General features: G+C 33.9%; 5 protein-coding genes and 1 long non-coding RNA gene across 10 annotated transcripts in view; 3 read left to right on the forward strand and 3 right to left on the reverse strand.

The window, feature by feature from the left end:
- Positions 1-26298: 26298 nt before the first annotated feature.
- Positions 26299-30564, reverse strand: LOC119631253 (dual specificity protein phosphatase 18). Its single transcript, XM_038023303.1, has 2 exons — positions 29603-30564; positions 26299-27003 (listed from the first exon to the last, which is right to left on the reverse strand). Exons 1-2 carry the CDS (start codon positions 29677-29679, stop codon positions 26403-26405), a joined length of 678 nt encoding a protein of 225 aa, XP_037879231.1. The 5' UTR covers positions 29680-30564; the 3' UTR covers positions 26299-26402.
- Positions 30412-30770, forward strand: LOC119631254. The gene is made up of 3 exons (XR_005246641.1): positions 30412-30497; positions 30557-30634; positions 30682-30770. It is a non-coding gene; the product is annotated as an uncharacterized LOC119631254 (long non-coding RNA).
- A 5721-nt stretch (positions 30771-36491) lies between these two features.
- LOC119631252 (sialin) lies at positions 36492-46508 on the reverse strand. Its single transcript, XM_038023302.1, has 7 exons — positions 46357-46508; positions 42452-42630; positions 38448-38751; positions 38262-38375; positions 37320-37746; positions 36976-37252; positions 36492-36896 (listed from the first exon to the last, which is right to left on the reverse strand). Exons 2-7 carry the CDS (start codon positions 42475-42477, stop codon positions 36572-36574), a joined length of 1473 nt encoding a protein of 490 aa, XP_037879230.1. The 5' UTR covers positions 42478-42630; positions 46357-46508; the 3' UTR covers positions 36492-36571.
- Positions 46509-47072: 564 nt separating this feature from the next.
- LOC119632524 (dynein regulatory complex subunit 2-like) lies at positions 47073-49087 on the forward strand. The gene is made up of 6 exons (XM_038025458.1): positions 47073-47349; positions 47413-47526; positions 47607-47745; positions 47838-48460; positions 48537-48728; positions 48830-49087. Exons 1-6 carry the CDS (start codon positions 47146-47148, stop codon positions 49085-49087), a joined length of 1530 nt encoding a protein of 509 aa, XP_037881386.1. The 5' UTR covers positions 47073-47145.
- Positions 49088-49226: 139 nt separating this feature from the next.
- Positions 49227-50355, reverse strand: LOC119632639. Its single transcript, XM_038025643.1, has 3 exons — positions 50179-50355; positions 49600-49798; positions 49227-49531 (listed from the first exon to the last, which is right to left on the reverse strand). The coding sequence occupies exons 1-3, from the start codon at positions 50332-50334 to the stop codon at positions 49227-49229; spliced, it is 660 nt and encodes a 219-aa protein (XP_037881571.1). The 5' UTR covers positions 50335-50355.
- A 15238-nt stretch (positions 50356-65593) lies between these two features.
- LOC119645293 overlaps positions 65594-72089 on the forward strand; it is a 51576-nt gene continuing 45080 nt past the window's right edge. For 2 of the 5 annotated variants that reach the window (XM_038045422.1, XM_038045427.1), the window contains exons 1-2: positions 65594-65834; positions 66810-67044. The gene's annotated coding sequence lies outside the window, so the exon portion shown is untranslated. Of the gene's footprint in view, positions 65839-66809; positions 67045-68651; positions 68791-71143; positions 71236-72089 lie in introns of those variants that run through there. The other 3 variants (XM_038045425.1, XM_038045423.1, XM_038045424.1) reach the window with 3 other exon arrangements.

Genomic DNA, 72089 nt, shown 5'->3' on the forward strand with positions numbered 1-72089 from the left:
TAGGCAGGCAGCACTGAGTTTGTTAACACAATTCTTTTTTGTATTAATATAACGGTTTAATTCATTCATATGTTTAACGCTTACATTTTGATATACCATGCAAATGTGTAGACTTCGATACCGCTTTCATGAAATCACTAAAAGATTTCTTCATTTTTAATGCAAATTCCGACTAAACGTAGTAAATCTATTTAAAATAAATTACTTAGGTATTTGCAAGTCTTTCAATTCCGTTTACTTAATGTAGTTAAATTCACGAGAGCTCTTAATCGACTTACTGTATTTCTCATAGGTTTCTCACCGTCATCTAACAAATATCCGAACATCGTAAATTATTCATTATAGTTGGTCTGCACAAAATTGGATTAACTGAAACATTACGAACCGTAACGACCTTGAGCATTGAAGACTTTTGCAAGGCAAACTAAACAAAGGGTTAACACCTCCGAGCTATGATAGCCATATTTAACAAAAAGACCAAATATCTTTCTAATCGTAAAATGAACCTTTTTCGAATGATTCGGTTTAGGCTGACGGAGTCGCAATGCACTAATTTAATTATTTCCCGAATACACGTGAGTAAAACATGAAACAAACAATGTAAAAAGACTTGTGAGTTTTTCTCATAAACTGCCAAACTTTTCACAACTTAACTAAATTGACGCGATGTTTTTGCTCATCAAATAAAGCAATCAATCAACTTAGTCACTTCTTTTTGTATTTTCGTTTGCCTGGTTGTTTGTCCATTTGCCGATCTCCTAAAATCGTATATTTGGTCTGAAAACTTGCCCACTATGCTAAATGTAATCTTAATTTCTTCGTTTTAGTTCTCAGTAGGTTGAAGATGTGCGATAAAAAAAAAAAAGGGAAGGATAGATTAGCTGTAACTTTCAATGAATATTAACTTTGTGATCGTCGTCATCATTATTTTTAGAAGATGTCTTTAATTTCATTCATATTTTCTTTTATTAAAGCTTGATGTTAACTCACCTTTTCATTTATTTATACACTTGGGAGGCAACTTTAGAGAAGTATTAAGCCAACTCGCCATAGAAAATGAACTTTGAATTATTTCTAGTGATAGATAATATTTGATCACATTTATATTATATGTTTATATTAGACGAGTCACAACCAAGCGTTAATAAATTTGCGCATTTTTTAAAATCCCTAAACTCGGGATTATTGATACAAAAGCATTTATGGTCAAGGGAGTATTTAACTGTCAGTTCTGATAATGTTCTGAGTGAGGTGATACAAGCATAAAGGAAGGTGAACCAATTTTCAGGACAATGTTCAATTTGAAAGTGATTACTTTCAAAACCCATCACCTTACAGATGAGTGTTGTCGAGTTAACGAATATGAACTCGATGCACGGCAATATTTTTATCATACTCCCCTGAATTATTCCTATTTATCATAAAATTTAATTTTAAATATCTTACGAGGGATTTACATCTTCTTGTTTTTTATTTTTTTTTATTTTTTTTTTTTTTGCTTATAGCTGACCAAACAAAAAGAAAGAGAAATGTACGCATCGTCAGTAATGATATGAGTAGAAATTGCAGAATTTATCGATATGACGACTTAATACATTGCTTCATACATGCATAGGCAAATGTGACCGTTAGGAGTGCTTGAGGTTTCCCCTCTACTGAGTTAAATGTCCTTTCTTACTAAAATGAATGAACACGAAATATTCAATTATTCCCGCACCTCCTTTAACTTCTACAAGAAAGAAAAAATCTGCCTATGGATTTTCACTTTGTCTATTTTACGGGCAAAATGAATTTATGAATTTATTAAGTACATCATCAGATTTTAGCGTTGCCGATGATCGAAATAAAACTGTTTGCTGTTATCATATGTGTTTTATTGTTTTGCTAATCAAAACGAAGGCCGATTGGGGAATTGTGTAATTTTCACACATGTCATCCGACACTTTTCTCCTTTAACCTGCCCATATACTTACTGTTCTTTAAGAGGGGAAAGAGAAGGGAAAATAAAATTATTCACACGCACAGTCATTCGATTATTTTCGATATATAATATACAAATATATATATAATTAGATATTAGTCATAAAAGTTCATTTCCGTCATACCGCTATACATCCCTTTTACCCGTATCGGTAATCGAAAGTAGTAACAACAGCTTGCAATCCTTTCATAACGTAAAGATTAAAAGGATAATGTGCGTGTATATCAGAGCAGTTTCCATTGCCCCGTTAACTAACGAACACAATTCAAATAAAGTAAATAAACAAAGGTAACGGGAATAGCAACACACTGGCAAACACTTCGTAAGAACAAAGGGTTGGCCTTTTTCTTCCCTTTTCCCTCAATTAAACTCTATTCTTAACAATCGCATGTTGTTTTCGACACATGTTCTCACTGCTGTTATTACAATAGAAGAAAACCTAAACCAAATATTTTACTTCTTAGAGATGTTTGTTTGTTTGAAAAAATTTACGCTTTAGATGTGTTTTGTTTTTGTTCTTTTTAAATCGATTTGAAGGTATATACGATAGAAAAGCCATTCTTTATACCCTATTCCGTATTTATTTTTTTTTAATCTGCATATGACACTCCTTTACACACACACACATACACACTGCTTGGCGTATGCTTCTGTATGCTATCTATACAATGAATTCACATACGTAACACAATCATGAACAGTTAACAATTGTTGCATAAATAAAACAAATTTTAAGTGAAAATAGATCCATTTTCTTAAACATTTCTCAAACATATATATAAAAGTGTGAAATATCTATATATGTATATATGTGTGTGTGTAAGGCAACCCGGAAAAAATGCATTACTTTCACATGTTTGAAAATTCTAAATAAGTACTATGTGCCTGTATATAGTGCTGTTGCGAGAATCGATACAAAACCTTTGCCGGTCATTGACTTACTTATACTTTCGCTTTGAATTTGCGTATAGGCAACGTAATCTTTCGCATACACTTACAAATTCGATTTCCGTTCAGCTAAGTAATACATATATGACAAGAAATATGAAAGTTTAATTTGCTTTTAAGCGAATCTTCACTATTTTCCCTAGCGATGATTTAATTATTAATCTTTGCTTGTTTTCGTTGTTGTTACAACTTAACAAAAGAAGAGAATCATCCATGGGTATATTTTCTCAGCTAAGACAATAAAGACTCAAAAGACAAGAAACTTCCCCGAATTAGGTAAAACACTGTTTATAGGAATATTAAATTAGTTAAAGACAACTTCTAAAGAGTTCTTTTGATTAAATTTAATTGAAATTCGCAACCGTATTACACGCATTTATCTAAAATGTAAGATTCAGAGAAGAACACCTGTCCTCCCTTTCTGCGACTACTTAAATTTAGTCTGTTAATCTATCTGTACAAAATTGTTTAGTCGCATATGCCGAATCTCAGGTGGCGTTGACTTTCCGATTCTTTGCTGGTTCTTGCAATCTTTTTAAGAGAAAACTGGCCTCATTCTTGAGCAGTCGAATTTCTCCGACACGGGCTGTTGACGATTACAACGACTAGCGGTAGAGCAAGGGGATTATTTGCTTAGTCTTTAGACCTTTCTTTTCACATGATCTATACTAACACAACTATATATATCGGTCTATTTTATTCTTTTTATTACTTAGTTTCTTCCGCCTTCCATCGTAGAATAAGACTAATTAAGAAAAAAAAAATGTAGTCCGAAAAAATTAACTAATTTTCATTTTCGATCCTTATGATCAAAAATTCTCACAAATACAAAAATTTTTTTTTATTTTTTTTTTATATAAGCAATCATGCAGGTAGATAGAAAGGGAGAAATAGACAGGAAATAGCCGAAAGGGACAGCTATCACCATACGCTCACAATCGCTCGGCATTGAGATATGGTCTACCGGCTATGCCCACTTAATAGTGGCGCATCTAAATGGTTAGCTATGTGATAGCCCAAAAATAATTGCCATATATGTCGGTTTTTGCTCGGGTTTTTTTTAACTGGTTTGCGACAAGCGGAACTCAATCCAAAGAACAGTGAATCCGGAATCAACTGTTTCTTCTCTTCTCTTCTCTCTCTCTCTCTCTCTCTCTCTCTCTCTCTCTCTCTCTCTCTCTCTCTCTCTCTCTCTCTCTCTCTCTCCGCTACTCTCTCGGAGGGTATCAACAAAAATAGCAAATGCCCACGGTCTACTCGGCCTATGATAATGAAAAATTTAAATAAAAAAATAAAAAAAAAAAAGTAAAAGTAAAAGAGCACTGCTAGCATAGTGCGATGAAAAATATTTCGTCGATCAACAGGATGAGTTCCAAGTTAAGATAAGAAAGTCTTTTCAATCAGCAGAAAGGTTTCACGCACACTCAATTTCAGTTCCCCTATATTATGTAAAGTGGCGATTACGATTATCGGCAATAAATATCGAATAATACAAATAAGATAAAGCGTAGATTTAGATGATAAATAATTGCGTATATATAGAGATAATGACGTGCGATGAGTCAAGGTCTGTATGATGATGCAATATTTAATTTCAAATTTTGTATGACAAAAAAAAGTAACTAACCGTCTTGGAATTCTAGTCGATCTCTGGTATAAGATTCAGTGACTTTTCAAACCACAGCACATTATAGGCAAATCCAAGTCTCGTTTGCCCGACAAATCGAAATTTACTTACAGAGTATTAAAATGAAAGTTTTTCTTATATAGAACAGCTAGTGGGGTTGTGATTCCACTCCTTCCAGTCACAGTTATTCACTTTACGGAGGTTAATAGTGTATGATGAATAGTGAGTGTGCGATGTGCTTGAATACATTCCATTTCATATTCCATTCCATTTTTCTTTATAAATTATATAAACAACAAGTTTGTTGCTTAAGTCTTTTGCTTTCATATGCGTGTATTATCAATTATCATATATCGTTGTGCGTATGTGTCCACCAATATATGTACACCTAAATGCATTCGTATTGAGCGGATGTACGTTTGTATTCGTATTACTTCATTGAGTTGTTGTCGGTTTTGGGTTCAGCGAACCCCAAAAATTTGTTCTATACGTTGCTCATGTATGCCGTCCAATGGTTAAGTTTATTGACCCTTTTTACATAAATGAAAACAACAATAAAAACAACGCAAATTGCTTAATATTTCGTATACTACGTCGTTGAAATGGAAAAGAAAAAGAGTTTTTTTTTTGTGTTTTTACTTTTTAATTTTATGTTTATATGGTTTTCGTTTTGGTTGAAATTCGGGGCTTTAACAAAAACAAATAACAAGAAAAATTACAGTTAACACATTCATTGAAACGTGAGTGCGTGAGTAGAAATTTAAAGTGACGCAGCAAGAGAGCACGAAAATATCTTTAGTATCATTGTCTTCCTTTTTTGTTTTTTTTTTTTGAAAAAAACACGAAAGAAAGAGAAAACAAATAAAGAATTAATAATTAACTAAATAAATAAGAAAAAAGCCAAAATATTTGAATATAATGTCTAAACAATAAATATTCTCAACGGTTTGTACTGTACAGCCATCAGATGATGTGTTTTTACCAAAAAAAAAAAAAAAAAAAAATATGGTAGAAGCGGCAGTAATAGCGATAAAATATTTTCAATTTCTTTCTATTTCTAGGAAATTGTATATTAAATTTCAATTATTCGCGTTTTGCTTAAAATTTTCAAGTTTATTGAACTTTCAGAACGCACTTGCTTACGCTTAGCAATCTGACATTCTAGCATAGAATGATCTGTCGATAGCTTGCTTATGTACATTTTTTAGAGCTTTGAATGTATAATAAAGAGAGAAAAACAAAAACTAACAGTTTAATGAACTTTGAATATGTTTAACAGGAACACGATTAAAAGTAAGAATCATGAAAAACGATTAAAAAGCTCATAAAACCATTAGCAACGACAAAATAGAAAACAACAATAATAGCATTAACAATAAAATTAACACATAAATATATAAACGATAATCATATTATATATATATATATATATATGTATACATGTATATATATATATATATATATTTAAAGTACCAATGCCAGATCATCCTCATATTTATGGTCTCTTATTATATTCATCAGCAATAATACCAACATTTGAAACATTTTAAGCTTTAAACGCTTACATAAATACGAATATTTATTATGTAAATATTCAAAGAAAAAGTAGTAGTTTTTAAAAACAAAAAATGCAGTCTTTATTTATTTATTTATTTTTATTTTTTTTTTTATTTTTTAAAATTTTTTTTTTTGTCAAATTGGTGAGAGGAAAATTTTCTTTGTAACTAACTGCGTTCTGCATCTTTGCCAAAAGAAAGGCTTGAACTTTTGTGTGGCTTTAGAACATAACAACAAATAAATTCAGATTCTTTGTTAGTTTGTTGCTTAAGTTTTTTATTTTTTGTTGTTGTTGTTGTTGTTGTTGTTTTTTTCCTATATTTTGTGCATAAAGCAATTTTATAAGTCAGACAAAAACTCATGCAGGCAACCAGCTAGTCAGCCAAGCAGCTAGCTAGCTAGTCAGTCAGTCAGTCAGTCAGTCAGCCATTTAGCTAACAATCAATGCAAGCGAGAGAAAGCCTTTCTCTTGCAGTTCGTTATAAAACTGGTCTTAAAAAAACAAAAAAGAAAAAAAGAAAAAACAAAAACAAAAAAAAAAAGCTATGCAACGAAAGTATGAGACTGTTGTTTCTATAGTTGTTACTATTGTTACTACTATTGTTGTTGTTATTATTATTATTATTATTATTATTGTTTTTGTTGTTTTTGTTGTTTTTTTTTTATTGTTGTTGCTATGGCTGTTATTGTCGAAGACTTTGTTTCATTGCATATACAGAATTTAACAGTAAATGCAATAGAATGTCTAATATCGCGGAAGTGGTTCACTGGAGTTCAATTCAGTGCATTGAACTTTCTCACAAAACCAAAAATAGTGCAAAAGCTAGAATAAAAGCAAATGGCAACAGTAGAATAATAACTATTAATTATAGAGAATCAAATGTTTTGCAAATTCATTGCTTTATTCTTCTTAACTCTTCTCGCTCGTCGATAAAAAGGAAAAAGGACTGCAATGAAAAGAAACTGGAATTGCAACTGAAACTAGAGCACAATATTTTACATTAACAAAAACTAATTACTTAATATGAGGCATTGGTCAACTAACTAAGACATTTCTTGCATATATTTGTTCAAAAAATATTTGTTGTTATTGTATTAGTGTTTGCTTTAAAATTTTCGGGGCAATTTTCATATATCGATGCGACGGGCTACTCACATTATTCTTTCTACAAATCCGTAAAGTACACGTGTTTTCAGTTATAGCGTAAGACTTTTAACGAATCTATATATCGTATATACACTTGGTTGTCCATCTTTTCCCTTTAAATCGATGTCAAGTATAGTCTTTAAATTGTTGTTTTTAGGCTGCTTTGCCAAAATTGTTAACAATTGAAAGCGGGTCGGCCAAGTCGTCGTCTATATATATATATATATATATGAGAAAATTTTAACAACAGACAAACAACGGATGAGGAGGGAGGTGAGTGAGAGAGAGAGAGAGAGAGAGAGAGAGATATGTGGCTATGCAAAACATACAGCCTTATACCTTCCTTTATTACGTTATTAGCGTACTCATCGCCAAGAATATATATTAGGTTTACGAAACGTTTACAAATAGCCATCGGAATCCCTCTAAAGTACATATATATTAGATGTTTTAGGAAGTATTGAATCCAATAAAATGCGGAGAATGTTGGTTAGACACAAAATGTATCGATACATCTGCGCGTCGACTTAATTCATGGATATCGTATATAAGTATCAGCCTCCTGAACACTTAATATAAGATATTTAAGAAAGTTGTGCGAGCGTCCGGCTATTTGCCGGGATAACGATAAAGGTTTTAAAAATTTGCTTAGAATAATAAATTTTCTTAACTTCTTGTTCTTCCCAAGTTAAGTTGGAGAAGAAAGCAAAAAAACATTTGTTAATTGTTAAGTTTCTTAGCTTATTTATGGGATCGTTACTATAAGAAACGTCAGAAAATTTGTAAAAAATTCATAGTCGATGAACTTAACTAAAAAAGTTACATCGTCGGTGAAAGCATAATTCCATCCATATACTGTAGGCTAAGATGATTCCGATAATTTTACTTTGCCAATGAATCAAGTAAGCGTAAGATGCTTCGACAGATAGATAGATAGAATAAGTGAGTCTTGGAGGACTTTGGCAGACGGACGAATACGTTGGATTCATTTAAGGTTTATTCAAATTTTAATCGGCTGGTAATGGTCAGTCTCTCCCCCCCCAAATGATTGCTATGTGATGTGCAATAGGAAAAGTGTCTTTGATTGTGATTTAAGGATAAGGGACGAGATATTTTCAAATATTATTAGTTTTGCATGCTTATCATTTTTCGATTCTTCCATTATGAGAAGTGAATATATTTTTATATATATTTATAATCATGTGTGTTCACCTTGTGGATCATAATTGTTTGCGTTTATGATCGCTTAAGTGGACTATGCGAGTTCAATGCTCTCTTGACATGGAAGAAATTTCGATTGCGTTACGTTTGTTGTTTAATTTATTTTACGCGTTAGATCCTATACTTATTTTTCGATGAAATTTTATTCGCATATGCCTTAGTGGATTAGTGTTCGCAAACCTTTGTTTGCCATTTAAGAATTTTTCATTGGTTGACTTTCATTGGTATGACTTAAGCTTAAATAAAAGAATGTAAACAAAAATTGCGCAGAGAACTTTCACCGATTGGTTTTGCTTTCAGAGCTGATGATGATTTCTTCTTTGCTTTGAATTTTAGTAAAAAAGCAAAAAACAAAAACTTAACAAATTCATCAACTATTTCTTATAATGTAGCACTTCTTTCCGTAAAGTCGATCCTTTTATCTGTGCTACGAGTACTTAATTGCTTACAGGCGAGCGCAATATTGTACAAAATTCTTTCCAATTTGAAATTGTTTGCCTTACTGCTTGCTAGTTGACCGAATATCTATCCTAATTTTAATCAAAAGCGAACTTCTTGTAGTTTTTTTATTGCGAATAAATTGAAAAAAACAAAAAAAAAAAAAAAAAAAAAAACAGAAAAAGAACAATAATTTTTTTTTGTAAATTGTGTGCGAACATTCTTGGCACAAAGCCACCAAGCAGCACGTATCCAGAAAGAAAGAAACAGCAACAGCAACAACAACAACAACAAAAAGAAGAGAAAAAAAAAAAAGCGCACATTTACTTACATTATATTTACTCAGAATTGCGCACGATCCCAAGTAAAAGAAACACATCTGATTTGTGTTGAAATAGCGGTAAAATTGCGGTACTTTTCGTTTTCATTGCAACTCAGAGCGAGTGTTTAGCCTAGATTTGCGCACAAGTTCAACGAACTTGAATGGCAAAGTCATCATTTGCAAACATTTACCAGAAACGTAAGCACAAATGGTAAGAGATGGATTGTGACGGGAAGAGAAGGAAAGATAAAGATGGAATTGGAGAGTAAGAACATAAGTGTATGTGTGTTGAGTGGTCTTCAAGAGAAGCAAAAAAGGTGAACAAAAAAAAAAAAAAAAAAAAAAAATTAAAAATAAAAATAAAAACAAAAATTCAAAATTGTAAAATTATTGAGAAATTCATTTGCGAATATCGAGGGATAGGAAGAAAGAGCCAGCGAGAACGAGAACGAGAGCGAGAGCGAGAGCGAGTGAGCGAGGGGCGAGAGAGAGAGACAGAATGAAAGAGAGATACATTGTTACAACGTGATGGTGAGGCAGAGGAAGGGGATGAGAGGCATAATTAATGATATATTGGCAAGAATTATTGTGGCATTGGTTTACGTTGGCCGAAGTATATATTAGATATATATAAATATGTACGCGCACACAAATACAATTTACGTAAATGTACTAAGAATTCAAGTTTCCCGCTTAAGTCTTTCACTTGTTTGCGTTGTTATTACTTTTATAATCGAAACGCAAGAATATACCGCATACTAAGCTCAGTAGTCCGTTTGTAATGACCTAAAGAAATGTTCGGGTAGCATCGAGCATCGAGCATCGAGCAACTCAATACCCTTGTTTTTCGCGCAAAATCTATGCATTTTAAGGAGATCAGTTTATTAAAAAACAAATACATAAATATATAGAGATATATATATATATATTTTTTTTAATTTTTGCATTTATTTTTTAACTTGAACTATGTATTATTTGTGCAACTCATTATTCGCAAGCTTACGTTTATTTGTTTTTTTTTTTTTTTTTTTAAATCTATTTGATATCAGGCATTAGCTGGAATTAATTTAGACAGAACTAGTTAATGTCCAAAAAATGTAATTTAATGATAATGAAACGTAGTGCTCTTACTTCTATAAACTGACTTGCTTGCTATTCCTATACTGTTTATCCTCAAGAATATGTTGAAGAAAATGCGATGAGAGATAATATTATACAGTTACGGTGTGTTGGCAATTCAATAAAATTCTCTTGTGCCGCCTGCTTTAATTGAGCTTCCTCATACCGCAGTCAGTTGCAGTTGCATTGGAAATCGGACCAATGGCCTGAAATCACCTTAGAAAATGTAACTGAGTAACAGTCGTCTGAATGCAACAATGGAACAGAGTCAGTAAGCAAACAAGCAAACAAACGATATAAACCTGCTTTTTTTTTGCCCCAACCATAGCAAACTGCGCAAATATGAGAGTATAAGTATACGAGTGTGTTGCGAATGCGCAACATCGCCAAAGATGCTTCTGGTTGGTTCTGCAGAAAGGCAATGACCGCAAGTAACTTACATTTGAAAATAGTGTGAAAATACTCGAAAGCATAAACATGGCGGGCGACCGATTGATTGAGCGAGTGAGTGAATCGGTGACTAAGTGACTGGTAAACACAATATACAATAAACAGACACTCGTTAACATGGAAAAATCAGAAGAGAATCTTTTTTTATTTTTATTATTATTATTTTGATGATAAGACAGATAGATAAACATAAACAGATATGTGTATATAAAATAACTACATAAACAAATACATACATACATTATTAATACAGTATTAATAGCTTAGCATTTTCAATACTTAAGAACATTTACCGAGAGTGTTGCGATGTAAATTGCAAATGGTTGGCTTTTTCTAGCCCGACCAGTCACTCAGTCCCCTGTTCTTTCGCTGAAAATCGAAATAGGAAAGACCAAATCAACTAACATCATCCATCAACTTATCAATGAGAAAAAGTTTAAGTCGAAAAATATTATCAAGTCTTCATTTTATTTATACATATCTATATGATATACGTATTCGTCATTATTCGTCAATATTATGGTCCTTAATATAATGCAGTCATAAGTCATAATTTTTGCATGTAATTTATTCATAACTATACATATATATATATATATATATATATATATAAGTGGGTGTGTTATATACAATTGCATGAACATACACATGCATATTGTAGAACAATACCTATTTCTAACGGCATTCAGCATTTTTTCTCTTTTCATTTTGCATGTGTCCAATGAACTCACACTCAGATGGATACGCAAACATAGAGATTACAAACATATACACACACATACTCACATATACACTATATACATATAGTTGGACACATATCGAATCTATTATCAATTCTAACTATTTTCATTATGTTTTTTTCTTTAGCTCGCTGCCCTTTCTCCGCCGGCGAACGACTGTTGTCCCAATACTGTAACATTGTCGTGACAATGACGACAACGTCAGCTTGTTGTTATTTTCGTTATATTATTGTACCACATACCACACCTTCATACGTACATAAATACATAAATATATACATTCATACACTTCTTATCATGGTATATGCTTCCGTTCAGTATAGAAATATTTGCCAGTTGTTGCTTTCTCGGCATGTTATGTAGTCGTCTTTGTTGAGTGTATGTTTGTATATGCGCATAAGCTTATGTTATAAGCTAAGAGGAGGTTTTTGCGCATGCTTAAAAGTATGTCAATGAACTTTGGCGGCCAAGTGAACGTTTTGCGTACATTTAAAAATTCTTTGTAAACTTTTCTCAAAGTTCAATTCCGAAAAATTCATTCTGCTTAGAATGAAGAATAAATGAAAAAAAACCAAAACAATTTATTTTATTGCAATATTTATTAAAGCCAATTTTGTTACCGTTATGTTTAAAAATTTTAAAAATTATAAACTTCATTTCAAAAATATATAAATATTACCTTTTTTTACAGCAAGTGGTTCCCTCGTAGTAGAGCACTTTTGAGAAATTGAGAATTCTTCTTGACCATGTTCTTCACTGATTAAAAAATTGTGCAAAGCAAACTCTTTTTTTTTTTTTTTTGGCCGTTAGGAGGAAAAAATTGAACAATTATGGCATGTCGAGGCGAAGTTACAAGTAGTTTAGTCCCTTCATATATATTTTCGATAAAAATCAATTTATTAAGAACACTAGATGCGCCGGTAAATGCCGGCGAGCGAGGGCTTAGTCGATAGAGGCATCACACTTACCGATTGGGCACACATCTAGAAGACTGTGGTAGCTTCCCCATCTCTTTCTCTTTCCGATAGTATTCCCATTGAACGATTAGGTGACGTCCCCTGACTGACTGATCATATTATGTTAAAAAAAAAAAAAAAAAAAAAAAAAAAAAAATGAAAAACAAAAGAAAGCCATTAGGAGCAGTTAACTATTGCAGCAGTTAATGTCTTAAGCTTGATGCAAATGAAGTTGACCTATGCGAGATTTTATATTTGATATTTAAAAATCTTGATTTATTATGCGTTGCATACTAAGGAAAATTAGTTGTCCTCCTTGTATATCGTAATAATTTAATATCTGGCTCTTGAATAATCCGACTTGAAACGGTCCATAACTGGTTACTCATTAACACCGTACCTTCATGTATGGCGAGTAATTGAAAAACCACGACCTATTATGTGCTATAAAGTTTTTGTGTTAGGAGCCCTTACTTTCAAGTTCGTTTTTTATACTCTACACCACTTGTGATGCTGGATATATTAAGCTGTTGCGTATGTACGTAATAGCCAGAAAGAGTTGAGATAGACGCATCTTTTTTTCTAAAAATTAATTACAAATTATTCTTCGAATCGATTCAAGCTTTCATACCTGCGCGTCTGTTCATGTATTTTTGTGTTCTACTTACAGAGACGAAATTGTCGAGATTCTTCTTCTGATTTTATATTTGGATGAAGAATTCATATGAAAAACAATTATAATTTTCAACATTTCAACAGCAAAGCAAAAATCGCTCAGTAATGCTATTTAAAAATATCATATCAAATTGATTCGGAAGATTTGGATGAAACGGACCAATCTTTTCAATTCGTTCCCATAGAAATTTTCGGTTTTTTTGACAAGAAAGTCTGATTTTTTTAAATATTTTATGAGGAAAATTGGTATTGTACAACTGCAGCTAATTTGGACCGCGTACATCTACTTTTTGGGCCCCATGTATACATTTATATAAGTGTTCTCACGAAAACACCTTTACACCTTTATATGGCAACGAAGAGGGTGTTTGTAGTATTTCATAACGAAAACAACTGCAGGGTGTTAAAATCCTTAGGGAGGAAATTAATTTTGCTACATAAGGCTCCTGTCCGCCCATGTCCGCCTTCACGTAAAAATAAGAAACTATAAAAAACTATTGCGTCACGAAAATAAATGTGGAAATGTATTAGGCGAAGTGGAGTACTTGATGATTGAATTCGCCTAACTATAATTTCTTTATTTGCTTTTTTTTTTGGTTTTTTTGTTCTATTACCTTTTGCTTTTGTGAAATGCATTGTTTCATGTAAGAAATAATTGCAATGAAATTATTTAAATAAGCGAATGCAGAAGTTCCTTAAAAACTCAGTTGCGATCTTCATAAGGAGTGTGCGAAAAACTACGATTTTATTTATATATTAAGATAATAAAATTTTAAAGCAACTTTTAACTCTTGCAATGACCTTACGTCAGCCCTTGGGCCAGTCTTTCATATAGTTTTTGAACTGCATTCAATGTGGATGACTTTCAACTTATTTAACTTCATCGGGAAATCTTCTTCAATATTTTCGATTGACTCAAAAGTGTTACCTCAAGAGGAGGATTCTGTAATCAAATGAAAGCATGTCATGTGAGTGTAGGGTTTCATCTTTTGTGATTACATAGATTACATATTTAGTTAAAAATTCTTGAACAACTCTGTCGATGCGTTTTCGTGATGCTGGAAATATCAGTCAGAATGTTATTAAAAAAGTGTCCTATAAGGACACGACCGCTTAATAAGATAAATTTTCATGACTTTCTAGAGGATTTTCTGTGCATCTGATAATTGATTTTTTTGTTGATCGCCCTTGCTTTGTAGCTTTTATTGTCTGTCATTCAAAAAGTTTTGATTGCAAATTCAAAATCGCACAAATCGCAGATCGTTAATAAATGAAATTAGCAGGGGAAGGAGCTTCAAATTGCATAAATTGCAGTGACAGATAACTGTGCTATCAAGTCACAGAACAATATTGTAGGAAAATTTGTCTACACGCCTCTTCAGAATAAGTGTACTATGTACTTTCAAAATATCGCGTAGATATCGTAATACATTAATTGATCATATGGAGCCAAGAATTTCCGATAATTTTTGTATACTTTATTTTGGACCGCCTTCTAGATTTGAGAATGTCATTATTGAAAAATTCAACTACGCCTCCACTTCGAAGCCTCCCTGAGAGAGATCATATGGCCGTAGGCCAACACTTTACCTTATTTTTAAGTTTTAATGTCGACATAATCACTCATCATACGTTTATAGGTATATACTTTTAATTAAAAACGCGTCTATTTCATTCATAGAGATGTAGATGGGATATGTGTACTAAAAATGCTTCTATCATTTCCTCTACAATTTTAGTAATGTTCCTTCAGCTTGTCATTTTCGTTGTGACTTTTGCGTTGCCGCGATACAAAGCGACTTTTGGCTTTTTGATAAGAAAATCAAAAAAGATAGGAAAGATAAAAAATAATCCACATTTAGCAAACCACTTCATCATGCAATTGTGTATTTTATATGGAAACGCTGTATACTAAGCTTAACTACAGCTGAGTTAAATATATTTGCTGGTAAGTAGAATAAAGAATTCATTCTGAGTTGATCTCCTCCAAATTCACTAATCTGACATGGATTGTGGCAGAGAGGAGATACAAAGGAGATACAAAGCCCAGTTACATTTGAAAGTTAGACAAATATTGGGCGAATATTAGGATAGACGAGCAAGCAAGCTCACAACCCAGTGATAGTGTTTCTCATATCAATTCAGAGAAAAGTTTATTCCTCACATTTTTGACTTTTCACTTTTCTCCACTTTTTGTTTTTGTTTTCATACGTGAATATCTTTTCCCGCTTGCAGGTATCAAGCTTACGATAGCTGAAAATGTGATTCGATCTCAGTTGAATTATTTCATTAACCTTGGTGTCTATTATACGTACACCTACGTTTTCCAGCAGCTCACATAAAGCTGCATCTCTCATTCCAGACAGCTTTCAGCCTAAAAGAACATCTAGCACTTCGGTCAGAACCTGACTATTACATAAGATTATCGGCAAGAAGTTGTGCGCTTCATCGGGAGACAACCGAGCAGGCATTTTAGGCAAATAATGCGTGAAATTTAAAAAAGTCGTTTTTCCAATCTTCCTCTCCCCGTGTTAAGAAATCAGCGATCACCTAGACTTTCATGTCAGGACGCCCAAGAGTACCAATTTGCCCGGTATTAATTCACATTGGCATTTTTCATTTAGTTTTAGCAAATTACTGGCCAGTGCAATACAGGTAAACGAAGCACGCTTGTTCAGTCCAAAAGTTGGTACAGTTTTCAAAGACCAATGATATGACATTAAATTTTTTATATTAAAGTTCTTAAAGCGCAATCATTTATGAATAACGTAGTGGCGCTAAGTCAAGGAAGTTCGACAATTTCGAATTTTTAGAGAATCTCAACCTAACCGAATCTTGTTCTAATTAACCTCGTTGCGGTGCTAGGCCGTTTCTTTGAAATCACTTGGCGGTTAATATAACAATCCTGAAATGGATGCGAAGGTTAGTCTAAAAATTGGGCGTATATACCGCGAGTTACTTGCAGCTCGGCGTAATCTATAAATAATTATTCAAAGTTTTCTTTGAAACGCTAAATAGCTCGTGCATCGGAACCCGATTCGAAAGGGAAGCAAACTTAATGTACTCTTGCAATAATCTTTTAAGATTGCAGCCTAGATACGCTGACTAATTGAGATACGAAATGTGTCAACATCAGGAAGAACCACCGACCAGGAATTATAATGAAGGGATCTTATGAAAATTTTCTTCAATTTTATATGAATGACGCAAGCATCTCAATAGAGTTAATATATTCCATATTCCTACGATGAAGCACATAAAATTCTAAAGACAAGCAGGAGTTAAAAAAAAAAAAAAAACTAAAAAAAAAACCAACAGTCAACACTTTTCTATTGACCCATTTTTAGTTTATTTACCCCGGAAGTTTTACGAGCTGCGCATGTGCAACCATGCAACTAATCATTGCACAAATTCAAATAATCACATACACAGACATTGGCATACGCACACACACACACACATATATATATACACGCACACACATACACACACACACACACAGAAATCACACGATTCACGAAGGCTTAGAATTGCTTCATATATACCTCAGATAACTAACTACCATTTGCCGAATCTGCCAAAAATAGGTAAATGCTTTAAAGAAAACAAACATTAAATTAGTTTTCAACGGCCATAATATTGAACACACGATAATGAATTTCTGAATTCGGCTAATCATGCGGTTGCGTTGACCGCCGAATACATATGCATATGGAATAAGTATATAAAAGAAAAAAAAGAAGAAAAGAAAAAAAATATTCCCTGTTCTATTTTCTTTTCATATGCATATCTGAATAGGTTGTTTATAGTATGCCATCGTAGCAGGCGTACGTTGACGGCATAATGTAATATTCTTACTTAAACATGCAATCTAACGGTACAATCCAGAAGCTAGTTTTTCTAAAGTATTTTCTAAATTTCCCCAGTTTTTCAGCACTTTTTTTCTCTTTCTCTTTCTCTTTCTCTCTCTCTCTATCTCTCTCTCTTTTCTTTTTTCTTTCTTTCTTTCTTTTTTTCTTTTTCGCTTTTTCTCTTTATCTCTCTCTCTCTCTCTCTCTCTCTCTCTCTCTCTCTCTCTCTCTTTCACCCTCTCTCTCTCTCTCTCTCTATCTATCTATCTGTTTTTGTCTTCTATAAAAATTGTATATAACAACAATAACTGCAGACTAACACTTAGCAATAGCAATAAAAACGACAACGACATTAGCAGCAACAGAAACAGAAACAGCAACAGCAACAGCAGTAGCAACAGAGCTATAGAGAAAGCAAGATTTTCATTAGACTTACGTTTACAGAGATGTCTATGGGAATATGTTTGGCTTACAATGCGATAAACTAATCGCAGTTGTGGGACGAAAAGAGTTTTTTAAAATTTTCCTTAATATACCTGCGATGTCTGACACTGGTAGGATATTACCAACTCTGCTAATGCTAATACTGATAAATGGGTTATTTTCTGTTATTTTCTTTATTGCTTGTTACAAGTCTGTTGACTCAGAAAGACACATACAATTATTTCTCTTCTGCCTGAGCAACGTTTACTGCATTCTTATTACACCTAACGGTAGATGATCAAGACCCAGTAGACATTTTCGTCCACTGTTTTTTAGAACGTTAGAGACGTTATAGAAAATTAAAACTTGGCTCATACGTTCTCACGCTCAGTAGTCAAGGTATTTAAAACAATTCTAGTTGAGATATTTGGCAAAAGGAATAGGTATCGGAAGTTATCCGAACATATTTCGTCAAATTATTATCTTGGTCTTTTATCGAACTTTCTTTTTTTCTTAATAATCGATTCTATTCTATTATCAGTTCACAGTTCATTTACCCTTATCCTCCATTCTTTGTATATATTCTCTAAGGTTCATGGACTTGGGCCAAATTTAACAATCGATGAAATAGACAAAAAAAACTATAGCTTACAATGCATAGTACGTAGTCGTTTGAAGCACTGTGCACACCGCCCTCTGGAAAGCATAGAAAACTGCAGTGAATAGTGGTAAAAATATATAATTGTAGCCTATGAGAAATATTTATATCTGAAACCCGGTGTAAATATTCCCGAGGGCTAATTGAATAACAAATGCACAAATCGCCCGGATCAACCAGCTGACACGCCTACAAATATTTTGCAATTTGAATATGAAGAAATCGCTGTAAAACGAAGATAACATTTTTTGTTTTCCTGTGTTTATATTAAGTTTGTGCGAATGTTTGCAACACGCAGGAAGACTTGAGATAGATTTATCTTTTACTGTACTGATGGACGCAAAATCACTTTCTAAATTGATCTAAGCTTATTTGTCCATCTGTCTGTCTTGTACACTTTTATTCCTCCGACGGAGCGCAGTTTTCCTTAGAGATTTTGATGACATCATACATCGACGTGTTTTAGCTCAACGACGAACGCTATTGAAACGCTTTCTTTCGAAAACTTGTGATATGAATAACTGTACGAGTGATGTAGGGTATTTAACGATAGTCGTGACCCACTATAGACTTTTTGCTTGTTTTCGTTTTTACTCGTATATGTCCTTCATTTAGTTCAAATGCTTACATGATACGAGACTTGGGTGATTTATATTCGCCTCGCTATTAGAAAGGAGTGTAGGTGAGGAAAAAACGAGTGCAAACGAGACTCACTCTATTTCAAACAAGAAATGCAGACATTGAGTGAAGAAAAATTGAAATTCAATTCAATTTCAACGCAAAAGGATGCCAGAGTTTGCCTCACAATTTCGCTAACCTTGTTAAGACAAGGAATAAACGAGCACACGGTCATTTCGTCTCTTCGCTTTTCTCGAGTCTTTTGCATATGCGGTCTTAATTAAAACTCTCTTCCGTTGACATTAAAAATGCTAGAATTTGGCCAAGTGTCATCAAGTTCTCCGTTCGGATGTACTTGTAGTTGTCACCGCAATTTAACTGAATCGTAATCTTTTACTTATTGATGATAAAAAATTCAACAATCAATCAGAAGAATCAATATTTTTATTTAATTTTTTTTTTATTATGAACAATCACTCAGAATATGTTTTCTATTCGTGTAACACGGGAACAGTCAGAGTAGAAGTGTGTAAAGAGAAAGAGATAGATCTAGTGGATGTATGTCTTCACCGAGAGACTCAGCACTCAAACTAGACTAAAGTAAACCCTATTGCACTGAGATTTGAATTCGAACGAATACCGACTTGTGATGCTCCACGATGAGGTCAGAAATTATTACATCGCATATATGCCTTAATGATTTTACATAATGGTTCCAGGGGCGTATTTTAACAGGCTTTGTGGGTCGCATACTAATGGCGATTAATTTGCAATACTTCACGACAACTTTAGTGACGACGGTTTCAAATGGAACGAGGGGAACACGTTTAAGTTAATAAGTGCAGTAATTTAGTTAAAATATAGAAACGATCAAATATTCATACTGACTGACTCTATCGGGGTAAATAGTTAAGCAAGCTAATAAACGAGTTTTTTTATTTTGCTATCACGTAATTCAAATCATAATTATTTTATTTTATTTTTATTTTTTTTTTTTTCAGTTGATCTCTTTTCATTCGATTTATGTTGCTTGAATCTGTTGACGTGTTATGTGCGCCATATAATCATAGGTCAATTTAAACATACACGTCATACACGTTGTCTGATTGCAAGCACAACACAATATTCGAAAAGTGGGTGAATGTACAGTAATAGTACAGTAAAGTAGTTTCGTGTTATTTTCTTTCTGAAGACTTACTTACATGCTCATGAACACTCACTCTTACACGCACGCATGCGTGCATTGGCGATTGTATAGGTACATACAAACAGGCATATATGCACCTAAGGTATCCATTAGCCAGTTTGCATTAACCCGTATATTATTGCATACAATTCGATGACAGCATAATGAAAATTGCATATGTAAGTTGTTGCTAATGTGTTATTTAAGATCGGCTTAATCACATTTATTTTCACTTCCGTTATCCAAACTCGTCCAGAACTTGATATTAGAAGATCGACTGGGTGTTTTTATAATATTTGCGATCTGTCATCGATAGTTGCTAGCCAGGATTGGATTGTCCTGAGGAGAATGTAGAATGTACATTTTTTTAAATGGTTTAAAGCATTCGAAGACACTTAGGATTCATATTTCGAATGTAGACGTAGATACAAAATTTTAAGGCAAGTCGGATTGCCGCTTAGAAATAAACATCACGTTGTACATGTCAAGTGGACGTTATTGCCGAACATTACCTACCATACCTTACCTGCAACTGTTTCGGCCACCGAAACGAAGAATACCAAAACTTAAAATCTTGTTCTCACTCCACGAGTTCAAACTCTCCTCTTAACAAGTGTAGACGGGCCCAAAGCGTGAATTGATCCGGTCGAAACTTACTAAACGTCATTTTTCTTACGAAAAACGTGTTAGGCTCCGCTAATTTTTATGATAAAATGCCTAAAATTAGACCGCATTACCGAGCAAAGGTTTATTTCTTGTACGCAAGAAGCCCGAAATATATACGAACGTAGTCTAGTCTTAAGGCAATAAATTTTTGCATCTACGCAATCTTTCGGGTCAATTTCTGGATAAAAGGCCGGCCTTTTGTGGGTCAGCTTATAAGGGGCGGGACTAAAAAGAAATGGTTCCATTCATCGAAATATTATATCTCGCCAATCTCGGTCAATATAAAGATTTTTATCTAAAGATTTTTTTTTTGTTGAATTAATTAAATCATTATACGGTTTATGGCTGGCTGTAAAAAGCAGTCCGGTCTAACTCAATTTAAATTAGACGAAAACATGTCAAGTGCAACACATTTTATCAAAACATATTTTAAAAATCATGGTTTGCCGGAACACGAAATTATATGGATAGAGCTGCGTGAGGAGTAATGATCCCTCAAGTCGTTCCGCATGTTGCATACAATCAGATGAATTTGATATAAAAAGAACCCTAAAATGTTATTGTGATAATAATTCGTAAACGGTAGCGTACGTCGAGCAAAGAAAAACACGAATGCTTAAACGGACAATTGAAGGGCCCTGTCCCAAAACTCGCTAGACCATCTAACGAGAACAGTAACATATAAGAAACAAGTTGCCGACAAATTCCGTCTACTTATTTAATCGCAAGGTTGCTTCTAAGGCGAATATCATCTTTGTATCTGTTTTCCAATTTCAATTGAAGGTGAAGTGTACCGGGCAAGTGCATTTAGTCCCAATATTCTATACAACTTTCACTTCAGACTCTTCTCAGATTGTTCAACAATATTTTAACTGCAGCGCACGCAGACGACTTTATTCTTACCTTGTGATCCTATTAATGTTTCCTACGAACTACAAAATTATCGCAAGAAAATTTTCCTTTGGCTGAATAAAGGGAAATGTCCGAGTAGACGATAAAAAAATCTACGTATACAACGTTTATACTGAATAAGATTTGGTGTCCTTTGCTTGTTTTGAAAAACAATAACATCACTAACAGCAATTGTGTAAAATATCTCGTGATTCTATGTTCTATGTTGATCGAAGAGCTAGCAACATAAAAGTTGTTGAACGCCGGCAGCCAAACCTAAAAAGCAAAAGATTCGATTTGCTAATTCGTCCAAGGTCGCAGCTTAATTCAAGACAATTAATGCGTTTTAAATAAAAGTATGCTCTTTAACTCTCGTTTGCGACTATGCCATGCAAGGAATTCTTATTGTTTATCCTAAATGAATAAATTCTTTGACTACGATAGCTAGACTACTCTAAACAATTTTAATGATAATACGTTCTGCGATTCTTCGATGATGTCCATCGAATTAGTTGCTCCGAATACGTATCTATGAATTCAGAAGGACATTCATTCAGCATTCACAAGCTATGCATTTAAGTGTTCGTGTAAGTGTAAGCATTTCACTTTTTCAGAGTGAAGGAGTCGATTTCTGAAAGAAGGATTGACATGTTTTAGATTAGTTGTGAAATAAGATCGCGATTAACGAGGGAAGAGTTATGTGAATGTGTATTGTCGGCTTCGTTTTTATAGCGTATATCGCTTGTAGTGCAAGAGGATTTTAACTTTGTGCGGATGTATGCAGCAGCATCAGGACTTGAAATAGACCCACCATTTATTATACCGATCTGATAAGATTGTCTGTCCATCTGCCCGTCTTGTCTTGTTGTGTTCAACGTATAGAATGCGACGTATATGTGCGATATTTCGAGTGCTATTGAAAATGAACTAGACCGGACCAATTTTTCGATCGCTAACCACATGAAACGCCCTATGAATAAGTTGTACGCTATAACTGTAAGGTGGTGTCGGATATTTAACGGTGGATTGTGGCTGGCTATAATGGTTTTACTTGCTGCTTCCATATATCCTTCGTGGCCCATTTTTTCCATTGTATAATCCGTAAATAACCGACCTGACCGCTAAGTCAGCTCGCTCATTTCCTAGGCGACCAATATGATGCACAGAAAATTTTAGTGTTTTTCCCGTATGTGGCGACGATATACTGCACTTTCTTAATGGTGTTCCCGCTGCAATTCAAGGAGATTCGGACAGTACGCAAGATTCATGCCTTCGAATATAGCCAATAGCTCTAACTTGAGCGGCAAATGGCTTAAGTTTTTTATATTGGAATGTGATTGACCTGGAAAAGTTGTTTATTTAAACTCTTTTCCGAAACCTACGAACAATTAAACTTTTTCGACTTTTTGCTTAGAGCTATAAACGGTACCATTGTCGAGACAAGATGGTATAAATTTTCCATCAGAATTTTTCGAAGACATTATTTGAATAGGTCGATTCGATTGTGGACGACGCCAGGCTAATAGTTGATACGATGAAGTAAATAAGAAAAGCCCACCTAAACGTCTTTCATACTCCTGCAAACCGCTCGCAAATCTTTCGAGCAAAAAAATCTCGTCATGTAAGCGTCAAAGTTGTTTACTTCGGTTGAACAGTTTCGAAGTTGGAAACTACATTGCATGCAAAATCTCGAAAAGTTTTAAATGATAGTTAAAAGTTGGGATAGTTGTGCCGCCACCTGCACATTTTCTCCTGCATGAAAACATCAATGTGAGGCAAATGTTACTCGTTTTCATTTCTACTACACATGATCGCTTATTTACTTGTGTCGAGAGATGTCTATATGAAGGAGTGGCATTCTCTGAATTGTTGTATGTCTTTGTATGTTTGTATTTCACATATTGCAGACGTATCGGAGAATGCGCGAACGCATTGCGTCTTTGTACAATGTTTGCATAGAATACGCGAACATTATGGGCATAATTTTAAAAACAAAGTCTAGAGTAAATAGATTTGTATTCGTAACTATATTCAAATATTCAAATTGCTAAAATAAGCTATGGTTTCATGTTGCTCTGCTTTGAATGAAATGAAATGTAATATAAAAGAAAGTTTTTGAGCACAGTTCGTCAATCTAATAATCACGCAGATAACGATAAGAGAGTGCTTTTTATATTTTGAATTTTTTTTTTTTTTATGTTTTTATAGATTTCCACGAAGAAGTTTATTGACCGTGTTAAAAGTGAAACATCAACGGCCGAGATCAATCGCGACTTCGACGGTGAAAGAAAACAATAATTTAAGTGTTGCAAACAATGATTTGCTTCATTTAGACAAGAAAAGAGTGCACGATGAGTTTAATAACTCTTAAAGAAATCGCAAAGAGCAAACAATTAAGAAGATCGCACATCGCTCCCTCGTAAACCGAATTAATCTTGGATATCTCACTTCTTACTTTGCAAAATCTATTACGACTTATTTCAATTTATTATCAATTTGTGTGAAAAGAAAGATTACAAATAAAGTTTGTCTTGCTGTCAACCTTTATTGCTTGTACATTCGTTATCCGGAAGAATATGATGAAGAATTGGCGGCGGGCGGGTTTGTCGTTCCGGTTCCAAATCTCAAAATCTTTACAAAGTATATAAATGACCGATTAATGCAAGCTTCTGATCGATTTAGTCTCACATTAATCTATTATCCTTTCCGTCTCTTCTTCCGGCCCATAATATGCAAACAACGAAATCCTCAAAATGAAGCAGGCCATAGCTAAGACACAATAATTCGTATTAATTGAAACTGACAACAGCAAATGCTTATCATAGGAAGAGAGAAAGAGAGGGGCGCAGTACGTTAAAAGCTATGAAAAGGACACTAGGTCATTATGGGTGATCGCTGCCGAGCAGCATTAAAAGCGAAAGGGCGCGAGATATGATAAAATGATTATGCAGAACGACGATGCTGCGACGATTGCATGCTACAATGCCGATCAAAACGCCGAATAGAATAATGCTTCACTCCATCTGCTGCATTATTCTCCAGACGTTGCTTCTTCTTTCCTGCCACTTCTCTCAATCAATGTCTTGGGGAAAAATACGAAAATGTAGTCAAGTCTTATTTTTCGTCGAAAAACAACCTGCTGGTGATGGACAATACTTTAAATAAACAAATTTTTGCACAATCGATCTCTAAAGCTTCTTTCTACTCTTAAAGAGTATACTAACTGTACTTCAAATTCGATTTTATAGAAATGGCGGGAACATCTACTCTAATCGATCGAGTTGGCGATTCCCTAATGTTAGACATATTAATTAACCACTGCTATTAAGACCTATAAAATTTTAGCCGCTTTTATTACTGCTTTTGTAGTTTCAGGGATTGTAAGACTCACATCCACACAAATTTTAAATCAAACTGTAAAAGAAACACTGTCGAATGAACGGTTTTCCTCAAAGATTCTAAGAGAGTTTCAGAAATTTTATTTATATGCATTTTGATATTTTCTTTATCTATAAAGACATTATTTTATCTATATTTTCTCTTATCTGTTGTCTATGATCGCGTCGAAGTTAATTGCCTACACAGATATTTCGCAATCCCTAATGCTATGCTATCGTTTTATATATTTACCAATCATATATGTATCTCAATTATTTATGCTATAATAAGCTTTTTAATTATTTCAATATTTCGTCCGCTTTCTTTCAATAAAAATTCATTGACCTCCGACTGATTTCCAAAATTTTGAATATAACGAAGGTTTGTAGTATTTGCGCAATCATTTCTGTTAAATCTCAAATTCATTGTACCGTGTTTGCTATCAATATTAATTAGTAATTAGGCTGAAACTATGCTATATATTTTGAAAAAAGCTTTGTTTTCTGATTTCTTTATTACTATATAATCATAGTTTTTAAAAATTTTTAGGCGAATTTAAAAATTGACACTATTTGCCGTTACGTTATTGCGCTTATTTGAAAATATGCTGAAAGGAAAGAAACGCCTGTCTCGATTACCTATCAAATATTTTGCTAAATTGAAAAGAATATTATACGCTGGCATTGCGAAATCTAAAGTTATTACAAATACCATACATAATTTTAGATTAAATTCATGTAGCTAATATTCCCAGTTTTACAAACATACATGCACGTGTACGTATACCTTAGGATGAGCAGAAATTATCATAAATGGTTGCATTTCGGAAATTCATGATTTATGCAAGCAAATAGTGCATTTTTTCCAGCCATTATGGGTAGGTGTGAATGCCACAAAATCCACCTGAAAAACTGTCCTGCTTGCACGGGCTTGCTAACTTTCTCGATTATTTTACAAAAAAAAAAAAAAGGAACAACTAGCATTTATCGTTATTTTGTAAATGCATTCGCTTCACCTCTGCGACATTATTAATATACCACATTTTGTCCACATAAATTTTTTAAACATTATAATTTGGGCAATTATATCGTACGGTATATTGCTAATAAATAAATAAAGCGCGCTTTCGACTTTCCGTACGTTCGAATACTGAGAGCGTTTTGAATGTTTGAATGCTAACCGATATCGGCATAACGTTTATACTTATGCCGATCACATTCTTATCTAACCTTAAGACGTACAATATAAAGGGGAAAATTTTAATTATTCTCTCAGAACTCGGATGCTTATTTGCGATCGGAATAAGTGGTCAGTACGTTGTACTCGGAAGTTGCTGAGTTATATTAAATGAGAAAAAAATTGTAGCAGTAACAATAGTATTAATATAAAAAATGTATATATATATATTTGTAATAAGTAATATTTTTCCAAAAGATAGGAATGTTTGTCTGCATACATAATATACATGTGTTCAGGTAAAAAGATATATATAAAATATTCAATCGTGGTGAGGCCGTTCTTCTATATAAACACGTACGTCATTATTATAATTAATATCTATGTAAACGTTTGAATTTTTTTTGCTTCTGATAAAAATCTTCCATGGCTCTGTATTCAGTTTCATAAACATCCGGAATTTTGCACCGTATACACTCGTAGTAGACCATATTTATCGATACAACACCATGTAAATGTTGTTCGTATGCGCGCAATTGTTGAAAAAATCCCAAATTCGGTCGTATTTGAGGGCGTATGGCTTTAGTATGAAAAAATGCCTCACGTAGATTCATGCCGGCATACTTGATCAGATAAGCTAAACAAAATGTAGTTGAACGGCTAACACCAGCCACGCAGTGAACTAAAGTTCTTCCTCCAGTTTGACGGACTGTTTCAATCATATCCGTTACCTCGTCAAAATGAACGGAAAGATTGGCGTTCGGTAGATCAAAAGCATTAATGCGTAAATATAAAACACGACAATTAAAATTAGAATGAGGAAGAGGTGTGTCCGGTAGCTCTGGTGCGATGTTTATAACAAAACTGATAGCTAGGTGTTCGAGAGCTTTTCCCGAGATAACACTGGCGCCGCAAAGATACAAAGATGGTAATAATTGCGAAATCCCTGGTATTTGTACAGTAGAGACTCGAAAACTAAAAAAAAACAAACAAAAAAAAAAAAAGGAAAAGTAATTTAAAAATTCAAGTTTAAGCGAATGCGGAGAATTTTCCTCCGCTCATCTGTGCCTGAAGAACTTCTTTCAACCGTAAAAACACAAGTTATTGCATTTTTCTTTTTTATGTGCCATAAATACCTCAGACGATTTATGACAAGGTATGAAGCATAAACAAAAGATAAATTTAGAAACTCGTTGTTTCTCTTGGCGTTCTTCGAATCGCGAGGGGATTTCTCGCGTCAGGAAAGAATTCGAAGCCAATTTTTTTAATGTTCCCCTTGTCCATGTAACACAATGACAGGCAGAAGAAATTGAAGAAAGAGCAAGAGATAGGGGTTGGCTGTGCCGGTTGATCGCTCTCGATAGCTCTGACCAAAGCAAATTTTTACCACACTTGAATTTGAATCCAATAACAATAGCTTCGTACTTCCACGCCTACTCAGGCGGATAACAACTAAGATTAAGAAAGATGGAAAGGAGGTTGATGGATGGGGGGGGGGGGGGGAGGGAAGAGGTTCTTATTTTGCTTATTTTCCATTTACGTAATTGTGAACCTTACAAATACTCTCCACGACGATAGATAACTTAAGCAACGACGATGATCGAGAGTATCGCATGGACCTTCAAATGTTTCTCGAGTGTGCAAACGCTACGGACATTAACTTTTTTTGAAAATGATGAGAAAGTTATGGATTTCCGTTGACTATTAAACTCATCGTCGCTAATTGTTAATTACTTTGTAATGAAGGCGTCGCGTTGCACATCGCCTCTCAAAGAAACATAAATGAACGAATACTTCCAACAAATTTCATCTGCGTGCTTAATTTGGTCTTACGTGCTTTAAGCTTGGCCAATTTGAATTTTGAATTTTTCATTTTTCCCTTTCGCAAGTAAAGTCAAAAGCGTTTTCTAAATGCATTTTTAGGTCCGTCCCAAAAAAAAATTAAAAAAGACTCAAATATTGCCCATATAGGACAAGAACAGTTATTCTGATGTATTAACTGAAAAAATTTCCGATTTAATCGAAGGCTTTCATCCGCACAGAGAGTACTTTTGAAACTAATTTCAAACGCTTTGCTAAGCGGAGAAGCTGCAAGACAAACAAATAGTTTGCTTCACTTTCACGAAAAATAGTTGCACACATCATATGTATATATATATATTTCTAATATTGATTGCGTCATTTCCCTTGCGTTCACTGCCACCTTAACTTACGGTTACTATGATATAATACAATAATATCAACATAAATACGACGTCTACAACACACAAGTGTCTTTATTTCATTTTTCGTCTTTTTTTTTTTTTTTTGTTTTTGTTTTTCTCAAATTGTTATTACTACGTCATAAAAGTATTTGTGTGCCTCTGATTGCATATATTTTGTTGTTTTTTGTGTGTATTTTATTCTTGCCATTTTCCTTTTCTCAAACAATTTCAAATCAACAAAGAAGAAAGTTATTGTTGTGTTAAGGCGAATATTGGATATTCACTACTAATCAAGTCCAAAATATCGATCAATTAAACCAAGTTTTCTTTTGGCACTAAATACGGAACAAACGCATAGAAACAAACAAACGAACGAACAAGACAACTGGACACAACGTTTATATAATCATAATCATAATATACCGCCCATCCTTTTTCGGGCCCGTCTTTGCCCCGTTAAATTATTAGCTGTTACGAAACGATTAACTAAATCAGTTGATTCTCAAAGTTATAGAGTGCCGGTTATGTCGGGCATAGAATCATATCGAAAAGAAGAAAAAAAAACTTATCAAAGAAGAACTGATAAAAATAGACAATTTTTTTTTCTCTTTTTTTTTTTTTTCTTTTCAAATACGAAAATACGTACGTACGCGCGTACATAATACTCACATAGTCGTATATGAATAAATATATGTATGTGTGTAGGGCAGCTTCTGCTTAAGATAGTTTCGGCAATATTCAGGTGGAAGGTGGTGGATATGGACGACGGATAGTTAAATTGTTATGCGAATAACTTTCCTATATGTATATTCATATTTGTTGTTGTTGAGGTCGGAATTTATTTCAAGTGAGTGCGTGTGTGAGACGCTGCAATAATGGGTGACTAAGAAATTCATCTTCTGCTTTTTGTTATTATTGTTATTGTTGTTATTATTGTTGTCGTTGTTATACGTTCGTTCGTTCGTTCGTTCGTTCGTTTGTTTGTTTGTTTTTGTTCTTTTAATAAATTTTTGTAAATTCTCTTGGTATTGAGCCAAATTTTTGTGCAAATATTTTCCAAAACACTTTCACTATATAAAAATATGTTAAAAATATGTTATAATAAAAGCATAAATGAATAGTTTCTTAGATATGCAAACATGTATTAAGTACATCTCTGCCGGTACGAGTCTTATTACCCGTATTTCAACTACTTAACTGCTCTCATCTAACGGATGGATGATATTTCATTTTATATGTAAGGATTTTAAAGGTCACGGTTTGTGGACTTTACCTGCCGAAGTAGATGCATTCGTTTGTCAGTTTGTGTGCATGCGCCTTTTATTAATAACTCATATTGAGCGTGTTAGTGATTTAATATGTATTGTTACCTTTGCTGATTGCCATCAGGAACTAATTGATTGGTTTGGGTTGACATCTGATAGTTGCTTGTTTCCGAAACTTTCATTTCACTATAAGAATTTGTCGCGCTGCCGAGCAGATTGCTGCCCTTTCCCAGATTTGCTGTTTCTCGTGTCCAATTCTCGTTCGTCGGTATAGTGGTCCTTTTTCAAATTAATTTTATTTATTCAATTTTTTGTGATTTGCGTCTTTTCGACTCTGAGTATTGATACTGACTGACATTATTAGAAAAACTACAAAACTTTACGTCTACGTACCTATATAAAATTCTATGTGTACTATGAATATGTTGTGGTGAACTGAGTTACAGTCAGTGGGTGAAATATGGTGGTATTGGTGGTGAATTATAGCAACTGACATAGAATGCGCTGCCCACAGTTAGAACACTTATGCACGTAATTGATGCTTTGCCGCTGCTCACGCTGTGGTTATGGGGTGGCAGGTGGCAGGTGGCAAGTGATAGGTGGTAGGTGGCAGATGGGATATCACCTCTCATCAACCTGTTAATCAAAATTTATTTATTTATATTAATTTCAACATTTAATGCACACCATTCCACAGATTCCTAATTAATCAATGGGTTGGCAGATAAGACGATCGACTATCAAATCAGCAGAACCGAATTGCGTTCCGATTGCGGTAGGACATACTTAAATTATATGTTTGGCCTATGGTTGCAGTTGTAACGAATGCTCAAGCAAATAGAAGCATGGCACTTACCGATCGGTCAAATATCTCCCAGACTGCGGCCTCACTCGCTCCCATTCGCCACTTCCTTCTACCTGACCATCATTCTATTTATACTCTTTACAGAGAAGACTTCCCCGAGTGGCTGGCCGATTACACTTTGTAGTAACTTGTCGGGTACTCACAAATTTAAGTCAAAATGGAAAACATTTTCTTACTTGTTTACTGTATCGTAGCTCTCCTCCGCATACAATCTCTTCATGGCCGTGACTATCTTCTATGTTAAATTCTGCATTGAAAATGTTTACAATCACGTAAGTTACTGATAAAAAAAAAAAAAATTTGCAAAATGTTTTTTTAGCTTTTCAGTTATTCTACGAATGTTCAGTGAATTAAGAACGCCTTCTGTCCCGATTTCTGTCACTGTACATATGCTAGCAAAAAAAAAAAAGAAGAAGAAACGAAAAAAACAGACCAGAGCGAAGAGAATCTCATGCCGAGCAAACGTACATATGATCTTCGTAACGTCTATAATGCGTATTACAGTTTGGCCGTCTTAACCGTGATACGTCAATTTGAAGAGCATTTAATTTATCATACATTTTTATATACACCTTTACACTAACATCCAAACATCTTATATAAAGCAAACAATGTACGTACATTGGATATACTTAGCTGTAGTTTTATTGAGAACAGAGCGAAGCCTCTAATAGTGAGCATAATCTTACGAAAACGCTTTTGAATAAACTTACCCTGAAATGTGTACAAAGGGATGCCTTTAAGCGTGAATTGCTTTCTTGAAATCAAGTTGTACGACATTGATTGTCATTGAGATTAAAGATTTCTTTTTAACAGGTCGCAGAAATAAGCCTCCCCAAGCATCCGCAAGCTTCAACGTATTTGCTAGAAAGCATCGTTGCTCTAGCACACTATTTGCATTTAAAAATTTTGCATTAATTAACCATTAATTTCGATTACAAAACTGAAGTTCGAAGCACTAAACCGTTCCGACGAACACTTTCATCATAATTGGTTCAATCTAAATAGCTACATATATAAGTCTGTTCTATAGAAATTGAGTTTTACATGTTTTACTTTCGCGGTGACCTCGCGTCTTGCATCATTATACAGGTCGGCAATAACGTGTAGTCTCTGTCTAAAAGCACTATTCAGGTAAGAGTAAAGGTGGATGGAAGAGTATACACTTGTACTTTACATTTGTCAAAAACCAAAAAAACCAAAAAAAAAAAAAAATATAAATAAAACGAATAAACAAATAAATAAGACAATTAAGAAACTTATATTCAGCTTTGGTCGAATCTTTTGCACTCATCACTTTTAAATTTAAAAAAAAAAAAAAAAAAAAAAAAAAAAAAAACTAAAGAAATGAAAGAAAAAATTAAATTTGAATACTCTAAAATACAATGGATGGGCGTAGCTGATTTCTTGCATTTATGTAAAAAACATGAGTCTATATGTTCCCAGTTTACGACAGGGCGTAGACGCGTCCATCGAGCAATTTGACTCATCTTCAATATCAATTTGCGGGAAAGTGATTTCCCCAAGAATTATATAGATGGGAAGACGGACACATAGACTGACGGACGGACAAAGGGATATATACAAATCGATTCAGAAACTCATACCTGACATCATGGAGTGTCTCTGCAGCGCTTTCAATACAATAACAACGTTACAATACCTAAAGTGTATATTTTTGTACAAAAGAAGAAAAGCACATAATAACTTTGTGCTCGCGTTAGAGCAGTCCTTTGATACCCATCATCACTACAAGGCAAAGAAATTGTCAAATATTTTGTTAATTGTCTCTGTCTCCGTGTGTTCTGTACGCTCACTTTTTAAAATACCTTAAGAGACATATTTGTATTATGCAGGAGTACTCCTATAATAGTCGTACGTTGTATGTGTTATACTTTCTTTCCTTTTTTTTTTTTTTTTTAGCTATTCGAGATGTTTTTGGAAACAAATCCAAAATGATTTTCAGATCCAATATCTATATTGTGTAGGTAGACATAGGGACAGACATGGCTAAATCGATTTAAAATCTTGCACTTATCAAGCGTATATATGGACTTGAGAGAAAGGTGCATGCTCGATGAAGTCTTTGCTTCGTCACGTGTGGCAAACAAAAGATGGAATCTAGCATATCATTAATCTCAGGTAGTGCATAAAAAATAAAAAATAAAAATAAAAAATTGTCTTTTTTTTTTTTTTTAATTGCTTCTCAGCCACAAATGAAACAATTTTTACTGAAATTTAACAAAGTCAAGCATGAGTAAACGTTCGTGATAGGTGTAACACACCTATGTGGTCAATTTAGCGATATTCGACCGTTTATAAATGAAACGTTTCGAAAGTAACGAAAATCAAAAATCTAACGTTGCTGCGGAACTATTAAAAAGGGTTTACGGAGAATTCTTCGCGCTTTTAACAGCTCTACCTGTTGTAAACAATAAGCGGCCGGAAACCGTTGAGGTACTGTTCAACAGAACGATTATATTGATATCAGAAAGAAAAACATCTTTTAGCAAAAGTCGTGCATGTTATGTAATCGCAATCGTATGTACGAATCTAACTTCTACAGGTTCCTTCAATAAGACATGGCATTTTAAATCAATCTTGCAGCGAACGCGTTAGCTCAGCAGCTGTGTGGCGGCAGTACTGTCTTCACGAAAATAAACATCGGCCACACTCACACAATCGATTTTCGATTAAAAAATTTAGTCACTGTTGTTTGCATACATATCACTGTAACGGTTAAACCGGCAACATTTTTGTTAAGAGTATTTCCCGACAGCATCGCAACTCCAAAAACTGGACATAACTGCTGTTCGTTGCAGTCACAGATGCTCTAATTAATTATTCCTCTTAAGTTTTCGTAGACTTTCGTAGACGCGACAATTGTACCTCTTTACGTATGAATGTCATCTCGATTGTTAAAAAAAAAAAGCACTTGCTTGTTTCTAGCTTCGCAGCAATCGTGCGCAGGATAAACGCTTGAAATTCATTTCTTAAACTTTAGTTTTCACTGGTAGTCGCATTGACGCAATGACAGTTTCAACTTGATAGTTCAAAAACGGCTCGCAATCCTGCAAGGTTCGATAAACTGCCATTCGGTAGCATTCGGTTTGCATCCGTGAGAGTTTGTAGAGTGGTGAGTCAACTGTGCTCATCTCATTCGGCGCCGTTCTCGTCCAAAATCGGTGGGGCATATTATTCCTTTGCTCAACAGACAGCAGCTTAGGTAATCAAATTATCGATTGTTTGGTTTTGGTCGTTTCTTCATCTACCTGTAAGCTCCTGCGCGATCCAAATCTTTTTCGCTGAAAACGCGCGCCCCAATAACCAACGCCACGAATGCCTACTTGTTTAAAATAGGACATATAAATGCAGTAACACTCACATACACTTACATAGTTTGGAGCATACGATCGAACACGATTATAATCCTGACAGCCTGAAGATCATCATGGGTAATATTGTGAAAAGAATGCTTTAGAAAGTGCTGCGACGCGTAGGAGACATAGAGTGGCGGATGTCAATGGAAATTAATAAAGAAATGCCCTAAAGTTGTACCAAGAAGAGGCGCAAATGAATGCGCGCGGAATTAATATGATATGATGGTCCCACGCAAAACAGCGATCCTTAGGAGTCTTAGAGAATACATATACATGAACTCTATCAAATAAATGAAGACTTCTCGAATGACTGACTCTTTCACAAAAAAAATGCATACATTCTCGACCCCGAATGTTGTTTTTTTTCCGTTTTTTCTTTTAAAAAGTTTTTAAACACAACACTGGTTCGTAATAGGCGCAAGTAATGCGAACAATTGAATGGTTTTCAACCCATTCTGCCATGTTGAACATACAAGTCGCATATATTTGTTCTCCGAAGGGAAGTAAGTAGTTCTTATTAATTTTAAAAGTTTTCGAAGAATTCGAAATGATGGAATATTCACTCTTTTGTAATACACCTGTCTATATCTATATCTATTAATATAATGTATATATATCTGCCTATTTGCATATGATTACAATTATAGTACACGTACCTATGCGTGATTGAGTACGCGTTTGTTTTCTCCTCTTAGATTACGCTGCCTTGGAATTAGGCCAATTATGGAGATTCAGTTTTCTAAATAGAGTAAAAACTAAGAGAGAGATTGACGTAGATTAGCGCCCACTTTTGGCATTTCCCCATTAATGCCAATGTATTTTTCGTGTCTTTGTATGATTTATGGATTTTAGTTCATTCAATTTTCGACTAAGACTATCGCAACTTCAAATGTACATACATATATAAGATTCTTTCTCATGTCTTTTTTTATATGCTACTATACTGATGAGAACTTTGGAGATTTTTACACGATACCAAGCTTCTATATGAATATATTTTTACATACACCTCAAATATTCAAAGAATTTCGTCATTAAAATTTGTTTTTTTTTTTTCGTTTTTCGTTTTTTTTTTCTTTTGGCTTTGATCCAAAATTATAAACTATGCAAACGTACGTATACGTACTTATATATGTATGTAATTTGGAAATAAAAGAACGATTGAAAGAACAAACGTATGTACAACTATGGCCGGCATGTTCTCCTTACGCATTTCCTCACCTGAACAAGGAAAATGAATGCACTGCAATGGGGAAATTATTTTCCAGGAAGCGATTGTTCGTCACGTCTTCACTGATTTATATAAAATAGTATTTAACGCGTCTCTGCTTAGTTCCATTCGGCTTCATCTGAGTTCATATGAGTTTGCACATATTAAAGCGGAGAAGTGAACAGACAGACTGAGTTAGATTGCATCTGCAATCTATAGATAGTAGACTCTTGCATACACTTCTTATTCTGCCCATAATTTGAAAATTCTTTAATTGAAAACAATTTATCATATTATCATGTTTGTCAGTCGAGCGTTACGGATTTAATGAACAAATTTCGACAGATAAACAATTTTTGCTATTTATGCTAATCAAGAATATGTGTCGTACAAGTTCTCCGCTTTTTCTTTTTCAATTTTACGCGCTCAAGCAAACATAAACATGACAAGTTACAACGTCGATCATTAAATATCATTTCACTCAATACGAGTTTTAAGCTAACTCAGGCAGGGCATGAATAATGCTCAAAATCATATCTTGCTGCCAGTTCACCTTTGTACGAGAATTCTTATACGGGCAGGGATATGAACAATAGATCACTGTGTAGTTCAGTCCAATAGACTGTAAACTGTAGGTCAAATCACTCCTTTTATTGCCATGCAGCGATTTATTTTTGCTAAGAACATACATAGGAGAATGGATTGAAAAAATGCTCCCATTCTATCCAAAATTCTCTCTTCTTTTACCGGTTTTTATTGAAAAGTTTTGCAAGCCGAAACAGGACTCATTTGATGGGTCAAAGCGTGCTTGTGTAGTGAATTCCGTCAAAATATCTCAAAAGTTTGCGAGCTACACAAGTGGAATACAAAAACACATGAACACAGATCTAGACAGATGGATAGACATATAAGCTAAAAATGTAATTTAGATTTATCTCAAGTTTTTCTCGTCAGTACTACATACACAAACGAGCCCACGAACCTAATATGCCTTGTACTACAGATATGGTATAGGGTCTAACAACTCTGAAGCGAATGGTATCATAAAAGGTACATTCGTCTCACATCGTTTCGGCTGTTGCGGCCGCAAGTGGTTTATGGTAAGATAAGGTATCACACAAAGTCTCTAGTTGGTCGATCAAGATTGTATTCGTTTCAGTTTTCACTTAAATTCACTTAAACGATTAAGTATTTAAGTGTTTATGCATTAGTCTGCAATACGACGAAATATATTTCGTTCGATTCTGTGAATTTTTTCCATCGGACAATGAGCTCGAATACCCGTAATTAGTTGTAAACCGGACTAAGAATTTCAAGCGTAATGGAAAAATGCCTTCCATGAGCTTCCATTGCTGAGCATACTACGCGAAATGATGCAATAAATAAATGCTTATCCGTCCGTAGGGCATGTGATAAACAAGGCATGATTATTGGGTCAAAATGCAAATGTGATTTTTTTTTTTTCGTTTTTTTTTTTATTTTTGTTTGTAGATAGATTACTGATAAACATGGTATACATATACGTTCTAATAAACTTACGGCTAAATGTTTTTTCATATTCACAGAAAGCAGGGTTCGTTAAGTGAAGCAAAAGAAAGAAGAGGAAGAAAATTGGTTCATTAATTTGTTGTTGTTTCATCTTTAATTGTGATAGCTTTGTTTGCGTAAGTGTGGGCTTTTTTGTGATTTAACTCGAGTGCCTTTTGCTCAGGCGTTTTGGCCCATTCTTGCAATTCACCTGACGCCCAAAACCAATAAACGACACAACCGAATAAATAAATCCCGGCGGATATAAAGAAGACCGTTTTCCATTCCTCGCTGCTTTGATTCACCACTAGATGTCCGGTCAGCATTGGACTAACAATACCAGGTATGGTGGCAAATGTATTCCCAATGCCCATCAATACGCTGGCATGTTGCGGTGCTATGTCCAGATGATTAACCCTAATTATAAATATACGCAGATAGATATCAGAAGAAAGTCTTACGATGATTGATTGGATATTTGGCTGAAACAACTTACGCAAATCCGGACCAGGCAAAGGCTCCTAAGCCGACGGCAATTGTTATGCATACCACAGACCACGTAGGATCTAAGAGATACGCAGTAAGAATCATGAATACTGTTTGGGCGAGAAAAGCTCCGCAATTAAAATAGCGGCGAACTTGTGTTGTAGTCAGATAGCCTTTGACCTGAAGCCAGTCAGCTAAATAACCGGAGACACCTAACAGTATGCCCATAGCCAAATACGGGACGGCCGATAGAAAGCCTGTCTTATCTAAATTAAAGTCCAGCGTATCTGAAAGTGTACGATCCTTGTCGTTAAAATTTCTTCTGCGCATTTTCGTCTATTTCTAGTTTCTTACCTCTCAGAAACGATGGTAATTGTGTGAGCAAGGTATAAAAACCCCAGTTCTCAGAAAAATGTGAAGCGATAATTGCATAGAAGGGTAACGAAGTGAAAATCGCTTTCCACGGATGTCTAATGTTGTTGTGTCCTTTACTGCCAATTTTATTCTCTATATAATGGCGTTCATCGGCTGAACAATATCGATCTTTGCCGGGTTCGGCACGTACAATGGCCATCCATAATATGAACCATATGCAACCGATTGTACCGAAAACGTAAAAGACACTCTCCCAACCATAGGTTGTTGCTAATAAGCCCGAAGATGGCATAGCTATCACGGTGCCTGCATAGTTGCCGGCAAATGCAATTGAAGCCATGCGCGAACGTTCGAGTGGCGGCGCCCAACGTGCCCAAACCGCATGTATACAAGGAAATGTTACTCCCTACGTTGTGTATACAAATAAAAAAAAAAAAAAAAAAAACAATAAATTTTTAATTCTCGCATCACTTTCACTTAAGCTGACAGAGTGCTCAGCGCAATTGTGACAAGCCATCGATAAAGTACACTTGCAGCACACGTGTTAAGCATATCTCCGATGATGACTTAACAATCGTATAATGTAATAAAATTGTTATTGAAGGGTTATATTGTCGGGTGACCAGGGGGCTATTGCTACGGATTATCAAATCCGGGACAACAACTATGGCAAGAAAGCACATTGTCTTCGCTTATGACTAATGATCGATCACGCGGTCAGAATAAGGTTTTTAAGGATCTCATTACCAAAGCTATTAGGTTTTCCGCTTCAGTAAGTCTCAGACAAGTCGAAGCAGACAAACAATTGGAACGCTTGATAATATTTCATAAAATGATTTCTAATTGATTATGTTCGTGTGTGTTCGTTTTTTTTTTTTTTGTGCGAACATTAATGATTACATTCTTTAGATTGCTGGTTACCTCAAATATACCTTCAATAATTCGTACGGCTAGCAGTAGTTCCAGACTATGTTTGGCAGCCAGGGGCGTGAAGAGTGTTAGTATTGCTGTCGTACCAATACCGATGCCAAAAACCTATTAACAATGAACAATGAAATATGTGAAAAAGATAAAAATGCGTATTGAAAATCTTGTAGAGTTACTTACGAGATTGCCACCAATTTTTGCGCCAATAAAGCCTCCAATAAACTGAGTTAGAATGTAGCCGTAAAAGAATGAACTCAATATTAATCCCTTTTGCTTTGAATCCCATGGAAAATCTTGCTCCCATGTTTCTTCGCCCTGCTCATTAGTGACGGTACGATTTTCTGTCATGGCTACGATTGCGACGCTCAGATTGACACGTAACGAGTAGACGTTAAAGAAACCGAAAAATGCCAATAAAACTACAATGTAGCGACGTTTCTTCCAAAATTTCCATGAAAGAGGTTCTGCCTCAACAATGTCTTCACTATCGTAGAGCCAGCATATATAATATGACGAAAGAAAAGAGAGAGAAATTCTAATAAAAACCTAACGTTTGCTAATGAAAGATAATTTAAAATAATTATGTGAAACTACACAGTTATTGTAATCATACACACAAAACCAGACGCACACATCCGAGAAATATTGCAGTGACGCTTATTTGATCTTAGTATGGACACATGTTTATATAGTAACAGAGCAACAATAATCGCTAGAGTGCATTCATTTTGATTTATAAAAGTCGCGTGCGAACCTCAACCCACACATGAATTACATATAACTATGTAAACACTTCAAATTGCTTATAACGTGTTTAAATATTTGCATTTGAAAATATTTTTATATATTTAAACATTCATAAGTGTACACGCAAGCTAATGCTTGTACAGCTCTGCCACGAATCTTGAATACCCATCAATGCCAGCATCTGTTAACTATTGCTTCCCGTCCAGTGCGTGTCCTTTAAGCTAACTTTAATATCGCTTATATGTGTGATGACACTCGTAAGGTTAGGACCGTAGATGATGGGGATTGCGCTAACGGATCAATCTTGACACTTGTTTGCTTTGTTTTCCTCCCTTTTTTTTTTTTTTTTTTTTTTCATTTTCACTTTTTACAAAAAAAGCAAAATAATTAATATAACTTAATATATATCTTGAATTAGTGGCCATAACTAGTTTGTATTTAGAGTAGTATTTCTACAGCGTGCGTATATAAAAATCAAGTTTCTAGCTAATGGAGAACGCAATCCTTTACTCGAGGTATAGGCTAGAAAAAAAAAAAAAAAAAAAAAAAACGACAAAAAAAGTACTTAAAAAGTACTTAAGAATCAATAACATTTCTGACGTAACGTATTTAACGTGAAAGCGCCTAAAGCTGTCTTTCAACTCTTTCCAATGAGCTATAAAATATGTCCAGTCAGCTTTTTCATCATTCCATTTATGTTATGAATGAATCTTTTCATTTCCCTAACAGTTAACAATCTTGAACAATTCCTTTCATGCAATTAAGAGAAACGTTAACTATCAACTGTGTGTGTGTGTGGGCTGTGTAAATTCTATGCCTGACTTTGGCCACCTATGCGTTTTAAATGGGAACTGAACACTGATTCTTATTCTTGAAAAAAAAGAAAAGAAAAACACTGCCTGCCGCGTAGGACGTAGCGTACAGAGTAAATGTCCTAATTGAAATCTTCGCAACACATTTTTCCAAAAAGATTTGATATGAAATTTTGACTGAATATTATTAAAGTTAAGGGAAAATCGAACAAGGATCATTTATTTAAGAGAAAACAATAGAGAGTTATGCAAAGGCATACTTTTCATGAAAGTCCGCACATTGGGGGCATACGGAATGCGTTGGTATCCACAAAATAGGCCTACGTGGTCCAGACGCGGTAAAATTAATTTCTATATCAATTTAATGTTACAAATTAATTTCCACCATGAAGTCTTAAAAATTATCCTTTTTTACCATATAAAGAATTAGGTTTCGCTGGATTAGGTATAAGGAAGGGGGGCTTGAAAAAATTACCTCAGCTGACCCAAATTTTTCATACAAATTTGGAATGTGCAAATACAAGTGCAGAGCGAGTTTTGTCGAGAAATTTTGAAAATTGCAATTTTTTATGGGGAATGGTCAGACGAAGTGGACCGATCGAAACCACCCTTAATAGCGTTTGTCGTTGGATCAAAGTACACGCCAGTGTACTAAATTTTACGAAAATATTTCCAAAATTGTGTCCTGTGGCTTGAACATAGACAGGCGGACAGACGGACAGACGGACAGACAAAGATGAGTGTATCTTAAGTCCTTCTGCGTATTACATACGTACGCACGAACATAGTATAGCCTATACCACAAGTGGTGCAGACTAAAAAGAATATTTGAAATATAGATCAACGATTCCACCGAAATATATCAGACCTACATTGGGATAAAGAAATGCCATGGGTGGTCTGAAAAGCGAGTTTCAACTGAAACGGGTTGCAGTCAATCACATTTGTTGTGATAAGTTGTTTGCATAAATCTAGATGTTGCCTAGCAATTTTCCTCTAATAAAACATAATAAACAATTTTCTATTTTAGAGAAATGCCATAAATCATTCTCAGTCAAGATTGTCATGATTCTTGAAAGCATCGAAGATAACAAACATATCGAGAAATCCCATATAAGTGTAAGAAAGTAAATTTATTATCGCATTGGGCAAATGAGAAACTTTATGGAATAAATTTTTCTCAATAAAGTTACGAGTAACGCTTTCTAAGCTAAGCTAAGCTAAGCTTTATATTAGACCTCACTCGCTTGAACGTGACTATCGAAAGGTTCGTGAGAAACCAATATCGCAATCACTTTCCTCATACCAATCTTCTCTCGCATTGTTTCCATTCGTTTTCAAGGTGAAGTAATTTTATTTTGTATAGCTTCCACGCGCGCCACAATAAGACGCGCGTATTTTATTAAATCCCAGCGATTCATAATCATTTTCCGAATCGACTTCAATCTGTATGTTTGTCTTATGTGTTTATGTTTCGACTTTGAAGAAATTTTAATGAACTCTTGTCTACGGCCTAAGGACCAAAGCTACTGAAAACGAATTCGGCCGGAACTTTATTGCTTGCACTTCTCATACAACGGCATTTTTGTTCGTAATTTGATGTAGGATATCTAATTGTCGTCTCTGTTCGACTATAGTATTTTAATCTGTTTAAAAAGTGTTAACTCACTACTACATAAGACAGTTACAAAAGGCTTTCATTCAGTAACGGTGAACTCTCGTATACGAAGTTGTAAGTGAAGGGATCTCGTCGAAGAATAAATGTAAACTCTGCGTTGGTATGGAAACAGTCGCTTAAGGTAAATATCACAGCTGCCAGCTTTTTAAAATACCATAAGAACAAGTAAGAACGTCAGTGTTGTGCAAATTCCGACCAAATTCAATCCAACACGTTGCTCTACTATTTTCGTTAAAAAATATCAAGATTTACATTTTGCTGCTATACCTGCTGGCACACCTGACTTACACTTATAGCTTATATACAAAGTGGTGCCAAGAACAGATCCTTGCAATCTGAACTTGGCACAATAGATGACCAATTCATCATCATTGAAATACTAAAACTTCTTATCTCTTCTATCTTATCGTCATGTAGGAGGTGGTTATGAAAAAAAAAAAAAAAAAGAAAAGAAGAAGAGCTAAATATGACCGGTTTTCAAATATCATGAGTTTTTATTGTATATATGCGATTTTTGTGAAAAGAGAACGCGATACCGAACGTGGTCCAACCTTAGACCCAAACTGATCAGTGCATCATTTTCCATTAAAATAATTCAAAATAGGCTACTTAAAGCGCCCCATTTTTCCATAATTCCATAAAATATATCTACAGCTAGTACTTCTACGCGTAGCATACCAAGCAAACGATACTCTCACCCCCAAACAGAGTAGGGTATAAAAAGGCCTCTACGAAGTCACGGCAAATGTATGAGAACGACATGAGGAGAACGACGCGGCTACCTCAAGCAAGCATATATATGCTAAAGAATGAAATACTTCTTCCGCGATTTGTTGATTTTTTATTATTTCTACTCTGTATACTTTTTAATTAGATCCCTATGACGTATACCAATGAACATTATGCATCGATTTAAATGTGAACAATAATGATATCGGATTACTTACGGATCTATATAATGCGTCGGCTCCATTTGGCAATTACTGATGTCTTTCTTCACCTCTATCTCATTTATTTATATAGCTTTATATGCGTATTACTCCTCCACAACCGGTTCGGCAAGCTTTATTTAATACGTTGTTGTCACAACAGCATTAACGGTTCAAGGAATATTTGCAGTTTCTCTCTAAACAAAATTATTTAAATATTAACATATTTGGACAAGTGTTAATTTTTGTAAAAATTCCCCTACAATTACTGCAATACAATGATGATGATGATAAAAAAAAAAAAAAAAAAAAGACAAAAAGAAGACAACAAATTTTTTTGCCAAGAAAGCAAGTGTTAAGGGTCAACGAAAGACTCTTTCCGTACTTATAGTTGTCAAAGGCAAAAGTCAAAGGCGATCATTGCAGAACTATAATCCCGCTCTAAGCACAAATAATTCGCGAAATTGCACACCTAGTCCCACAGTAATAACTCAAACGTTCAAACGTTGAATGTGATCTTGACATTGATTCGTAATATTGTATAATGACTTACCCTCGAATATATTTTCCTACAATTTTGTTGACGTTCTTTTTGCATGCTTTCAAAGAATTCCGGGTGAGAACTAATATTGTTTGTCTAAGCAATCTTTATAATGAAAAGCGATACGTTTTGGTTTCTTTCATGTTTTCATATAGTTACATGCACTTGTACAAATAAATGTACACTATACGTATGCAATAATAATTGGATGTAAAATGCAGGTGTATATGAAAGAAAATGATCATTTGATACATACATGATATATATATATATTTGATCTGATTTTTCTCGCATTTCAATTTTGATTTTCTAGTATTTTTTTAGTAAATTTTTTTATTACTAATACATATAAATGGTAATATAAAAGCGAATCGAAGGCGCCCATCGCCCCCCGCGATGAATGTGTAAAAAACTTGTAAAAATCTTCTTCCTAGCTATGGGCCATGCCATCTAATTTATCGGAATCTAATTTTTTTCCTGTACTTACTTCATGGCCCTGGTAGCAGGTTGAAATTGTGATTGATTTTAGATTTTTTCTAATAATCGGTTCGCGCTGTTGTGAATATGATCGAAAGCGAGTCACTTCCACTTCGACTTAATGTCGATCAAACTACTCTAAGAATGTTGGATGTTGGATGTTCGTGGCCAATTTCAATCATACGCATTAATTTTAACAACAATTTTAACAAGGACAGAAGGACGGACAGACAGAACGCGATATATACTTTCTATAGTCATTTTGTATTGTTATAGATCGTAGATTGGTATATGTATGGTATGGCAATTGTATACGAAAGACTTGGATTTACTGGCTCTTAAAATTGCGATTCCCGTAGGTGCTCAAGTTAGGCGTCTGTAAAGGAAAACAAAGCCAGCAACGACAAGGAAGCAAATCCGGTTCTTCTTACGTACCTATCGTACCCATCAGCAGTATATTAGGTGTTATTTTAAAAATATATGTCGTTTTTACAGTAAATAATACAAAGCAACAAATTATTGACTTTTTGCTGAAATTCTAATCTTTACAATTGGTCATAAAAGTGTTCAATGTGAGCAAGTGTTTGTTTAAGATTTAAGATATTTTTCAACCAATTAAGATTTGTTGTCTGTCTCTTCACTTTAAAATAGATAAGTGATTGCAGGGCTTAGGGAAAGCATCAACGCTTTTGTTGATAATTGCCAAAAATATCTGTATATATATGTATACGATGTGCTTTCAGTGCAATAATTCCACTTCAGCGATCTTCGAAATTGTTGCTGTCATCTTAAAAATGCCTTTACCCCAAATTCGTTAGCACAGGTTACTGTTCGCATCGTGCAAGTGATATTAATGTTTAAGGAAAATTGCCTTAAGAGTATAGTTCTACATCCCATGCTCTCTAGAGTCGAATCCATAAAAATATCTTCAGCGAACCATGTTTTATTATGTGATATAACAAAATGATGTCGAATAATAACATTCTGTCCGTCTGTATGTCTGATGTGTATCCAATTATTTTTGTGTGCAGTCTACTGATCAAAATTTAATGAAACCTGGCGATCTGAATTGGGGGAAAAAAGAATTCTTCGACATGGTAAGCAAGTGTACAAAATTTAAACGAGACCGAATCATTATTTGTACCCCTCCCATATAAACGTACTTACATAAAGTAAGCTTTTATACAACAAGATCAAGATCAAGTTGTTTATAATTTATTGCCAAGCTAAGGCTGCGTAGATCTAGTTTTCGGACCCCTTTTCTCTTATTAGATTTCTCATGAAGGGTAAGTGCTCAGATGGGCAACGAGGCGTAATTTTTATTATTTTATGAGTATTGTAGGCGACTTGTTAATTGTGTATAGGGTGTGATAGTGGTTGGCGTAGACCAACTATAACGTTTCAACTTATTTATTTGCTGTTTGTTATTTGTTATATGGAAAAGAAATGTACAAAGTAGAGCAAAAATAGTTATATGTAATGCACTTGAACCAGTTTCCCAGTTGTTGTTTATAAGATTATCATCGTGAAAATGCAATTTTTTCTTTGGCAAACGATTCCACTTTGGCATTTTGTCTTTCCCCCCTATAATGAAAGACGATATTTCCAACTCCCATCATCGTAGGACATAAGGGTAATAAGTATGCCCTAAGAGAGAGAGAGTGAGAGAGAGAGGGTGCAATTTTCGTCATCGCTTATAATAAATCTAGAGATGTTGTGCGTTAATAAGCACGTAAAGTGTTGCAAGTAACCTCTCGGACTAATCTCGAGCAACATATATATATATCTTTTAGATGTTGTTGTTGCAATATAACATTAAGTAGACTCTTCAACATGTTGAAGCCAATCAATCCATTTCATATAGCAGTGTGCCATGCAAACAGCAATTGGTTGCAAGGGAGAAAAGCATCAGAATTTTAACCCATCCCTCATTCTTCATCTAACCTCAATCAAGATGATGACGTGGGCATCGCAAAAGCGTTACTTCATCAACTAATCCTTTTTTTTCTGCTCTTTTTTGCCATTACTGCGCAAATATTGAAAAAATGTGAAAGTCTTTAAATACAAATAAAAACAACAACACAACTATTTTAGCTAAAATTGGTAAAGATTTTGAACGATTTCAACGTTTACTGTTAAATATTAATCTACCGTTTCACGATAATAGACTTATTCATGTAGAGACGGACGTCTCAAGATATAGCGTCGTATAAGAGAAGAGAACGAAAACTTGATCCGATCCGAAGCATTCTCAATAGTGTTCGTCGTTGAGCCAAAATATATCGGCGTAGTGCGAGTTTCTTCAAAATATCGCAAAAATTGCGACCTGTCGGCTGAATGTCAGAAAACAAGACAGACGGCCAGACAGACAGACAGGCAGACGAACACAAAAGCTTAGATCGATTCAGAAATAATTCAAGCTATATATCACAATTGGTGTGTATGGTGGGTAGGGTATAGCAAATGAAATTCGACAAATTTTCAATTATTATCTAAAAAAATATTTTTTTAATATTTTTTTTTTTTTTTTTTTTTTTTTTTTTTTTTTTTTTGCATTTGTGTGTAAGTAAGTTTCTCGTTCAATTATTTCAAGTTCGCGAAAAGAGAAATCAATCACAAAACTTCTTTTCACTATTTTAACGCACCGTTCACTCTTAATTTACGCCGATTATTGAAATTTGTCTGGATTATTATAGTCGAGCGTAGATTTGAGACCAGACCTTCAAGAAATTAATGCGGATTACGAAATAATTTTATGCGATTATCTCTTAGTAGAGTAGAGTTAAGCGATTAACTGCGCTTTTAGTGGCGTTACTTCGAATATGAAAATGATTTTGATTTCCTATAAAGTTTTTCTGTATTTTCATTTATTTTTAATAAAAAATACTTTATATGAACTACTTACGCGATTTTGTGAATTTTGCACTGTTAACGAAACGCTTATTATATACTGTTCGAAGCTTTTGAGTCTTGTGAAGCGACTAAATCTGTACGAAGCACAGTTTGTGTTACCTACTGCTTTATTTTGTTATTATTATTAGTTACTCTACAATGCGAACTGGATCTCATAGTTGCGAGCGAGATTGCAAAACAAACGATCGTTATAATGACATTTAATTTTGCCCGCTTCATGTGTTCATAAATTTTTAGTTTATTTATTAGTTTTTACTTTATTTTCAATTAAGAGAATTTTTTATAAGACATCGCGCATGCATCTAATAGCGATTTGCGTGCATCGCTTGTGCAAGATAAATGCGTTGACTTGTCATTATCAAAAATGATATGAAATTGTCCTACACGGCAAGTGCATGAAGTTTCCGTAAATTTGCCGTAAAGCCAATGAGTCCATCACCCCGTTACCTAATCACATAATTATTAAAATAAGATAAGAACTGAATTACAGACACGTGCACACTTGCATACATTTGTACACTCCTACAGTTGAAGATTACTTTATATCGATTATGTCGCAGTAATTGCTCAAAAATCAGTTAATGCAGTTGACAAGTACTTAAAAAGCGACAAGAGAAGAAGAAATTTTTCATTTGTTTTTTTTTTTTTTTTTTCACTTAATTTACGCAGCTCGAGTATTTTTATTTTTTTTTTCTTTTTTTACCGCTCGAAATATTTTATATTTTGCATAAGAATTCGTTTCGGGTGAATTATAAATAAAACAGTGAAGGGTGTATGGAAAATGGATGCTCCTGCTATTGATTTCACCCTTCCCCCGGATATTCTACGCCTAACAATTGGAGAGCCCATGTATATCACAGACGAGGAATTGGCGCCACCGCCACCGCCACCGCCACCACCTCCCAAGAGGAAGAGGCCTACTAAAGCCGAAAAAATGGAGAGACGTAGACGGGAGGAAATTAAATTTAAGCAGTTAGAAAAGCGCGTAAGTCTTACATGTACGAGTTAATAACTGTGTGCGTGTAATATGCGAAATGTTTGCCCGCAGGAAGAGCTGAAGCGAGAGCTTGCTATGTCCAAGAAAAGCGCTAAAAAGGCTCAGCAAGGTTGGGAAGATATGTGTAAGGGGATTAAAATTAAAGAATTACGCTCAGAGTTGGAAGTAAGTAAGAATCACAAGAATCACCCGTTTTGAAAATCATAAAAATCTTATCCGCACCATTCCGCAACATTTCGCCATAGGAATGGGAAATTAAGACAGGTCGGATATTAAAACAAAAAGATGATAAGATCGCTTTGCTTATCGATGATATCATTGTCACCGAAGAGATGCACAAACGTAACTATTCCACCCAAATACAAGTGATGGAATTCTTATCAGGTCGTTTGAAATTTCTTAGTCTCTCTTAGTTCTTTTGTTTAAAAAAAAAAAAAAAAAAAAAAAAATTAAATCCCGCTAATATGTGTGTTTAGATGCGATGCGCGCTTTTCATGAGACGGCGAAATTGCTCTACGAAGCACAAGCTTCCGACATGATGCACGAGTTCTATGATGAAATTAGGGACAGGGACAAAGTCACAAATGACATTAAAGTCAAATGCGAAAATGTCATGCATGCAAACAATTTGGTGGTCGAGCATCAGATGTTATCCGACTATCACATATTTTTAGATAAGCGCGATGATCGCGTTAATACGGAAATTGAAAAGCGTTACCGTTTGCGCGAATCAATTATAACTAAAATGAGATTTTTGCAAAAGCAGTTGACGACCTTCCTTGAGTCATTGCGGAGCGCCTCACTCGACGTGCACAAATACGAACGCGTCAGTCAGTTAATGGAGCGTCAGAAGAATTTTGTCGTTGAATCGCAAAAACTAAATGACGTTGAGGCGCGCAGCTCTCGCATACATATCGATTTACAGCGTGATATACTGCATGTAGGCGCCGAAGCCCAACGAAAAATTAAGGATTTGCGCCTAGAGCACGCCTACTTCGTGCAAATGCGTAAGAATATTGAAAATGAAATGAAACAGGACCGTCAAGAGACATACGAAAAACTTAAAATCCTGACATTTCGTTGCTTTCAGACAAATAAAGTAAGTAAATGCAATTTTTTTAAAATGGCAATCGAAATTAATTTTGCTCAATGATTATATTTATTTTTGTAAATAGAAATATAAAAAATTAAAGAAATATGGAGAGTTATTGCTCTCATTGGCTGCGAACTGCAGAAAATTGCAAACGGAATCTGAAAAAGTTGTTCCATGGGGTGATTTCGAGGAGGCCATTGATGTCAAGGCCGACCAGATTGCATTTAAATTGAATGTTTTAGATCTAAAGTCTCATGTCGATCTCGATGAAAAGGTGCAAAGTGCATTTTGCAATTTTCTTTTCTTTTCTTTTACTTACATATTTTTCATATTTTTCAAATTTTTTTTTTTTTTTTTTCGCTTTCTCATCGCAAGGAGCTGGATGCCCAAATCCAATTGATGAGCACTTTTTGGCGACGTCAAGCTCTAGCTGAGGCTCAAATCGCTTTACTGAATGAGAAGAAAATGAAACTCGAGGCAGATAATCAAAAGCACATCAATAAAATTAAACGCATTAACAAAGTCGCCGATGTCGCCGAGCTGACTAAAACTTTGACTGTCGATTGCATTTGGCCAGAACATAAAGCACCTCCTGCACGTTGCACCCAATATACGTTTGTCCGACCACTTTGAATTTTTATTATTTGAATTTCTTTGATTGAGACTTTACACACAAAAAACATGTAAGAATTTTTGACATGAAATTTCCATTCAGTAATATCCAAATAAAAAAAATAAATAAATAAAAATTCAAATTGCAGCGTGTATTAAATTATTGCTTTGGATCGTAGTTAAGTATATCAAAAGTAAGAATTTTATAGAACGACACAGACCAATCGTTGTCTTGACCGTTATCGAACGGGCCACGGGAATTTTGCGTGTAATCCCGGCGAAAACGTATGAAAATTTCGGCAAAAAGTATTCGATGCGGCACGGCCAACACTTCGGTCGGCGTCCTAAACTCTGTATCGATTATACGCAACACTTCATTGACCTCCACCACCTCCTCAGGATTGTCAAAATCCTTGGTGTTACGTAACCCAACGAACAGCATATCGATAAAGCAAAATTTTCGACCTGCAAAATAAATAAATAAAGCATTTTTGCTTTTGATCTCTTTGCTCGATTAAATTAATTGCGCTTACCGTAATTATGGCGTGTGGCCACTTTCATAGGTATGGCCCGTCTCAAGTGTTCCGGATCGAAACGCACTAGTTTGAGCCGTGTGTCGTTGCGTGATAAAACCATATCCCTAGTTATCTGCTGAAAGCCAATGGGTGTTGTAAATCTCCCAACCTGTGTTGTATTCTGATTACGTATAATGTCGGTTAAAACCACGGCTGCCTAAAAGTATATTAATGTATATGAATTTAATATTAAAAGGTAGCTTAGCTTAGACATCAATCATCAAATAAATGCAAACAATTTAATTGTGAATGAGATGAGTTTTTCCGCACACGAGCAAAAAATCGAATAATTTAGCTTTAGTGACTGCCCTTGTTACACGTTTGCACGAATGAGGGAATGCACATTTTCGTCTCGATTGCTAAATTTTACTCCTTGATTTTGCCTGACCTGGGTTGCAATGTAAATATGTGACATGTATGTGATATATGGATATATATATATATATATATCCAGGGATATATATATATATATATATATATATATATATGTATGCTTAAGATTCTATACGTATAGGCATTGTAAATGTATAAAATTACCTGCTTAGAGCCCCTTATAAATTCCGATTCCACAAAATCACGATCCCAGAAAAATTGCAGTTTAAGAAGATTCAATTTGGTGATGAAATACTTCCAGGGATTGTGGAGATAGACCAACTTCGGTATGATTTTACGTTTCTCATTGTTCTCTTCCATTTGCCGTTTCCAATTGTGCGGTTGACGGGTATAGTTACTGAAACGGACTTGAGGTGGCCGATTTTGATTAACATTACAATATTGAAGAAGTAACTCGGGAATTGTTCGCCTTAAAATCGAATTCTTATTGAATATATTATAAAATTTCGACATTTTTCCAATTTTTTTAAAATTCTTTATTGAAACTAGAATAAATAATTTGTAAAAACTACAAAAAAAAAAAAAGAAAATACGCTTGAATGAAAGCAAAGGCAAATGTATTAATATCTCCTGAATTGAAATTTCAACGCACTCTACAATATTCATAAATACAAGTTTCTGAAATTGAAATACTTTTCGAACGTGCCAAAGTGGTTTACGTTTTTAAAAATTATGTTTTTTGCGTGACAAAGTTCACATTACGATCAAAGAAAGCCAACATTTCCTGAAACTTAAACTAACTTATCTTCAATTCAATTTCTTACTCGGCCCCACACTCCCTCCATACATTTTAATAAATTATAAGGAATGTTATTTGAAAGATATTCAAAACAAATCGAATGTAAAGAACATTAATTATTAAAGTGGTCTCGTGTTTTAAGAGAAATGCAATTCAAAATTTTCAAATGCGTTATAGGACAAGTTCGTCTTATTAAAATAAATTTTGTTTACTAATATTTGCAATGAATCTGCAAACTCAGAACCATACAAAATTCAGTTCTAAGTTTAATCGTTCGTCTGCATTCGCTTTTTTCGAATATATTTGGGTGGAGAGAGTCGCTTGTCTTACCCCTCGCATGCTGCGAAATGACAGAGCAAATTGCAATCAATTGTATAGTTCAGCACTCAAACTCATAACCAACAACAACAACAGCAAGCACTTCATCCCGATTTTTTAAACTTCTGGACAGAACGACGGACAGCTTTCGAATCGCTCTCAACCTCGAATCCTCTTTACGAATTTACACTCATGTACGTTTGCTTGAAGGCTATAGATTTGCAAACGGATGTGCTTTGACGCAAGCTCCTTCCAGATAATATATATTTTCGTACAACATACTCTAGCGTTTCTAGTTAGAAAGTTATATACGGCGGGGGCCGAATCTCGCGTACCCACTACTATGCTTTTCGCACGCTACTCTCAAAGTTCTTTTATTTGATGCATGAGTATGGATCGCTGGTATTATTAAGAAGAAAAACTAATCGCGTTATCTAATTTATTCATTTTAGAATTAACCCATTTTTAGGCAGATAATATATTTCTCATTTAAAGGATGTACACAATAGTTTTAAGCATTCTGTCTTCTTTGCCTTACGATAAATAAGCATAAAACCTTAAAAAAGGGGAAAAAAATAAAATTTAATTACTTGCAACTTATTATGTGTACGGCCGATTGGTTCCGTTTATAAACATAAAGAGTAGAGTGTTTGGCAAAATAAATGCGGGAAATTTCAGCCTTCGAGCTTTAAAAGTTGCCAAGTAAAGAGCAAGAACTCAAAAATTGTTGTTAACATAAACTGCGTTGCGTTCAGTTTACGATCCACTGCCCGCTTCTACTCCGATCAATTTGGCCCATTTTTAATACCAACCTAAGGCCGTGCAAAGGCTTTCAATGTTTCTACAAAATTCGAAGTCGATATCTTCATTTTTACGACCAGGAGTGTGCCAACAACAAACACCATACAAACACACTGACGGACAGACATAAGTAAATGAAATCAGAATTTCACACCGATCAAGAATATGTAGACTTTATAGGGTCTCTGAAGCTTCCGTTTGGGTATAACATACCCAAATGTACAGGACTCTTGCCTCCTGACGATACTGAATGCATCTAAGCAGATCTCGTTGTATTGATTCTGGCTTTTCTCGGCCGCGTACATTGATTTGAAGAAATTTTATAAACAATTATTTTATTTTATATAATAAGGAAAATGAAGAAATTGCTGCCTCTCGGTTTGTGTTGTTACGTGCGAGATAGTGGCGACAGTGACTTGTGATTTCAATTTTGAACAACGAAGATTTGACTAAAATCTGAAAGATAAGTCATATCCTTCGAAATTGAGTTTTTGAACAGAGAATCATTGACGCATAAATAGGGAACACTTCAACATACCTGCAGAGAAATACTTTTATTAAGACTTTAAAGAAAAGAAAAACTTTTACTTAATACCTTTAATTATGTAGTTGAAAAAATAAGTAAATAAATGAAAAATTCATTCAAATTTCTTATTATTATTATTATTATTATTATTATTATTATAATTTTTATATTTTACATCACTTATGGAACAACAGTCGATCAAGTTTGCGTGGATGTATGCAGCAACCAGAAGGACTTGACATAGACTCATCTTTTATTATGCCGATCGATTCAGAATCACTTTTTGAATCAATCTAAGCGTGTCTGTCCATCTGTCCCCCTTGTATTTTTGTGTTCTAATCGCAATTTTTTTTAGACATATTGAGGATATTTGGTATATGACGTGTCTTAGCCCAACGACGAGCACTATTTAAAATTATATCGGATTAGTTTTGCGATTCCCTCCTATATAATGCCTTGTTCTGAAACGTTGCTATATAACTGTACTAAGCGAAGTCATTTAAGGTATTTAATGGTGGACCGTTGGCATCGAACACAAAGCGTTTACTTGACGAAATTTTCGAATTTTTTAAATATTTTTGCTTGAATTAAGATCGAGACCTTTGCAAAACTTTAATATATTCTTGCGTTGATCACCTATTTATGACCTTTACTAAATGCTTGGGATTATTCTTGTGTGTCATGAAAACCTAAATTTATTAGCATAGACTTAAAGGCATATGGCATATGATTGTATTTGTTAGAAATCTGTTCATTTTAACTCTGGATACCCCTCCATACACACGATTGCACTATGTCCTCGTATTTGGCTTCTAAATTTCTAAATGCACTTTTGATTGTGCACTACCTTGCGCGATTTCGGGCGAAGCTGTAAGCTTCAGTCGTCTCATTTTACTCCGTTAATTTTTGGCCTCTTTGGCTGATAATTTCTTCCATAGTTATTAATATGTGCCTATGAATATTCAATTTTCACAGCAAGGATCTGTTTTTGCTTAGAAACGCCTTCGAAGACAATGTGTCTGGGATGAACACCTTACCATTTGTCTTCGCAATTGCTCCAGAGGATTTAAATGACTTCTGAGTTGGTTTTAAGCATAATCGCTTACAGCGCAATACAAGCAATAATTCCCTTGATTTCGGCTGACTTGTCTTACTCTCTCTGGCATTATCGTTCCACCTTAATTCTTTGTCTACTCTCAAGCATCATTTTCATTTTATTTATAAATAACACCAGCATAAGCATTTTTTGAAATTACATTTTACTCCTAGCGTAGCCATAACTTAAATTACACTATTTTGTTATTGATTACTAACGGAAGCATTTGGTTAACTTTAACTTTCACTACATAAGAAGCATTTAAATAATAAAACAATCAATCAAGAGGTCGAGAACATCTTTCAGACTAAAGCTGAGGGGACTATAATTTCTGATTCATTAAATCTACCTTTTCAACATTGCTTGGTACTCCGCGATTCTCGCGCCACCAAGTTTGCACACTGCGCGTACACTACAGGGTAATGAAATTGCCTGAAACGTTGCAACTTTTTATTAAATTAAATGGCATATATATATTTATATATATAACTATATAAGTTAATAAAGTTTATTCCTTATCTATAAAAAAGATTATTTTATTTCATAGTGAAAGATCGCAAGAAATTTTCGAATTACCTAACAGTTGATTCCATTCAGGTTCACGTTCAGGTCCAGGTTCAGTTTCGTATTGGATCGTATTGGCCAAACATTGTGACTAGATATATCAAATTCCGATTGCGAAAATATTTTATATTGCTTGGACTTAGAATCTTGTACTGATGAAGAATACATATATTCTTTACGTTTCTATGCATGTATCTTTAAGCAAATACATCGAATATGTGAACTATCGTACTTTACTCTACAACACATAAGCCATTCAATGTTAAAGGCTTGCAAAATGTATGTATGGATGCGTATACAAGTATACATAATATAATGTATATATAGTTAATTTGTGTGCGTGCGAGTTTGTGTGGATATGCATAAAAAAAAAAAGCATTCCTAGTTCATTTGTCATGAGTCATGAATAAATAGCCTTGAGAAGCTAAGACCGAAAGCATTACTTTGCGCTCTTTATTTCGTTTTTAATTTTTGTTTAGCTACGGCCAAAGTGGCCGGTCAATGATGATTTGCAGTGACTCGCTGTATCGCATTGTATTGTTTAAGCGAAAGATTCATTCAAACAGGTCTGGTTTTCTCGTTTTTATTTATATCATGCCCGCAACGAAAGGGTACATTAAACTTCACATTCCATGTATAACAAGCAGATATAAGTTTGGGAGTCTTCTTACAAAATATATATGTTTAGTTAATAACCTGGCAGTCTGACTCAATTTTATTATAACAACCATTATGAATTTAACGTCCATTGCAAATACAAAAATTGGCGCAGAGAGATAAAAAATATGTTCGCAGTTGCTGCGTAAAATTTTTCTATTAAAAATGGGCAAAAGTGTCCTACGGCCACGCTGACGATAAATAATACGTTTAAAAATAATAAAAATAATTTGTGCTTTAGACAAACAAACACAATCTCATGAGCTATAAATCCGATACAGATAATAAGTTTAAAAGTAATCCCATTGAAAATGTTTAACTTCGGTTAACCTGTTGCCTGACCCAATGTCGTTTCAATTTTCTTTCATACCGTTTTTACCGTTTTCATTGCCCATATCACTTTACCACATTCACACGTTTCTAATTACATCAACATTTTGAATTATTTCCAAAAATTAGGACAAACATGTAACGGTTGTTTTCCAAAGGTAACTCAACCAAACGATTTGTAAGCCGAACGCGAATTTTATCATCATTTTTTTACTCATTACTCTTAGACGGATAAGCAAAAATTCGTTATAATAGAATAGAGTAAAAAACAAGAAAAAAAAAAAAAAGACAAACAAAGAAGAAAAAAAGGAAAGGAAACACTCTATATAAGTAAAGATAATCCTAGTATGAGAGGAATCACAACTAGCCTATGACAGGTTTGGTCTGATTTTTTATGCAGCACATATCTCATATATTCATTTCGATGACCATTTAAATCAAGACTAACAGAAACTTTATACACTTTACGCATCCTACTGATTAATGGGCAACTTTTAAGCGATCAAATATTTGCACGATCCTGTTAAAATTATTAACGGATCTCGTACCCAATACGTCACGTAAAAAGATTCTTTCGAATAAGTTTGAAAATTTAAAATCAAAATTCTCGTAAATATTCAGGAGAGTTTCGTAAATGCTTAATATATTTGAGTAATGTACGTACATACTACATACATATATATATATATATATATATCAGGTCAGATTTAGTAAAAGATAAAAAGCGATTTTCTTGCATAGCACATAACTTATAAATTTTATTGATTTCCTGTTCGAAGGAATATCGCAACAACTTGATTTTATAGTGGAAATCTGTTGCATTGTTGAAAAGGTGGGTACCGAAGATTCGCTTTAATGCGAATCTGTCTTTTTCACACATCTTGGAATTCTTTTTTTTTTTTTCTTTCACAACTATAAACCTGAAAAAATCGAGTTTTTTTTTCTGGAAATGCAAGTGTTAGTTAATATACACTTTGGCCTTAAAGCTTTGTTTTCATGCCCGACCGACCAAATGTTTGCCTTCTATCCATTGAAGGCATTTACTCCGTTTATTATTTGGTCTGCGAAGCGCATAAAGCGTTGTACACTTAACTTAAAAATGAAAATGTATATATTTGTGTGTGTGTGTATGTATGTGTGTGTGTGTATGTTTGTGTGTGTGTGTGTGTGTGTGTGTGTGTGTGTGTGTGTGTGTATCTATTATCTAAGTAAATAAAAATTTTATTAGTTCACCATTACTAGCATTTGCTAGCGTTTTTATAGCACCTATGATTTAAAATACCAAAACACTGCTAGGGAAGCAAGTTTATTTTCTTATTATCTTCTTTTCATATTATATCCGAATTTCGGCTGCTCATGCACCATTCAAGCAGGAAGCTATTAATTGAAAACATTGTTTTACTAATTATTCCATGTCTTTCACTTTTTAAAACAATAGCAAAGGTTTTCACCACATTTACCTTCAAGCACTTTTCATCCTGTATCGCGTCATTTTCAGTTTCAATATGCTTGATTGCATTCTAAATCTAATAATCTTTGCAATCTCTTTCATTCCATTATTTCTTCTATGCACAGCTGTTTCACCCTCTTTATAAGCTTTTCTTTTCTACTTTATCTTGATCAAGTCCATTAATTCTCTTGCGATTGCTATTCTTGATTTGAAGAAACATACTCTCCAGAAATTTTTACCACGGACTCTCTTGACTCCCACTTTACAATACAATTATTTCGTATCAAATATCTATCTATTTTACCATATAAAAATATCTACCTCTTACCTCTTTGCCATATAAAAATTTCTTACAGTTTCAACTTAAATATCGTTTGGTAAGAGCACTACAAAATCTGCGAAATCTTATTTAATTTATTTCGTCGTTTGTATCGCTCGACTGTCCATTCTTTGAAGCCGTTTTAAATCTGTATCACCTAAGAAATTGTATATTTTTTCAACAACATTGCTTACAACAAAGTGCACCGACTTCATATATTTTTTAATAAGTGATATCTTGTAACATTTGTGTGGCAAAAATTTTTTTTGATTCTGCACAAAAGTACTCGTTCAGTGGCTTATCAAATATGGAAGGTCGAAAGCAACTTTTTCGGCATACTTTACTTGTATTACTACCGAAAAGTTAGGAATGATGTTCAAGCACGAAAAACATTATTGAAAGCGTATGGAGGCAATGAATGGGCATAACGCCAGCGGCAAACACAATTCGTTCGGCGTTTTGGCATAACGTTCTGGAAGGCCAGGAGGAGCTGTTAAGGACAAAATAAAAATATTAATTCAGACGAACCGTCGTTGTTTCGAAATTTGTCTGACTCTATTGTTCGTTTGACTCAGGCAAGTAACGACAAACTGTGGAAAGCTTACTCTTACGCTAGAGAATGTTTTAAAATATTTTTCCTTCAGGCTTTCAAGAGATTTTCTTTTTATAGACTTTCCCTCTCCTGGTTACTCTTTTGTTGGAGGCGAAGTTCCTTTGGAATTCATTTTCCTAAAATGAGAGCGAGTAGATTGTTTCTAAATCCATCACCGATGCTTGAAAACCTATTACCTCAGGAATTTCCTTATTTATTACAAAAGCCTAAACACAGGACACAATTATAAATCTCGTTACCTTATCGCTTATTACCGTTTTCTTACTTTAATAGCTAAGGGAAGTAACAAACTACTTTCTCATTTCCATTGATTGGTGGGCTTACATTCGGTATGGTCGATATTAACGTGGGGTTAGGATGCATTCATTTTCTCGTTTCATTTGAGAAAAGAAAAACATGAGTCATCCATTATTTTTAAGTCGCTCCACTAAAGCAAAGTGGACATCAAATACTGTGATAACAAGGGAAGGAGTGATTTTTTTTTTTTTTTTTCAGTTAATGCTAACTTTTGTTGTTTACTGGTTATTATGGGTATGGGTTCGATAAATCTGTTATTTGTTTGCTCGTCTGGCATAGATGTGCACGCAAGTAAGCGTGTTTTTATTTACCCAAATAAGAAATGGTTAGGACTGGATGGCGTTGCAAAGTCAATATCTTCTTCTGGAATTGTAATTTGGAAATAATTACACGGACTTGATTGAAACTTATTATAGAGGAAAGATTGTCAAATTTATTTTCTACTTCATTTTAATTAGCACACACACAACAACAATAATCCATTTAATTTTTCCGTATGAAACATGATTGAAGTGTTGATAAGATTCCTCTCCACCAGTACTTTACGTATTGGGTTTTTGTAGGAGGCTTCCCCTTTTAAGTTGACTTAAATTCGAAATTCGATAATCGGAGCAATTTTCGGATCGAACGACTAGAATCTTGCTTTTGCGAAAGTCTGAACAAAATCCAAGCACCGGCTGTCGCTGTCCCCACTAATTTCTAAGAGGAAATAAAAAGAAATGTTCGTCTATAATTTCCCTAGCATGTGCTACGTTCTGTATTCGAAGCAGCACTGAATGAGTATACTCTCACTGCGGGAATAGGCAAGGATAGGCTCACTAACCTTTAATTGAAATTTTCTCTTCTACAGTACACCCGAGGGCAATAAGCATAAACATGTATGTATGACTTGGAAAATAGATAATTATAACGTAGCGAATAGTTGTTTGCAATTGCTTGAAATATCGCTTAAAATAAATATAAACGGTTCCTATGCAGGATGATGGAAGATGGCTGTACCAAAGATTAATGCGACATATGGAAATACACGTTTGAGACTCTTGATTGGCATAATATTTGGATTCGATTTAATCCTATCCCTCCGTCCGTTTAAAATTGAGACGAACAGATAAATGTTGTCTTGGTCGGTGTCGGTGTATGTGTGTGTCCTCTATGAATTACAATCAAAAAAAGCGGACAGCAAAGGTGTTCGCAGTTTTTGTCACATAGACATGTAGGCATCGTAGGCGTGGGCTTTGAAAAGTTTGGATCATTTTGAAATTCGTTTGCAAGTTTATGGGCGGCACCCACATTTTTGTGAACGGGAAAATGTTTATCACAGATAGTACACTGTTCCGTAGGCGAATGGACGGATATGCTTAGGCGCATTCGGAATTTGAAACTGGCCAATAATTTATATACTTTATGGAGCTTTTGATGCTTGCTTCCGCGTATTGTTAACATTTTGAAAAAAAATATATAATTATGATATCCTATAACATTGAATAGGTGCGACTGACTTTTTTACATTTTTATAGAGGTGCTACAGAGTAGCCCATGAAATATGCGTTCAGATTTTTGTAGATTCATCGTCTGTAGTTGATGAGTGATGAGCAGAAAACCAATTTTTTATTGCTTTTGAAGGACGGAGGTGTCTTCACTTTCCGAAGTATTCTAGGCGGGTATTTCGACCACTTTGGACTATTTTCATTAGTGGCCATTTGATAGCTTAATTTTTGCGGCCAGGAGGAAAGATTATGTCGACGGACAGAAGGACATGCTTAAATCAATTTGAAATTTGATCCTAATCAAGAATATACATACTCTGTGGGATCTCTTAAGCTCCCTACAAGACGTTGCAAACGTTTTCACAAAACGAATATAACCTTCATACTCAACGAATATACAAAAATCATACAAAAATGAAAGACGATATTCCTTCATTTCCTCAATTCTTGCTTCCAAAGGAGAGCAAATAATGTTTAATCAAACCATGGAATTGCTTTGATCTCCTCCTTAATTCATTTACTGATATTACGGCAAGTAACGATTAGGTGCTTAATCTATGAAGCATCCTAAACATATTTCATTAATAATTTTGTTTAATCGTTTACTTGGAATTGTTTGAAAAGATCGAAATTGATGAATTCATTGAGGTCAAGTATGAGAATATTGCTAATATTCCGTTACATCTTCTTCAGGCTGTCTGCTAATATTATTCACTAAATATAAATATATATATATATATTTATATATATAGATATTTATATGTATATATATTTATACATATAGAAAGATGACACAAACTCGAAAAAGAACTATAATATGAAGATTTTCTTTAGAAATTCTTGCTGCTTTCGTCATCGCATCACGACCTACATATCTCGCAACATAGATATTTTCGTTTGAGTTACTTTCATGTTTGCTGCGATATGATATAATAGGAAGGTGTACATGTGTGCCTAGCAAAAGAATGTTAAAGATAATGAATTAAGTTCGTATTAGCCCATAAACAAACACCTCTAGATAGACACACCACCCACTTCGGTCAATTTCTAACGCACACATATAAGGCATACATGTAATGCTTTTACATACGTGTGCGCGTTCTTCTTTTAGAAGAATATTTGATTTTGTTTAGAGCAATGGAAACTTGATTTTAAGAAAAAAAGAACGAAACAGAATACACACATACACCTACACACATAAAATATCAACAATAACGACGCATTTCCAATTATGCTAAAGCCGGCAAAATCTTGTGTAACTTTATTCCACATTTTCCAGCGCGCGTACATTGAGATGGAGAACTGATGTTGGCTTGAAATTAAAGGGAGAAAAAAAGAAAGATATATATATATATATATATATATATATATATGGGGAGAGAGAGACAAGAGCATATAATTTCTGTTCAGCATTTAAATGTATGCGTTCAGAAACAGTGATTTCATTACGAAAGAAATCCAAGCCATTTTTCTGAGATATATATATATATATATATATATATATATATATATAACATGTGAGGGATAGACCAGTTTTGTCATATCATTTGTTATTGAAAGGGTGACGTCATCAACTACATGCATATATAATTAAATGTTCTATCTATAAGAAGTGTTCCGTTCAGAGTGTCAATCACAGCACCCTCTGATCGCTAAAATATAAGCAGAACGTGGTTATTTACCATTGACAATGAAGATGAGGGCATTTTGGTTATAATTACAAAAGTTTTAATACACACACACGTTTTAGAAGTTTCTATCTTTAGAAAGTATAATATGAGAATGGTTGCGCGCACGCCCTCTTTTCCGCCCTTTAAATTCTACTTTTTTGAATGCAAAAGAAATCCAGTTAAACCAATCTCCATTCCCGCTGCCTTCACTGAAAGTGAAAATCATTCAATGCACAAGAGTAGAAAAAAAAAAATAATAATTGAGTTTCAGCTAATTACAATAATTCCATTAAAAGTCAACTCGAAGCGACATGAATAAAAAAAAATTTAATCTTTAAAAGAGAAAAAAAGTAATACGCTAAGTATAATATTAAGATTTACAACCTTGTTCCAATAAAATCAATACAAAAAATTGTTTACCCAGCACATATTAAATATTTAGACTTTGCTTTGTCACCGGTAACGAACAACAATAACAATAATAATAATAATATAATAACAATGCAAAGCACACAGACGGGCTAAGAGTGCTTACGCAGCAGTTTATATATATACACTTATATATATATATACACTTGCAATTAAAAACTTGTGCATCTTGTTAACGCCATACGATTTGTTTATGGCTTTGTTTTCGTTTCTCGCCAGCGCATAGCTGAGGAAAAGCTAAGAAAAAGTTGAAAAAGTTTCTTGCATTTTATGTGTCCTGAATTCAGTTTGAGATTATAAAAAATGAAGCCATGCATCTCTTCATGCCACGTCCTTATCAGAATTCTTCATCATTTAATAAACATATATCTTAAAGGGTTTGCACTCTTCTTACCTTAATTTCCCTCAATGTTCTATTGCTTTTCGCCGCCCCTACACTATAGCGACATAACACAGCAAGACAAAAGATTCATATGATGACATTATTTTATGAATCACCCTTAACTCTACTATTTTATCCTCGATTCTTCTAGCCCAACTTTACAAGAAATTTATAACTAAAGAAGATCGCAAAGTATGGATGAAACCATATAGGTTGCAAGCAGTTTTCGCAACAAAGTAAAAAGTAAGAGTGAACATTACGCGACAAGGCGGAAAAGATCTTGCAAGGATTCTCAAACCCGGGTACTTACCTTTGTATAGTATATTGATCGACAATTCCTAAATCAATAAAAGAAGGCTCTGCATATAGATGTTTATATATACATATATGTACATGTGGGTACTCATATACATAAATTTTATATATATACAGGTGATGAGTTCCAAAAGATTTTTTCATAACCCAGCACACCGTCCCACTCACACCTGAAATATATAAAATCTATCGACTTGTATATGTGCTTTTACGGTACAGCTGTTAATATAAAAGTCAAAATAAAGTTCTTACCGAAAATAGTTGCTTTCTACTAGAAATTCTGATTATTATATATGTATGTTTATAGCAGTTGAATTAAAATCTCTTGACAATTATTGAAAGCGCAAATCAATAGCTAGTAGAACGGCAGGTTAGATTTATTTTATGATAAAAAACACATTGATGGCCTTCTGTCTACGTATGGCTTGTGAAAACGATTACAAGGGTATAATTTTGCTTAGAAGATCAAAGATGTTCTCGAGTTTATTTTTATCTCTATGAGAAAATTGAGTTAAAAAGGTGACACGATACATAAAACAGTTCGCTGAAAATGTAAACTAAAACTGCAATTGCATCTCAAACGATGATTTAAAGTGTTTCCTCATTAAAATTCTCATATCAAATTAGAAAATCAATGAAAATTTTTAGAAGAAAGTTCGATTCCGCGATTTTTAAAAGGCATACTTTTTGTAAATATAAAAGTCATACTTTGTGTCCATATACGCGTGTATGCCTTCTTTATTTTGTACATTTTTGGATAACAATTCACAAGGTCTTGTCAAATTGTATAAAATGATTTGAATACAGGTGATACGGATTTAAATAAAATGTGTACGAGAAGTACGAGATCGCAAGAAAACTTCTCGCAAAGATGTGATATTTATGTGTATGTATATATTTACATAGATATAAAACAGATGCTAGTCGATTGACAGACTTACAGCCTCGGAATTTAAATCACTTGATTAGTTTATTTGTAATCTCGAAATAGGGCTCCTCTTATGAACACTAAAGATTACTCCATTGTTTTGGAATTTATGAGATTTTCGTCATTGATGTGGATCCAATTTGATCAATATGATTCTCATTGTAACAAATTCTGAATTGAAAAATGGAGAAGCTAGTGAACGAAATTGATAACCGAGTTCATTCTGACTTGATGAATTAAGCGAAAGTGATTGATGATGTTAGTTGGGTTGGTTATTTGAGAGCGTATATCTTATTTCTTCTTGAAGAGTGAGAGTAATGAAACAGTAACCAAAAGAGGGAGAAAAGGGAGCAAACAAGACAGCATAAAAGCAGCTTACTCCAACTGGAATTGTGATTTAGATGGATTTTTCTTACTTGGCATCATTTATTCAACCATTGTTGTGGCGTTGTTATTGTCAAAATTTGTTTCGCTCTGAGAGGAGATTTTTTTCTTGGCATCATTTTTTTCATGCATTGCTTTTGTAAAATCTTTTTTACTCTAAGAGAAGATTTCTTTCATTATAACCATTTTCTATGCTTTTTTAGTTTTTTTAAAATTTTTTTTTTGAATTTAGAATTAGAAATAGAACTTCACTCTCAAACAATTTATTTGCGCATCCATAAGAAATGTACAGCAAAATAAATTTTACACTCAAAAACTGAATTTCCTATTCTCAGCATTTTTTAGGGCATGCATAAGATATGTACAGCAAAGTAAATTTTACTCTGAGTTTCTTTGTCTCTTAATTTTGTTTGTGGTTGTGTAAATCTGGTACCGTATTCTTGCATTTGTGCACATGTTTATTTGTTTATATTATTTTATCATATTATATTATCATAATTTTTATATTTATTTACTGTTAATGCTCCTGAAAATCTTTAAATAGAAAATATGCTTTTTTAAATTATATTAAATGAATTTAAAATAAAATTATTTTTATTCTGTGAAGAAATCACGTAATTTACGTAGCAGATTTGGTTGAAAGATTGAAGGTTCACAACGATGTTTAAAATACATGAATTCATTCATTTCATCAAATTTGCTTATATATGTGATATTTGAGTTATAAGTAAATTGAAAAAATTTCAAACTAATTATTTTTTAAATTTAAAATTTTTCTTTTCATACATATGTTTTATTACGCTTTTTTGCAAATAAAATTTTATTTTTATATGCGAATTTTGCATAATTTTTAATAATAAAGCATGTACGAATAAAAAATTGCATTAAGTAATACAAATACAACTTCATAATTTTAATACTGTTATAGGACGAGGAAAAGTTATTCAAGTAACTTTATTCCCTAAAACTCTTATAAATAATAATCCCACTATTCTTTTTAATTTTTTTAATATTACCTATCCTTCATCACGTTTCTCTTATATAATTTGAACGAAAAAAAAAATTTATATAAAAAACTATTTTCTAATATAAGAAGTAATACAATAAAACGATTAATTTTTCAATCTCCTATTATATAAATTCAATTGAAATGAATTATAAATTGAATTATATTTGAAACACGTATCCCTGAAATTAAGAATGTAAGGTCAAGAGCTTTGTCTTTATTTTATATTTTAAATAAAAGATAAGCAATATTATAAAAAATGTTCTTATTTTTATGAAAGGTGAGATGTATGATGGCTGCGTCATGGTATACCGCAATTGAATTTCCAGGTACAACTCAAAACGCTAGCCGACTCAAAAATACAATCCCGCATATTGGTATAGGAGCGTTAAATACTTGGCACACCATTTCAATAGCCGATGTTTTCATAGAATGTTATTATAATCCAATGTTCTGCTTAATCGTTTTGATGTTGATGGGATATTGTCGTCGTCCTGTTCCATATTTTCCACTTATTTTTTTAATGGGCCAATTCTTTTATAAGCATCTAGATGGAGTGTTGGGGCGGCATCTGTGGTCAATACACTTTTAGGACCGGTATATATTGCATATCCTTGTAAAAAATGCTTATTGCAAATATAATACAATCTTTTTTCTTTGTTAATTTGACACATTTAATATGGTTAACCAATTCTGCAATTTATTTGCAGAGGTTTTAAAAGGTTCTGTGGTTTGCACTCTCTTCTACCGGCCATTATGAATATATTAATACTAAAAATAAAAACCATTAAAAATATTAATATAGTCCATCTCCATTCAACATACCAAAAAAAAAAATATATATATTAATATATAAATAATTAAATAAAACTGTTAATATGTAATATTAATATATAATTTAATACAAAACAATGTTTAGAATTTCAAAACAGAGAAGAATACAAGTTGTTAATTTTCACTCTTTTCCGAAATAAATAATAAAAATTGTTTTTCACTTTGAAATGGTCCAATCGTTTTTTTAATGCAGCGCTTACTTGGAAAATAATAATAGAAATTTGCTTAAACATATGTTTAAGAATCAGGTGTTTCAGTTGTACAATTACAGATGTGTTTTATATCTTGTTCTTCTTCTGCTATTCAACAAACCAACAACTGAAGATTATATTGCCATCTCTGTAAAAGAAAAAAACAAATTGTGAAAAACAGATTAAATGTTAAAACAGTTTGCTTCTTGTTGTTGTCTTGGCCACATTTAAAAGCGGAAAGGAGCGGTGCTTAAAATATTTTTGAATTTTGAACGAAGAGGATGTGTGAACTTCTTACCGCGAGAGTTTGTGCGAAATAATATAATATTGAGAAAAATTGTATTAACATATAACAAATACTTTTCCATAGGATTAATTATTAAAATATATATAATATTGTTAACATTGAAAATTGTGAGTTGTCCATATAATGATAGATGGACATTCAGAATTATGCTATTCAAGTAGGTTTGTTTTTTGTACCCTACACCATCCGAAGAGTATATTAATTTCATAAAAAGATATACCCAACAACCAGAACATTCGACGTTTCACGAAAGGGAGACGGCACCGTAGTTTTCATTATTATTATTATTATTATTATTATTATTATTTTTGCCACCAATACTGTGACTTGTTAGTCGATTGTACGCAAATAAGTTATAATGCTTGTGATTTAAATGGCTGCGAATGTTTTTGAGTGTGTTTTATTTTTCCTTCATTCTTTTTTTTCTCCTTATTCCCGTCGTCTTGATGATAAACAAATAAAACCAACAATTTTCTATAACATAAAAATAAGTAAGGATATCAACATTTTTTCATAAATTTCGCGTTGTTGCGGTAAGTGATTTGACAATAAAAAGAAGAAAGATGAGATTATTACCGCCGACTTTGGACAGTGTACATAAAGTGTTATACACACACAGAAAAGCAGATACGCACGGGTGTACAAGTAATGCATATACATATATTTATATATATATATATATATATATATGAGTACGTATATATATATATATATATATGTATACATATTTATAAATGCATTTTCCTTTTTTTGTGATGAGAATGGCAAAAAACAATTTAAGAGATAGAAAAAAAAAACTAAACAATTAGGCGAACGTCCTACTGGTTGCAAAATTATACGCAAAATAAGCAGACAAATAAACGAACGCATAATGATTAGCACACATCCATTCAAAGATATACGATAAATATTCCAGTTTTATGTGTCATTTCGCCTTAACCGAATGTTAAATAAATGATAAAAATATGGCTAAATGCGTTTAAGTGTGCTTGCTTTTTAACTTACAACACATGCGTATATATATATATATACTATATATTATATTTATATACATAAATATATATATATTCATATATATATATATATAAGCTTTATTCACAATATTTTGAATTAAAATGCATAATAACTAAAGTTAAATTAAAGCAACTTGAAATGATATGATATGTGAGCTATGAGAGCTATTTGAGAATTTGCGGTTTAGTGTATGGATTGATAGGAAAAAGTGATTTCTTGGCTTAAACTTGTATACTACCGCGAAATCGGTAGAGAAAAATAATAATTACAAGGTGATGAGATCTTTCCCAAACTATATATAAAAGCAACAACAGCAAACAATTAAGCGGGTGACGTTCAAGATTGAAAGTAAGGTAAGTGAGCTACTAGCTAACGTTGATGTAATCTTTATAAATTAGCGTAAATTTATTAACTATGCGTCAATGATATATATATGACTCATATTAGAAGAGCGTTCGATAGACAAGTTTGCTTATATCTACGTATATATTGTACGCATGTACAGTACATAACTAGATATCGAACAAATAGCTTGAAGACGGCGAACTTGCGAATCAGGTATTTAAAATTTTTTAATGATTAAGACAAGTTACCATTTAGAAATTAAATAGTAAGTCTTTTTTGCCATGAGAGTACATATATAAGCAACAATTTTGCACTTAATGGCATCGTCATATGATCAAAGACGGTCATGCGACCAAAATAAGTCTTACAACGCCAGCTAACATTTCAAAGTTAATAAATACGCGTTATATAAGATATTTACATGCATACATAAATAGTTTTACATGCATTCATATAAATAAGTGAGAGTATATAATACGTTTTTTTTTATAAGGGGAAAAATTGTATTGACTTAAACGTCTATTGTATATAACAACGATTAAACTCACCTACCGACCTTTCAGCATCAAAACGCGTGCACACACAAAAACCTAAAGTTGTCAGCTATACAGCTACTGTTTGCATATTTTGGCTTTCTATAGGTTACAGACTTTCTACTTACACATGTATACACATGTGTGTAATATGTTTAAGTAAATACATAGATACATATTTAATCGTATGTGTATGTATATATTTGATGGCCGCGATCTCTACTTGATGGTGGCGAAATAGTTATCGCACACAAGACCAATAGCAACAACAGTAACAGTAACATCAACATCAACATCAACATCAATATGAACATCAACATCAACATGAACATCCAACATCAACGACTTTACAAGTACATGCATCATAATACACTAACACAAAACAACATATATCACAACAATCATTTTGTTGATGACAATTCGGCCCCTCGATGAAAGTACATATAGTAGAAATGAAAAGTGCGTGAAACCTGTAACCTGTCGCGTCCATAATTGTTGTGCTATATGTAATATAGATGTTACAAATACATGCATACATGTTTATAATAAAAACGATACACAACAGCATATATGTATGTATACACGTTCTCCAATACCAAGATACCACCTGTGCGTACTTGAATTCAAGTCGTTTGAAAAAAAAAAACATACACTTTTTTTTATCACTATTAAAAAAATCAATTGCAGGCTAAGCGTTTACCAAAAGTCATTCCATTTGGTTATAAGTAATCAAGTTTTAAATAGTTAAACGTGTTTACGTGAGTCTCTTGTCTTACTATTATTTGATGTGACTTATAGAAGTGAAACCTTTTTGATGTTATCACACCAGGTATAAATAATTGGTTCGTCATATTACTCTCGCCTCTTGTATTCAATTTTTTTTACCTTGGCCGACTGTTTACTATCTAATTTAGAGTTGATATGGGTGTTGTTGTTTAATTAACTTGCTAAAATTACTTCGTAGTCATTCCAGTATCTTTTCAAGAGGTTATGATGCGATAGAAATTTTTTTTCCTATTTTTTGAAACCGAATTATCTCAGTCAGACCTGACCTGAATATTAGTTATCTGTTCTCTTTCCAGCCTTCTGTAATTGCTTTAAAAATTGGGGTACAGTGCTTTTGTTTTAAGTAAAAAGCTTTTCATATCTATCGAGATAAAGGCCTTCATAGTCTTAGCGGATGTCAAATGGATGCAATGCTATCCTAGGTGACAATCAAAGGTAAGTTTGTGTGAAACGAACATTGCTTGAAAATAAATACACTTTTGGAGTTTAAAGAAGAGGCTGGCGCAGGTGGTACGAGCTTACAGATTTGCACATTTCAACTTCGACATGCGTGTAGGGGTTTTTTTAGTCTCAGCCAATCAAACGTCCAAGCTTGTGTAGTTCATATATAGCTTCAAGTATTTATATGTTCGTAGAAGAACCCTATAAAGTAAATATACATTTTCTCTCAATATAAATTGATGAATCGATCTAGGCTTGTCTATTTTTCCATCTGTTTGTTCCTAATTGCAAAAATTAAGATATCGTCTACAAATTTGTGAAGACTATTGGAAGTCATTGTAGGCGAGTTGGTATTGAAGATGAGTCGAGAGCATCCGTACAGTAATATCTATGAGAGATTGCACAATCCACCCAAAAGGATAGAGTATCGAAGTTTCATTTCTACTGTACCTAATTATATTTTTAATTTTTTAATTTTTTTGTTTATTTTTAAGAGAAAGGTGGTGGGTATAAAAGATTAGCATATAATTTTCTTACTTGCTCTCGTTATTAACTGCATCTATTTTCCGCTTTGCTCCACATGTCAAAAAAAAGTACAGACCGAACAATTTGTAATGTAATTTTATATATGAATTCAAAAAAATGTGGAGTACCTCGACTAGTAACAATTGCAAATAAATTAATTTTAATTTATTTGCAGCAAAAACTAAAATAAATAAATTTAAAAAATAAACACTTCGTGCCATTCATTGCCTTACCGGTCTGCGTTCACCGTTTGAGAACGACTGCTTAGCGCTAGTCATAATTACCAAATTTAATCGTAATAGCTGATATTCAATTATATTACAAGCGGATTATTTTTAAGTAATCTCATATTATTTGGTTGAGTGTCGTTTGATTGTAATAACAATAATGGACAGTGTACAGAGTATGAAAACAAACGAAATCTTCTTATCGTAAACAAAATCTTAGTCTGTATAACAGCCCTGAGTCATGCATTATCAACTAACATTTAACTAAACGTTTCCCATATCACCTGGAATTATCGTGCGTGAACAAAGCAATTAACATGTTTTAAGTTTTCCCGTCTATTTCCAGTTTTGCCGCTGAGGTCACGTTCCATTCAATATTTAATGTTAAAATTTACTCTTTCATGCTGTTTTATTAAGATCACAGCGGGTAAACTAGTTCGGATGGTCGTTACTTGCTTCTTAGTCTATGCATTATAACCACCATGGAAAGAAAAATGTACGCGATAAACTTGGTCATTTCATTTGTAAGGCATGTAGACTCCTCACATAAGCTAAAGGGTTTTGAACGGAAATATCCGAAAATTTCCGCGTATGCGTCTGCTTGTTAGTGGTGTTCTCAGCATCGTAATAATCAGTGCAGATAAAAGAAATTTGATACATGTTTAAAAATGGCCGTGCTTCAGCCCACTGGGGGATAAAAAAGGTGAAATTCGGTCCCACTGTCCTACTAAGAATTGAAGTTCAGATATATGGTTCAACCAGACACGGCTCTAGTAATCAAAAGGAATCAAATTTGCTCTGAGGTGATGAATATTAAAGATGCAGAACAAGGCAAATAGTGCCCCCTTATACACTCTACCAAGGCATAAGAATATTCTAGATATATCCGTCCGTTCTTAACATCTAGAAGTTCGAATATATATTCTTGAGTAACGTAAAGATCTTAGCTGATTAAACAGTATTTTTTCTTTCAGCTATTCATGTGTTCACAGTTACGCTCACGTCAGTCCAAGACCTGCAATAGCATGGCACTATAGCGGGTGTTCATTTAGCACATGGTACAAATATTTCGCCGGGATATCTAGAGTTCAAGCCCAAGTTATTTGAATCGAGTGAATGAAATATTTGCAAGTTTTTTATATTCGTGTAAGGTAACGGGCATTAACGAAGTGCTCTGGAGCGAATACAGTTTTCTTTTATATTTGCCTCTCCTTGCTTTTTTACCAATTCTGTCGGTTGATGTGTTCGCCTCCCCAATAGAAGAAATCTGTATGAGTTATAATCCGCTGAATAGCATATAACGGAAAAAAGAAATCGTTACTATCTTAATTTTTGAAATGAAGGAGAGACTTAAATTGCACTCTATTTTAATAGTGTTCAGGTATCGTACTCTTTACGTGGGATTTACTTATGTCGTTACTTTAGCAAATCGAATTATGAATCCAGGCAACTTCTACTCGCAGATCTTGTCGATTCACCGCTACCTTGATATTGACCAACATATGTCGTTATTGGCTTGCAACAATTGGTAACAATTTTCACGCATCTTATTATTATTTCTAGCTGAACCATATTTCTTTATTGCTGCCAACCAGCCAACCAGCCAACCAGCCAACCAGCCAACTTGAAGATACCATGATCGAATTTACGCGAACGAATAACATGTTCATCGAGACACTATATTGTGGTAATTATTTCATTTGATTGTTTACAATTCAATGTACGTGAGTTTACCGGCAAAAGTATGCCGCTTTTATCATGCTCACCATCTAAGACTAGGGGTATATTCATTTTGTCGAAACTTTTGCATTAGCCGGAACGATCCTTCACAGTATATGTTTTTGATGAGTATCAAATCTTGAATCATTCTATGCCTGTCTGTCCGTCCATCTGTCTATATGCGTGAGGAAGCGTATAATATGAACATACTGTGGGTCGCAAAAATTTAGATATCGGTATAAAAATTTAACAAAAACTTTGAATGTACATGCAAGCAGGTTGATATTGAAAACGAACCGAATCGACAGAGTTCACGGTTCAGGCGGTATTCTGTCGATAATTCGGCCCTTACTTGCACCTGCATAGGTAGTGTATACAAAAATTTCGGTCACACACGGATGTTGAAGTTTACCGTTTTTTTCTTTCTTCGTTTTCGTATCGAACAACATTTCTTTTTTCACCAAATTTTGTGATTTGCTTCGTATTTGCTATTGTTATTGTTGCTGCTGCTGTTGTTGTTGTTGTTGTTGTATTTTTTTTTCTTTTTTTTTAATGCTATGAGAAAACATACTATGTAGACGTGGATGATTGGCAAGCGATGGCCTTCTACACTGACTGACAAATAAGTCATGTAATTATACAGTCAAGGAAACACAATCTCGCACAACTACTCCGGCTGTTAACTCGTATTCCGTACTCATATTTAAGTTTACTCTGATTAAAACGTATGACTTATGAGAGTGGATTTAATAGTTATATGCTTGTTATATGCTTACACTGCATACGTACCATTTTATGAGATTGTAGTGGACGTGTGAAACT

This window comes from Glossina fuscipes, unplaced genomic scaffold (genome assembly GCF_014805625.2).
Source record: "Glossina fuscipes isolate IAEA_lab_2018 unplaced genomic scaffold, Yale_Gfus_2 1, whole genome shotgun sequence".
Taxonomy (NCBI): Eukaryota; Metazoa; Arthropoda; class Insecta; order Diptera; family Glossinidae; genus Glossina; species Glossina fuscipes.

Excerpts from the sequence above, each read along its gene's own strand:
- LOC119631253 (XM_038023303.1), bottom strand. The coding sequence starts at position 29,679 with ATGAAAGTTTCGGAAACAAGCAACTATCAGATGTCAACCCAAACCAAT. Across the intron at positions 27,004-29,602 it reads CCTGATGGCAATCAGCAAAG|TTTTCGAGTCTCTACTGTAC; the intron begins GTAACAATACAT and ends GTTTTTTTTTAG.
- LOC119631252 (XM_038023302.1), bottom strand. The coding sequence starts at position 42,477 with ATGGAGCCGACGCATTATATAGATCC. Across the intron at positions 37,253-37,319 it reads ATTACCATCGTTTCTGAGAG|ATACGCTGGACTTTAATTTA; the intron begins GTAAGAAACTAG and ends GTACACTTTCAG. Across the intron at positions 36,897-36,975 it reads TTTGCCTGGTCCGGATTTGC|GGTTAATCATCTGGACATAG; the intron begins GTAAGTTGTTTC and ends ATTTATAATTAG.
- LOC119632524 (XM_038025458.1), top strand. The coding sequence starts at position 47,146 with ATGGATGCTCCTGCTATTGATTTCACCCTTCCCCCGGATATTCTACGC. Across the intron at positions 47,350-47,412 it reads TTAAGCAGTTAGAAAAGCGC|GAAGAGCTGAAGCGAGAGCT; the intron begins GTAAGTCTTACA and ends GTTTGCCCGCAG. Across the intron at positions 47,746-47,837 it reads AGTGATGGAATTCTTATCAG|ATGCGATGCGCGCTTTTCAT; the intron begins GTCGTTTGAAAT and ends ATGTGTGTTTAG.
- LOC119632639 (XM_038025643.1), bottom strand. The coding sequence starts at position 50,334 with ATGGAAGAGAACAATGAGAAACGTAAAATCATACCGAAGTTGGTCTAT. Across the intron at positions 49,799-50,178 it reads TTATAAGGGGCTCTAAGCAG|GCAGCCGTGGTTTTAACCGA; the intron begins GTAATTTTATAC and ends ATATACTTTTAG. Across the intron at positions 49,532-49,599 it reads GGCCACACGCCATAATTACG|GTCGAAAATTTTGCTTTATC; the intron begins GTAAGCGCAATT and ends TTTATTTTGCAG.